We start from the raw sequence: 72,089 nt of genomic DNA, 5'->3' as shown, positions 1-72,089 counted from the left end.
TATTCAATTTAAAGTCAAGTAAAGGTCTACAACTATCTTTTTTTTGCCAATGATCTGTCATGTCATTTTAATATTCATGCAAAAATAATTCATGTTTTAAAAATGTTACTGTGCTTACAATAATATAAATCTGAAGTGTGGGGAAAACTACTAAACTGGAAAATGAAAAGATAAACCGTAAAAAAAAAAAAAAATTAAAAAATTAAATAATTGCAGAGATTTGATAATAGGTTTATCAGTTCTCTTTGACAGTTCGGAAGCGACTAAATGACCTAATATTTCTTGCTCTAGAACTCGAGAGTCTGTGTAAAAAATAAAAAAAATTAATAAAAAATAATAAAAAAGAGAGAAAAATATATTCAGACTTCTCAAAACATTCCCAGAAGCCTTTCGGGGTGACTACACATTCTTTTTTTTTTTTTTTTTTTTTTTTTTTACTTCGCCCTCGGCAAAGCCTCAGATTCTGACTTCGAAGAGAAGTGGTAACAAAATGAGGTCAAAACTTACCAGCTACCGATAAACAAAAACAAAAGTAGGCCTAGCATGCGCACTGGACCCTTTGTGCAGACAGTAAAGAAGTTGCTGGGCAAAGTGATCGAAAAACAATCAACATTAATTATTCACCTTCTCCGGCTAGCACGACGAGGAGAAAAGCAACCGCAACAATAAAGTGGAAAGAACCCATCGCGAGAGTCGGGAAACAGCTCCTGTCCGTCGTCGTGCCTGGAAGGAAAGACCAAAGACAGTTGACGATCACAGCTTAGCTACCTCCTGCCTGCGGTCACCTTCGCACACGCTTTTGCGTCCCCTTGTGGCGCCACCTTCCTGTCAGACAGTGGAGGTTGACGATTGGGCAAGGGCAAAAAAAAATTTCACAACGATATAGTTGATTTCAGTATTCAGTCACTCGTGAAAAAGTGGGTCAGTGACTGCAGGCGATTTTATCCCAGTCGAGATTTGCTGATCGTTAAGGATTTAGCGGCATTTGCATCACGAGAGCTGCATATGGCGCAATGCTTGTTGCGAAATGATATTTATGTCAAAACATCGATGCGAAAATTGGAAGGAAAGGTCGAAGGGGAAAGAAGAGAGGTCAGTGAAAGAGAGAGAAGGGGATGGGAGGAAAGAGGTTTGACGCAATGTGACAAGAACGGGCATGACATGCGTGACAAAGTTGCAGGAGGAAACAATCAGATGTCATACAAAATCATTGCAGACACCGGGAGCAGAGCACTGAACCAGACAAACATATCGTGAAGGGACGGAATGTGTGTATTTCTGCCGGTAGTTGTTGTTGTTGTTCAAGTTTTGTTTGCGATATTCTTTCTCGTAAAAATGTAATGTATATTCAACAAGAACCACACCAGTTAAATAAACGGGCATATGAACTTGAGCAAACATTCCCCCATCCTTATTATCACCTTATGACTGATTCCCTAATCTGACTGATACACACTCACACACAAAAAAGGCCAGTACAAACCGCTGTGTCAGTTAGTCCTGTCTACAGTCTCTATACTGACTTTTCATGTATTCTCTTGTTTTCTTATCTTGATATAGCAAGTAAATTTCCAAGGTTCAGACCAAAAAATGATAATCAATGGACGGTGGAGATATAGGCTAGATAGATAGATTAGATGTATACTGAGATAGATATTACTGCATTGATGCCGCCGCAGCCGGTCACGTATCTCTGCCAGTCGTATCGATCAGGAGACTAGCTGATCAGACAATGTACGTGATGCTGAAATTCAGAAGCTGCCAGGCGGCCTCACAATGATAAAAAAAAAAGAAAAAGAAAAGAAAAAAAAAGCCTCGTATAAGGATAGATGTAGTCGTGTCGTGTAGTCAGTGTGTCAACTGATGTCGTGTGTGTGTGTGTGTGTGTGTGTGTGTGTGTGTGTGTGTACCTAAGTAGTGTGTGTGTGTGTGTGTGCCAGGGGTGTATCAGTGTGTGTGTGTGCGTGTGTGTGCCGGTGTCGATGTGTGTGTGCTAGTAGTTTGCCGTATGTGTTTGTACGAGTGTCTGTGTATCTGTGGTTGTGTCAGTGTAAAAGAGAGAGGGAAATGCCGAGAAACTGACATGCACGGAGATTTGTTGCGATCAACGTCAGTCACTGAGTCAGTGAGTATGAGTAATTGCCTATTGCCTAACTTCTGACGAAAGGGAAAGCTGTCACCACTGAGCACACACACACACACACACACACACCGTGACACTGGCACACTCACACACACACACACACACACACACACACACACACACACCGTGACACTGGCACACACACACACACATACACACACGCACGCACGCACGCACTCAGGCACATACACGTGACACACACACTCAGTGGCACACGGCACACACACACACACACACACACACACACACACACACACACACACACACACACACACACACACACACACACACACATTTCCTTCCTCTCTTTTACTTCACTGACGTGAACCATACGAAATGCGTCTGTGCTCCCAGTCATCCGGTATAATTGCTGTCACTGACAACCACACTGTACGCTTGCGTGTGTGTGTGTGTGTGTGCGCGCGCGCGTGCGTGTGTGTGTGCGCGCGCGCTTTTTTTTTTTTAACACACACACACACTCCCAGGCTCGTCATGACAGTCAAGGTGTCCTTTCCCAAGCATCTGCCACCGCTCCTTCAAAATGTCAGCCTACTGGGTGTCAGCTAGTATCAGCTAGAATCTTGACAATGCTGGCTTTCAGTGTTTTATTGCGGCCTGCCTTGCGAGCACATGTGTAATATATGTAGGCTATATATACTATAGTTACTCCAGTCAGTGCCGGTAATTTTCGACTGCCATTCTTTGTCAGTGGAAAAAACATGCAGCTCTTTCGTCGTCAGTGAAAAAAAAAAGGCCCATATAAATATTTGATCCACTGGCAAGCACGTAGTAGTAGTAGTAGTAGTAGTAGTAGTAGTAGTAGTTTTCACTTCAACGTCTTTCCACTTCAAGTCAGTGATATTAGACTGACAGAAAAAAGGCGAGGTGGGGTGGGGGAATGGAGAAGGGGTGCTGGGGTCGTCGAGTCAGTTGCGGTAAGGTGTATGAGTGTGTGCCACGGTGTGTGTGTGTGTGTGTGTGTGTGTGTGTGTGTCAGTGTGTGTGTGTGTGTGTGTAGGTGATCGTCACGCTGAAGAAGAAAAAAATAGAACATAAGCAACTGAAATAGAAGGAAAACTAACATCAAACAAATCAGTTTTATCAAATGTCCTATTGGAGTGCGTGCTCATGAAACGTTTTGAAATAGCAGAAAACATCTTGTCAAAAATACTTTCAAGCGAACTTCCCCACGAACATTTTGGTAAAACAATTTCAGACTCGGACATTCAACTGACGTGGTTGCTGAAGATAAGTTCTCCACATATATACATTTCCCATCTTTGCTGAACTTCGCCAATAAAAACCGGCGTCCAGCTTTATCCTGTTCTGTAATGCATGACTGAATCTCCTTGATCTGATTAAATTACCGTGTGCCACATATTTGATTGATAGATATAGTTTCCAGTTTATAAACTGACATTATTTATATCATCACTTAAAACTTTGCCATTTTGCTGGTCAGTACATTTCCCTCACTGCTCCACGATGCTTGTTGTACTGAGTAATCGCCGGCATTCATACACTGACAGTGTACACACATGTACACACCGGGCATCAGTCACACACACACTCGGCCGGACGCGCGCGCCGCGCACGCATACACACGTGTCGCGCACGTACGACTTACGACATCACACACACACACACACACACACACACACACACACACGGAGATTCAAGATTCAAGATGGTTTATTCAGTCAAGGCCATAGTCCAACATGAACAGGGGGCAACAACAAAATTTTGTTTTGTATGTGTCATTGTAATTGTTAATGCAAACAGTGCAGCATATTCCATAACAAGCTCCAATAAAACTAGGATATAAGTGTCTCTCTTAAATAAATGCTTTAGAGAGAAACAAAGCAAAACTACGTCATCACCGATGACATCAGTAAACACAGTCGAAACGTACATGGATATACATAATATTTTTTTTAGGAATGAGCTGGATTGGACAGGACATTTCAAAACAAAATGGACTTCATCCTCTCTGGATTCCCCGGACAAAGGACACATTAAACCAGAATGAGTAAATGGATTTATAACGATATCTAACACAGACGGAGAGAGAGAGAGAGTGTGTGTGTCACTGATCGACTAGCCGAATACTGATTTAGACTGATACCATAGTTTTTTTTATGTCCACAGATTATTCCTCTATCTGTCTCCCTGTCTCTGCGTCTGTATGTCTGTCTGGTTCTGTCTGTCTGTCTCTCTTTCTCTCTCTCCAAATCCAGCACAGCGAGTTATTCATCAAAGTCAAAAGTTTGTCCTGTCCTCCGTAGCTGTGGGACCGTACCCTAGGCTTCGCTTGACTGCCGTTGTCACCCCCCACCATCCCTCCACCACCCTGCTCTGTTTCCTCCATGACCGGTCCTCACTTCCCTCCCCACCTCCCAATCCTTGTGAAGGTCAAACACAGGACAGCCAAGTCCACTGGAATGAGTGTTGTGTAAAAAAGAAGAAGAAAAAAAGAAGTTATGTATTTGTCAGTCTTTTTCCTTCTTGCCGTTTAAAAAAAAAAATGCACCAGCTCATGACAGAAGCCAGTCTTCCTTCTAATCTTTTCGGTTTTTAACATGTCCATGGTTTTTAACATGTCCACGCTCAGTACAGCACCAGTGTATGACAGAAGCCATTCTATCTTTATGCCACGGTTTTTAAAACGCCCAAGTTACTGATAGCACGCACACAACGGCACAACTGTCTCGCTCGCTGAAATCATTTTTGACTCACTTGTGTAAACAAAGTGAGTCTATGTTTTAACCCGGTGTTCGGTTGTGTGTGTGTGTGTGTGTGTGTGTGTCCGTGGTAAACTTTAACATTGACATTTTCTCTGCAAATACTTTGTTAGTTGATACCAAATTAGGCATACAAAAAGGAAAAATTCAGTTCTTTCCAGTCATCTTGTTTAAAACAATATTGCACCTCTTGGATGGGCACAAAAAAAAAGGAAGCCTAATTATATGCAAACTACATTTACTGTTATATTTATATTTTTTGTATTCTCTAAACTTGGCACTTTGATCTGATATTCTGACACATCAACAAGAGCAGTCATTATTATCATTTTTTGTTCAAACAGGAACTTCTTTTGCTAAGCATTATTTTGCAAACGTCAGTTTTGGTGCAGATAGTAAAAAAGGGAAATTACTCTGTAATTAATGCTAGGGGACTTAATTTGCTTTAAACTGATCTTTCTCATCTTAGACATTACATTTTGAAATTATACTCAATACATGAAAAGCTTGGATTTTTTTTTTTTAAGCGTATCACGAGTGAGACTTGAAGGCCTTGCCTCTCTTGTTTAAGTCTGCTCTGAAAACACATCTTTTCCAACAGCAGTAACAGCATTTAGTTGTTTTGTTTGTTTGTTTTTTTCGTTTTTTGTTGTTGTTGTTGTTGTTGTTGTTTTTTGTTTGTTTGTTTGGGGGTTTTTTGTTTGTTTTTTACACACGCACGCACGCACACATGTTGATTTCATAATTATCACAGCACTGGAGTACAGTGGCAAAGTGATCGATGATGTAGAAATTCTTAATAAACACTGGCGCAGCTGACCGTGGCTGAGAAAGAATGGCCGTAGCAATAACAGCTGCAACGTCAGCAAATACAGATAGTAATGTTCAGTCATTCAAATGTATGTCCAGTGCATTTTAATGCATCGTTACTGGAAATCAGAATCTGGTAGAACGACCCTCTTAACTTACAAGGTGAACCCCCCTCCCCAAAGTTTGTCTGAAAGAGAGAGAGAGAGGGGGGGGGGGGGGCGGAGAGAGAGGAGACCCTTCCTCCTCCCTCCTCCGCTCTACACCACTCCACAGTGTGTGCTTAGTAAATAGCAAGCCACCATTATAGTTTGTACTGTGCCGTCTTTTGTACCCTCATTCAAGAGTTGGCTGAAAGAGTCCTGCACGAAAAAGGTAGACTGATAAGGGTTGGTAAGACTACGGCAAGAGATCACATGCATAGTGTCCAGTTTCTACATTTCGCCCAGTGCCGGTAACGATGGCAACAAAATTAACACTTTGGTAATTTCATAATGATTTTTTATAATCGCGCAGTCATTCAAGGTTTGAAGGAATGAACATGATCGATGTCGTAAAGCCGTTTACGAAGATAACGAGCAGGCTAACTATACATGGAGACAACATGATAGTCAAGAGGACGGGTGTCAGCCCTGAAGACTCGGACAACGACCACCTGTGTGGCAGACCTCATGCAGACAGCCACTGGTGGTTGAAATCAGTGGTGGTTAAGGTTCTGTCAACTCACGGCAGCTGACTGGCGAGGGATATGAATAAATTCTGTGGGTTTCGGTGAAAAGTACCACATCTCGACACATGATGTGGCCTTGACTGAAAAAACACCTTCAGCGATCGAGATACGTCCCAATTCTGACACGGCTGAGATAAACAGAAGTGCATCAGATGCATCATGTCCTATGATGATTTGAGCAGACGGATGACTTGATGTAGAGATTTTGTGACCGCCCATGGACTATTTCCAAACGGTGGCTGAATAGTTAGAGCGTTGGATTCTCACTCGACAGTTTCCTGAGTTCGATCCCCAGTTTCCGAGGGCGAGTCGGCGCACCTGGTGTGTGAAGGGTAGACTGAGATCTTTCAGGTCAACATATATATATATATATTGTGTGCAGACCTCAGTACCGTAGTGCCTGAACCCCTTTGCCGATGTGTATACGCATGCAGATTATCCGGCCGGCAAATAGGCACGTTCAGTTAAAGACCCTGTAATCCTTGTCCGCAGCGTTCGGTGGGTTATGGAAACACGAAAATACACACGACTGATTCATCAGCAAGTTCATGTCTTGTAAGGGAAGATGAAGAAGAAGAAGAAGAAGACGAAGCAAACAATACAAACAGTTGAAAGCGGCCCTCGATGTGCCAATGTGGTGTGTGGTAAGGCAACCGAAGAACAAGGGGGATGAGACGGGTATGCAAACATGCTGGCCTCTGTGCATTTGGTATACCGATGAAATTTAGTATTGAATTTTTACAAAATGGACGAAACGGTCACCACAGCCGGGTTCTGAAGCCGGCTTACCACAACTGAGGTTCTGCTGCATCATTACAGCGTTCCGGCGCTGTGGTGTCCGTTCAAGTTGCTACAGCAACTTGAATCTGATTGGATCCCTGCGTGTGTTGCCGCGGCGTTGGAGTCCCCAAATAATCATCCACTTGATTTAATCAACCTCCCAGACTGGCGCCATCCGGATGAACTCCCAAACCCATTCCTAAATCCGTTGGAAAAAGCATCCTGGTCGGGTTGCATGAGCGATCTTGGCGTCGGAATGTTTGCTTCGTGTTCAGAATTTTCTAAAGGCTACGCTAGTTCCACACATCTAGCCGGGAAAATTCTTAATGTAAAGCAAATTAACGCTGCAACCCATGCATTCGATGGAACGGAGTAATTTTCTTCTTCGTTTCTTAATTCTTCTTCTGCTCCAACTGTTCTCAACTTTGTGAATGTAAAGAGTGACTAGTGCACCGCACAGAAAAACTGTAAATCACCAGATTCCTCCATGCAGGTCTTTCAATTGTGTGTCAAAGCCTTGGTCTCTGCAAAATGGTTTCCCTCTCCACTCTGCAATTTTACCAGACCATCGTTCTTTCTTTATTTCTCTCCGTCTTCTTCCCTCAATAGTTCCTTCAAATATTGGAGAACTCAGTGTCAGTTTTAGCACTGAGATCTGTTTTAGTGTCCTGGATTCTGGGACCTATTTAGACGAAAAATTCTGTGCGTCTTTTGCAACGCAGGCATGTACTGAGAAAGACATGTCTATAATTCACTCTTCAAAATCAAGGGTTGGAATTACTGGGGGGGAGGGGGGGGGGGACCCGGACGCAAACTGACCCACATCATGAACACTAACCGGCGACACTTGTTTTTACCTTTTCATGGTTTGCGGGCCAACAATGGAGAGAGCAAGCAACTCAGTGATTGGCACAGATTAAAAGAAGGCGTCATTGCAGTTGGCACAGACAGCAAGCTGATATGACTGACTCAGCGTCATTCAAGTGAAATTAACCCACAATTTAGGCGCGGCCACCCTCCGCGCGCGCGCATACACATACATACAACACACACACACTCTCTCTCTCTCTCTCTTCAGTGCAGTGCAAATCCTTGTAGGTTCGTGGTCACACTGTTATATTAGCAGTCTACATTGAGCCTGCTACAATAACCGACAAGCTGACGTGCCAGAGATAACGGGAGACAAAACGTGTTGCATTGTGCTCTTGAGTTGTCCCCGATCTCTCTGTCTCCGCTCTCTCTCTCTCTCTCTCTTCACCTTGCGGGAAGGGACACTTCATGGGCTGTGCATCGCTTTCAGGACTGGAGGTGAAGTGGGTCACCTCGTCCCTCCCACAGTAATAAGTCACTCCTCTGTCACGTGGAGTGTTCGCCCCTTGTTGAAGGGACTGTCATCGCCAGAGGTCACATTTACAGCGTCTGGAAAGAAAAGGAAACAAAAAGAGTTCTCGTTTTTCATTGTTGTATTCGTGAGAGGTCAAATTCATAGGTGCTTGAAAAAGTTGCAGATCTTGTTCGGTTGACAAAACCACCGTGTCATTTCATTTTTCCGTGAGAAATCCATAGATGCTTGAAAAAGTAAAGGTTAGTTGGTTGATGGTGATCATGATAACGACAAATAATAACAATAATGATGATAAAGATAAAAAAAAGATAAAAACACAAAAGCAACAACAATAAGAATAATGACAGTAATAATAATTGAATTATGGAGCGGTTAACATGTAAATAGGGCTGTCAAGCAATACCGTCAACAATGTTCATGTATATTTATGAATATGTAAGTATCGGTGTAAAGTTTGTGCTGCCAATTGATGTTCAGCAAATGAAAAAACAACAACAAAAAAACCAACAACTGCAGGAGACAGTGCTATCCACCCCCTCGAACAACAAAACCGTCCCCTAAACAAGACCCAAGCCCTGAGCAAACTGATCATAATGAATTAAAGCATGCAAGTCAATAACTTGAAAAAGTCGTAATCTCTACTGCTCTGTGCTATTGTGAGCATGTACCAAATCAGGTTCAGTTTTCAGTTTCAATGTAAAAGCGTGCGGACTGATCTAAATACGCTACACCACACCTACTTAAAGAAAGAAAAGAAAAGAAAAAAAGATCAGATGCCTGATAAAGTGATATTCACATAAACCAAACATGCTGATCAGGCCTTGATCAATACACCAAGACATGCATTTTGGTTTGTTTTGTTTTTTGTAGGTCAAGACAAACTGATGAATAATAAGCCTCACAAGGTATTCAAAGGGTGAAACAGCAGTAGCTTGCTTACTCATGGCCAACAAATATTTGAATGTACTACTCCTGTCAACGTAGAAGAGAGGACATAATTTAATAAAGAATGCAAGTTACAGTAAATATTAGGCACTTTCTCTACCCCACCCACAAATATGTTGAACACCATATTTTCAAGAATTTTGTTTTATTTTGTTTTTTTACTTAAATGTATTACATTTGCATTGATATGTTCTTTAAGAATTCACAGCAAAAGTCCTGAAAAATAACCCATGCAAATTTTACATTGGTTTTAAGAACCGACAGATTTTCAGCTCTGAAAAGGCTCCTTTGTATTTGTATTACTATTTTTTGTCACAACAGATTTCTCTGTGTGAAATGTGGGCTGCTCTCCCCAGGGAGAGCGCATCACTACACTGACAGCCCCACCCATTTTTTTGTATTTGTTTATGCCTGTAGTTCTGTTTGTTTTCATATCGAAGTGGATTTTTCTACTGAATTTTGCCAGGGACAACCTTTTTGTTGGTGTAGATTCTTTTGCATGCACTAAATGCATGCTGCACACGGGACCTTGGTTTATCGTCTCATCCGCATGACTGGCGTCTAGACCACCACGCAAGATCTAGTGGAGGGGGCAGAAAATACTGGCAGCTGTCGATGTGATTCGAACCAGTGTACTCAGATTCTTTCACTTCCTAGGCGGACATGTTACCTCTAGGCCATAAGAAAGGTGGCTTGGTTTGAGTGACATTAAAATGGAGCAGGTTGAATGCTCTGGAATACTGGTAACCTCGTTCTGCATGTCCCTTCCAAAAGGTGACTTAGCCAGATCATTCGACTTTTTCCTTATCTGGTCTTCCTGAAGAATACAGATTGTCATTCTGAGTTTGGTATGCACAAGTGTTTAGTTTTCAAAAAGAAGGCAATTTTATTTAGTCCAAAGTAACATGCAGCATGTTTGGTATTTTTTCATATATTTATGTCAGGCATATGAATGTGTGAATTATAAGAATATATCTGTGCATATACATATATGCATTCCTGGTAGTTTGTGCATTCAGGCACACATGCATGTTAGAAAGAGAGGGAGAGAGGGAGCATTTATTGACTTGTTTTGCATGCATGTCTGGATTACATAACTGTTTGTGCGTATGTGCATTTGAGAATGTGTTTGTAAAAGACAGGAGGTTTCTTTTGTCTTCTGCTGACTGGAGTGACAGCCCAATGCTTCGTGTATGGTCTGCATGGTATGTGAGGTGCGAGTTCTTCACAGCACATAATTTTCATTCTTCTGAGCTTTTTTCATTGCATTCCAGAATTCTCTAAACATTTTATCTTCTGTGATTGTTTTTTTAAAATTTTATTTCTTCCAAAAAGATTGATGTATGGTTGCTTGGATGATATGTGCTGGACTGTTCAACAAAAAAAAGTAGGCAAGTTTACCCAGACAGGGACTGCAAAAGCTGGGGGTGTTCTTTGGTGCAACTCTTTTCCTGGGGATCATTCCACCATCATTTCATGTGATGAAAAAGTAATATAAAAGATGTACATGATGAAAAAAAAAAAAAAAGGTGTGTGTATGTATGTGTGTGCACATGCGGCGTTGTGTGCATGCTAGCGCGACCAAGTGTGAATGCCTTCGAAATTCTAGTTCTTGTTTGTTGTCTTCAATTTTATGTCTTTCAGCTTTGTGTGTGTGTGTGTGTGTGTGTGTGTGTGTGTGTGTGCAAGCTTGCGTAGTGTAAGGGCACATGGAAACATTAAAAATTTTTACTTAGACTGTTTCTGACATAATGTGCAATTCCAGCAAACATCCATCCATCTCATGCAGTCAAACCAGTACATCTCTCACCCCATTTGCACACACACACACATGCATACACAACAAAAAACAATCAGCTGTAACTTTGTTGGGTTCATCACGATGAAGTATTGACAACAGCAAGAGGTAATGAGAAAAGAGCACAACACAATAAATAGTCGTTATCTACAGTGCATATTCTGCAACTATGAGCACATCAACCTCCACCTACAGACATCATTGCACACAGATAACTCGTGTCAGAGAATTTCACACACTTTCTGTCCCCTAGAACAGAACTGCCACAGATTATAAATACTTGCATTGGTGAGAACATTTCACTGTAAAATAAATGCACCTCCCCCTGGAGGCAAAAGTAGCATTCCAATCAAAGATGGGTATTAACTCAACTGTAATAAGTGACAGCATAACGTGTTATTGGTCTCTGGAAAGACGAAGAAAGATGAAGGAAAGATTGAAAAAACAATACATAGGTAAACTACAAAGAAAGAAGAAGGAAAAAGAAAAAGAGAGACTATTCTGCAAAAGGGTGGAATCTGGCATTATGATAAAGTACTTGTATATAGTTCACACACACAGACACGCACACGTGCGCACGCACACACAAACATAGCAAAGAGTGAGACACACACAAAGAGACAAGAGAAAGAACAAAGGTACACAGAGAATGGTTCTGAGATAGCTGCTGAATTTAAAGTTATACATAAGATTCATTGCTTCACCCAACTTTTCTTGGTTGTAAACAAGAGGAAATATCATCATCATCACCACCAATAACAACAGCAGCAGCAGCTGTATCAACAAGATTTTTAAGGTCTCCTTCAAGTATTCAAAATAAGCTGCAAGAAAATACCTTTTCTCTCTTTCAAAAGGCTTTTTTTTCCCTAACTATATGGGATGAGATGTGGAAAGATGGTAACAGAGAAAGACAAAGTGAGAGAGAAAAAGAAAATGTAAGTGAATGTGTATACATGTACATTTCCAACCCTAGCCTGAGAAGCTGACCTTCAGAATGAATCCAACAACAGGCGGTTAATCTTCTGCTTGACAGCTTCATGCAAATGTATACATTAATGCACATGTGTAGGTGGAAAGGAGAGAAGAGAGAAGGGGCTTGCTCACACAGTAATGAATGTTTCTGAGTCTCTTTGCCTCCAGAACTATTCACATCAGCATTCTGTATTACACCAACAATAGCCATATTACTAAACCTGATTCATCTGACAAAAAACTGCCAGAATAATTCTCATGGATTAGAAACAGCAGTCAGTGTGTCAAGTTGAGAAGGGATCAAAAATGAAGAAAAATGATTCAGAGAGAGAAAAAGAAAATAACAGTTGAATGAATGTATTTAGCAATAACCATTAAAACTTTGGTTGGAATGTTAGCTCAAACAAGCCTTTCAAGACACACAGACTTGTTCACACTGCTGCCACACCTGTTCCTTCCTACATTTTTTCCCGATGACAAAAGTTAAGAGTTAGTATTGCGGTGCCTTTGGCAGGCTTGCATTCAGAATGGTCCCTCTGGACATGAAGTGACAATAAAAAAAAATCCTTTAACTGCACTAAACAAATGACTGCATGACATGTGAAATTGGGAAAATTAAAACACACCCAAAAACCTGTGAGAAAGTAGTGATGTGGTGATGAAGGTGTATGGGTGGGAGTTTTGGGAAGGGGAACTTGCGGATCCAAAGTTGCTTACATGAACATGGATGTAAACCTTTCTCAAATCATATATATATATATATAAAATTGTATGTATGTGTGTGAGTGTGAAGAGGGAGAGAGAGAAAAACAGGAAGAGTACATATCTTTTCCATCTAGCTGGGACTAGGACTGGGACTGGTAGTATAAGTAAATGACATCTCAGGTGTGTAACTACTTTTGGAATGTTGAACATTTGACTGATTTTTTTTTTCTTTTTACTAATGTGAGTTTCTGCCTTTTCATCTACACCACCAGCAGTTATGAGCTGTTGTCTACATCAGACTGTTAGTTCATCAGTTCATCAAGCTTCACAATCAGATGGCTGGAAACAAGATTGAGATGACAACAAATGACTAGATTTTGCTGAAGTGACTGCTTATGATGATTATGTATGTGCTTCACAAATGGGATATTTTTTAGTTGGTAAATTATAGTATGCTAATGAGACAGTCTTTAAATTGGCAATGCCGTTAAGAATTCACACACGAAACACACACACACACACACAAACAAAAATTAATAGTTTCAAATAACCACCCACAACAAAACCTCGACATTTCTTCTATAATGAAGTCCTTCCGTATGCCCCTTGAACAGATGAAGGAAATGCATATTTACAAGTAATCTACAAAATTTCTCTGGTCATTAAGTTTATGAAAAATGGAAAAATATGTGACTAGTTACAAACTGTGTAATAATCCCAACATCTGTAGATGTAAAATTCCAGGATACTGATATCTTATGCAGCTGACACCCTCTTCTATCATTGCCTTTCAAATCTGTATTAGTGACCACTGAACAGGAAAACACCTTACAACACATTGATCTGAATCCATGCGTGAATGAAATTAAAAATTTGTCGTAGCCTGAACTGTAATGTCAACAGTAATTATAAGTGGTCTGGAAAAAGTGAGCAAAACCAACACAACAATAAAACAACAATTTTCTACAAAAAAAAAAGAATAAGATATAATGACTATTTACACCAAAGCATAGATTCAAAGCATCCATTTCAGAGTATTTTATTTTATTTTGCTGGATAAACAATACACAGAGCAGTTTTATACTGGGCACTGCATTTTGTTCATGACTGATGATCACAGCACTCCAACTACACATTTTTCTCTCCACACCAACTCCCCCAACACCCCCATGCTACTTATTACACTGGAATATTGCTCAACACAAATGTGGCTCATGACCGTTGCTTTCTACAGGAGTAACCAGTCTAATTTTAACTGCAGCCCCAACTGTCTATCGCAACAAACACCAAATTCTCAAGTAAACTGCAACAAAACGGCCTGCAAGGGACGACATCAAACGCTGTCAAGCTGCTTCATCAGCAAATTTCAGTCATTCACAACAAGTGCATATCTGTTTATCTGGCTCTAAACAAACCCTCATTCACTCTATCTTCTCACCAGCAACAACTGTCAGCAGCTCCTGGTCTGCACCCATTTTGACAAGTGGTTTGATTTTTTTGTTGTTGGTTTTTTTTTGTTTCAATGAAAGTCATTCCAGCATATCTGAACCAATCTGAGTATGACATAAGCATGGACATCAAAGTGCATCTAGAAATCACATGAATGGCTCTCCCACAAACACCACCAAGACGATCTTGAAAAATGAAATGATGCCATGATCAACACTATAATGTGAAAGTGTCCTTTTTTTCCTTCTCTTCTACCACTCCCATAACAAACAAAAAGAAACGCTAAAAAAATGATAATAATCTCACTTCTGAAACATTCCCTTTTTCTACAATTCCACACACTCTGTTTGCTTATCACAGTGAAAACATAATTCTCTTCCAATTCCATGAGTAAAATGTTTTGAGTCCACATACTTCTTTGTTCGTGGGCTGCAACTCCCACGTTCACTCGTATCTACACGAGTGGGCTTTTACGTGTATGCCCGTTTTCTACCCTGCCATGTATGCAGCCATACTCCGTTTTCGGGGGTGTGCATGCTGGGTATGTTCTTGTTTCCATAACCCATCGAATGCTGACATGGATTACAGGATCTTTAACGTGCGTATTTGATCTTCTGCTTGCGTACACACACGAAGGGGGTTCAGGCACTAGCAGGTCTGCACATATGTTGACCTGGGAGATAAGAAAAATCTCCATCCTTTACCCACCAGGTGCCGTTACCGAGATTCGAACCCGCGACCCCCAGATTGAAAGTCCAATGCTTTAACCATTCGGCTATTGCGCCCGTCGAGTCCACATACAAATTTCAAAGTTCATGTCAGTCTTAATAAGGTCTGAGACAGTCTTTAACTGCACAGTAAAAACATGAAATATATTCGAAACTGTATATTCATTAGATATGTTTACACATGTGGTGGATTAAATACTGACATAATGTTTCATGAAGTAAACAGCTAATATGATATATTTATGTGCTGGTGATACTGATCACTGTACAAGCTTCAATTCTCAAAAAATGTCCACAGAGTCCACATAGCAGATTTCAAGCATTGTTTTTACCTGCCTCATAATTGTAATCAATGCTCCCTGTACTGTGACCAAATAGTCAGCTCTGACACAGATCATTTGGATTCAAAGATTTCAGTTATTTGTCACTTGTTGTCCTCGAGGTTTTGAATTTAGAACCAAGCTGTTTTTCAGTCACTATTCACATCAATTCTCCAACAATACCAGACGATAAGGCAGGTTTGCAGGTTCTTTGAAAGATGACATAAAGCCTGTGCCCAACAGTGTGAGGCACAGTCACCCAGCTTTTCAACCACTGGTGCATGTGAAATACTCAGAGTGAGCTCGGCTGATATACAGGTGGGATCCTTTGAAAAGGATATATTCTTTTGAAATTTTACAACTTGATTTTTATCTCATTTAACTTTTTTTTTTTCATTTTGGCTTCCAGACTAGTTTTGATTAATTTGAAAACCATCTCTGGAGAGACAAATACCAGGAGAAGTGATAGCAACATAATCACGTTGTGTGTCATGTGCTTGATCATACCCACTTCAGCTATACCATGTGCTTATCCCAATCAGGAGCCTTCTCATATAAGCATGAAATGACTGAATGCATATGAACTAATGCCACAAAATACTACTTCTCATACAACCTAAGATGGAGCAGTTTGTTCCTTGACATCCACATGCGAAATTCGTTACAATTGAGAATAATTTATGATGAAATAATGCCAGCACACACACACACACACACAGAAAAGAAAACAAAAGAAAATGGCACAGACTGTTGATATTGATTTTGAGTTGTTTCCAAGTATGTTCTCACAAATGATCACAATCAACGCAAATAAATGAAAACCAACAACATATAGGATCTCTGAAGTACATTCATAAATTAATCAAACCTTGAACAATAGACCAAAATCAAAGTTTCAGAAACTGAGTTGTGAAAAAGGGATACAGAAGGGAACTCACTGATATGGTTTTTGTAAGTTCATTCTGGTGAAGTCAATACCAGTAAGTTAAGTGATAAAATTACATGTATCCGATAAGAATGGCAGCTTAAAGTATGATTTTTTTGTATATCAACAGCTTCGCTTTGCTGTAAATGTTTACAACTGCAGGTGAATGCACTGAATCTGAAACAGTCACCAGGTTGCAGATTTTTTTCAATGTGTTTGACAGGACCCAAAGATTCAGTACTGGTACAGTGAGGGTTAGCTACATTCTTACTCTGCTGTTCATTGGATTCTGAGAGTGAATGTTAGTGCTTGCACAAGCTTTATAACACTGCATTTGGCATATGATTTTATGCCACATGTGTACCTCATAATTAACTGTTATAATCATGCTGGGAGATAATGTTATCAAATCTGAGAACACAGCAGAACGTTTTCTTTAGCTCAACTAACTTTGGGAAACTCATCTTAACATTGGAATTCACAGGAATTTTTTCTTAATGCACATTCAATGTGCAGATGATATAAAACAGGCAAACTGGTAACTGTGTAGAAAATCACCAATTATCACAACCCACAGAAAAAAAGAGTAGGAACAAATCCATGAATCACAAGAGAAAAAAGAAGAAAAAAGAATGAATGAAAAAAAAGAAAACATGGCAGTCAACAAAACAATAAATAACCAAAAGTTATATATATGAACAACCAGCTGCAATAGATATACATCAGCTTTGTCATGGTTTCAATCACCCAAGTGCTCATTATCAAGGGGGACAAAAACCCCTAAAAACACAATCTCTTACAGAGCTTCTTCAGCAAGGGCAAAATCAGACAAACACAAACCAATTCCACAATGCACGTCAGGAACCACTTCACCTCAACACATGTGCATGATTTACAATGATTTACAATGTTGAAACACACACATAGATGACAGCTGAAAAAACATGATACTGGTTCACAGTCTACGTACATATCAACTACTGGATGCTTTATTGTTTTCGTATATTGATTATGGAAATGAAACAAATAATGGCAAAATAACTAAGGAGTGAACTTCTTAATTAATGAATCAATAGGTCCCAAATAACTGAGCTGGCGATTATGTGGTTAAAAATAATGAACACATGTTTTGGATGATGTTGGCCAAGGCCAAAATCCCAGAAAAAGGATTCAAGAAACTGCTGTCACTACTGTAGCCAATGTTTTCCCTAAAAGACAACTGATAATCTACCAAACAAGCCAGTGTATAAGGTCCATGGAATCAGCATGGCAAGAGTAAATACCATGTCTTACAAAACTGAAACACAAGCTGGGATACTGTGAGAACAAGGACACATCCTTCCAGACCAGATGAAGAATGAAAGATTCGATGTAGTTTTAACATCTCTTGCTTGGCGATGCGATGGAAATGATGGATGGGAGTTTGGGAGTATGTGGGAAAGGGGGCTGGGGGGAGGGAAAGGGTTTAGAAGAAGTGAGATGGTGTGAATGGGACTGCTAGGTGATGCTACTGGATAAAAAAAAAGAAAAAAGGCATAAACCTTCAAGATGAAAATGGGAGCAATATACTACAGAACTATCCATCCTTTCTATACAGACAACATACAGACTGACAGTTCCTAGAGCCAGCAATTTACCTGCACACTACAGTTCAACAATTGCTCACAATGGGCTGTCTCTCAACCACAGTCTGCCGTGACAATGACTCATGCTGAACCAGATGTTTCCCGTCGTGTTCAGGGGGAACAAAATAAGACCATCTTCACCAAAAGGAATGAAAAATGTTGGGACAGAGCAATGATCATAATCAAATGGCACAATTATTATAATTATCAAATTCTTGTGTTAAACATGGCAGATACATGATGTAATCAATCAGCAAAGCACAAAAATATTGAGATAATTTTATTACCCCTATACTGTTAAAGATCAACTAAAAAAGAAAAAAAAGAGAAAGAAAAAAAGATGAAAGACAGAGACAGAAATATATACACAACATAAATTTCATAAAGATCCGACAAAAAAGCATCTTATACCTACTTTTCCTCATGGGAAAAAACCCAGCCCATATCAAGTAAAACATCATGTGCTAATGTTATCAAAGTAACTATAACTCATAGCATAAGTTAATTTTTCTTAGTCTCCACACTGATCAATTTGAAAAAATTACTTCATACATCACACAAGTGCATTATCTTTCTTCTGTCGTTTTTTTAAGTGCTACAAAATCAAAATTCTATACAGGACCAGACTCAATTCAGAGCATGGTTGATTTTTTAAAAATCTTTTTTATTTTTAACAGCTCCAACCTTCAGTATACATCCAAAACTGAAATTTTAAGAATGGGTAGGGCCAGTTTGAAATCTCCACATCCCCATTTTCCCTAGTGGAAGGGATACTAAGATAGATACTCCTCCAACAGCAACTATCATTGAAAAGAAGAAGAAAAAAGAACAATTCCTTCAAAGTGTAATATAAAGTGCCAGTTTTTGGCATAAGATGCTCTGAAAGAGATCACAATAATGAAATGGTAACAATTTTCTCAGATCAGGCCTGACAAATACTAGCAGTTTTACAGTATGACCACTACGACCAATCGGCCACATGCTGATATAAGCACGCCAAGTTCTTGCTTTGATCAAGAGGCAAGTCTTGCCTTCAGAGTTGAGTTTAACGTGGTTGTAGCACTTACGGTCAAGAAGTTCAGGACTTAGTCTTGGCACGAGTTTGGAAGGGATCTATGTTTGATGAAACAAATTTGTTACACTTTAATAAGGTTACAGGTGTTACAGTATCAGTGGAGACAAAGTGTCATGCTTGGGCCAACAGTGCAGGAGAACTGTGGCATGTGTGACAGGACATCAAAGACAAAACAGTTCCTCTGTTCATGACTGTGAGCTCAGTGATTCATGAAGTGTCCTATATTTGATTCTTTTTCTCTCTTCAATCATGTTCAGAAAATAGTTTCAAAAAGAAAACAGCAACTCACAATAAGAACTGAGACATGCACTGTGGGCGGTCAGTCAGTGGTGGACTTCCACCAACAGCCATCCCGGATGCTACATGTACTTTATAAAAAGGTTTGAATAAAAACCCAGAGCAGCCTACATAACAAAAAGCTTTAAGCTGAAAAACATTACGCTGAAAAAAGAGAAAAGAAAAACAAGACACTGAAGCATACATAGGGATTAAGACTGATGGTCCCAGAACAGCTGTAGTAGCAATGGAAAAGCAAACTGAACATCAGAGGAGGAAAAAAAAAAAACAAGAACCAATCCTCCACCCTTTATTAACCATAAATAACCAAAAAAAAGGGGGAAAAAAAAACAATACAACAGACACCATCTGATTCAGCAGGAACATGTGGACATGGCAGGCAAGAGCGGTCCGAGAGAAGAAGCTAACCAAACTAACCAACTGTAACAACTTTGCCCTCCCGTCAACCACTGCCCCCTCCTCCTCCTCCTATCCCAACAAAGGGAACCTGGGCTTGTGCATGCCCGGATCAATCATGGCGAATGTGGAACAGCAGATTGGTGATGCTTGCCAGGCAGCGCCGGCTCAGTAGGTGGGCGGCTGGTAGTCTGGGGTCTCTTTCTGCTGGCTGAAGGGGGGCTGCTGGTAGGGGTCCCCACTGTCGCTGCCTGGGAAAGAGGAGTAGGGGGAGGAGGCGTTGGGGTCCTGGTCGTAGCCGGTGTTGAAGGCCTCCTGCGCCCCAAGGCGGTAGCGCTGCACTGCCAGGAACGTCAGGCCTCCCTGGTGACACATCGTCACAATCTTTTATTTTTCAGTTTCATGTTTCTCATAAAATAGCCAATGCTTTCGGACAAATCTATATATGCACTATACCACATCCGCTAGGCAGATGCCTGACCAAAGTATTTAACCCAACATCTTTAGTCAGGCCATGAGTGCATGTACACACACACACACACACTATATATATATATATATATATATATATATATATATATATATATATATATATATTTGTGTACCCTATCAGAGTGGATTTCTTCTGCAGAATTTTACTAGAGGACTACGCTAATATTGTCATAGGTTCTTTTTCAGTGTGACAAGTGCATGCTGTACTTCAGACTGATCCGAATGACTAGATGCTCAGTTTGATTTTTCTGTCAAACTTGGGAGAAAGGGCAAGACAGTGATTCAAACCAAGACCTTCATGGGCACTGTATTGGCTTAAGCATCTTAACCATTCTGCCAAATGCCTTCTTCACAATATTTATTTAATGTAATGGAAGGTGGATGATTTCAGGAAGAAGACACACATCCAGACACACACACATTGGTAGTTTTCACACACAGTAACACATACAAATGTGCACCTTGTGTGCTAAAAAAAATTGCAAAGTTTATAATCACTGGAAAATGTGGGATGTGTAATGACTATGAACAAGACTTATGCCAAATATATGTGCATTTCCAGATGTACGTCTGCATACCAAGCTGAAAAAAAATTATCTGAAATGAAAAGAGCAGCATCATCAGTCTGTTATGGCACACATTTGATATAGAACAAAAGATAGTACAAAACAAAGCAAAAAAAAAAAAAAAAAGAGTAAAAATATGAAGACACGCATTTCTGACAAAAGCTAAAACATGAAAAACATGAGTAAGCAAAGAATTAATAACAATGGAAAGAAGAAAAACTTGAATGAGAGGGAGAGAGAAAAAAAGAGAGGGACAGAAGAAAGGGGGAGAATAGTGGGACACTGAATTGACATGGGAGGGGAAGGGAGGGGAAGGGAGGAGAAAGTCTAAATCACTAACCAATACATGAACAAAATAAATGCAAGGTCAAGCCCTCAAGAACCAAAAATAAATATATCCTATGGTATGAGCTCCTAAAACTGTATGAAGGTTTGTGCTGCCTGAGGGGGGAAAACTGTATAAATTTCAAATGATGTGCGTTATCTATCAAGCTCCCAGCAAAGAGGTTTCAAGGGCAGATTTCATTGTACTCATTATCTCCATGTCACAATGGTGGAGACAAATGTGTGTGTGTGCATGTGTGTGTGTGTGTGTGTGTGTGTGTGAGAGAGAGAGAGAGAGAGAGAGAGAGAGACAGAGACAGAGAGAGAGAGCTGATAATACATTATCACATGTCTAGCCCAACACCTCTCTCACATCTGTTTTATTTCTGACCCAAGCCAGTGATCAAAACTTGCCATTTATAAATGTTATCTCAGGTCCCTTGGGAGAGAACGACAGCTCACTCCTCTGTATCAACTATATCCCTCTGCCTATCCTCACAACCTTTGCACAAAGTCTTCTGTATGTTTGCAAAGACTTTCTAACACAATTTTTATTTATCTTTCTTTTTCAGAGTTTTTTTTCTTGTTTGTTCTATAGTTTACATACAAAGACAATGAAGCATTATGCTTATAAATGTACACTTCTGTTATTTTTAATCTTATTGTGCTGTTTTCTTTGTTTGCAGAGATACAAAAATAAAAAGGCCATGGAGGATTGATGGAATGTGTGTGTGTATGTCCATTATATGCATGAACACACCTGTCAGTGTGTGTAAATCCATGTGTATATATAAGTATGTATGTGTGTGTTGTGTACTGTGTGCCCTCAATTTGTGTATGCACAAACACATTGCTTAACCATTCGTTTACACATGCAAGGTGTGTGTACATCTCTGTGAGCTTTTTAACGAATATAACATTGCTGCTCACTCCAACCAGCCTTTAGAGAAGCTCCCATTTCTCCTACATAATTCTAGCTGACAAAAACATGCACCCAAAGCCTGTGTCTCCACAGCAGAGAAAAGCCTCATCAGATCCCCCCCTGTTATTACATGTGACCTACTTTCCCTCCATCAGCAGGCACAATCAGCATGTCCCTGCCTGTCTCTGCCAGACTAGCTAATAACAAGCGCCAGGGCCACGGCTGGCCCTGCAAACACGTAAATGACTGCCAGACCACCCCTCTCTCTTTCTCTCTCTCTCAGCAAACAGGAGGCAGATCAATAAACGAAGGCTGCCTCAATCGGTGGTACCAACAGCACCACCACCACACTCTTAATGGCCAGATTGGTACCAGCGTCTTCAGGGCCCGGCTTCACGCTGACTTGCCATTACTGCCATGACCAAAGCAGCAGGGGCGCTGATCAGCTGCTGGGAGTGGGTGGGGGTGGGGGCTGTGGGCTTATTGATTGAGGTGGGCATCACCTTGTTGTTGGGGAAAGCCGTGACTGCTGGCACAGTGTCAATGCCTGCGCAACAGCAGCAGGTCAGCGGATCAAGCTGCTGAGTGGTCAATATTCATTCAACAGCTTGTCACGTCTTAGGATGGAACAAGGAGCCCCAACCCAACCCCCACCCCTCCCTCCAGCATCAGCTGAAAGAAGCAGTGTGTATCTTTATCCTTTTATGATCTCCCTATAATCCCTCCCCTCCCCCCCACACACACAAACACACACCCTTTCACAATACACTGTTGTGTTTTACAGCCCACCCTTTCAAGTTTCATAGCTGTTCAATTTACAGTACTGACTGCAGCAATGATTTCAATTACAAAACAATTGAATTATATATATATATATATGTGTGTGTTACTGACACTGTAGCAGTGTGTTCTTATGAATTATTTTCATATCACTATCTAGCTGATTTGTATGAAAGTCCAGTCTGTGTTATAAGGAAGAAAGAGCCTGTGTTGGAAAGGGCTGACAGGCAGCTGTTGTGAGAGTGTACATGGAGAGGGTTGGGGTGTGGAAATGATTGATGGGGGAACAAGTTCTGAGACAAGCAGTTTGAGAATGAATTTTGTACTAGCTGACTTATAAAGCTGTCTGATATTTAGCTTGTTGCAAGCTTCTGAGCACAATCACTAGCTCTCTCTCTCCCTCACACACACACACACACACACACACACGCATACACAGAGGCTCAGATCTATTGAGTGAACATAGATGCACCTTATACATGCCCACAAACACCCAAAGGTTTTTCTGTCTTAACTCTTGTCATGTTTGTTCAGAAAACAGGCTGCAAGTGCAAGTAAACATTTTCTCTGCAGGGCAGCATCTGAGTATATTCTGGGAGGCAAAGAAAGATGCACAGAGAAAGACAAAGAAACAGGCAGAGAAAGAAATCAACATACACTAAGAAAGAGAAAGAGAGACAGAGAGAGAGAGAGAGAGAGAGAGAGAGAGAGACTGGAGAGGGATGGCAAAAGTTCATACCCATGAGAAAATGGAGAAGAAGGAAAAGGCAATGGCAGCCTGGATGTTGTCCTTGCCTTTACCGGAAGGCTGCACATAGGTATGGTCATTGGGGTCTGTTCGTCGCCAGGCATCGGTCAAATAGCAGAACCCCACAAACCACAAGAACGTCCACAAGGCTGTCAAAGACAAGGCGCAAGAAAATAACTTATCACAGGAAACTATTCAAAAATTACATATCAAAGGGAACTGTTCAATAACCAAAAACAATGTTCAACAAAACCTGTCAAGCTGGATGCACTGCAAATTACATCGTTTCAAATCATGCAGCTCTGTAAGATCCAGTCGACGAAATACAAAGTCATCCACACACACACACACACACACACACACACACACACACAAACACACACGGTTTATGTTTTCATGTTTCAGATTTGTTTGCCTTTCTTTTCTGAGACCTTTGTCTCCTTCCTGATCAAACTTATTGTGTACAATTTCCTTTTTCATTGTTTATCATTTCAGCTGGCTGAGGTGTAAACATGAAGATGCAGATCCAGAGCAACCGAACATGCAATAAAATAGCTCCTTTTAAAAAATATATTTAAGCAATGATAAAACTAAGCTGTTAATGTATTAATGCTACTATAATTTATATATGTAATGTGGTAGAGATCTAAGATAAGCTAACAAAATTCTCAAAATGTCTCAACAGTCAAGTTATAAATCTAAATAGTAATGTTAAACACACACACACACACACACACACACACACACACACACACAGAGAGAGAGAGAGAGAGAGACAGACAGACAGACAGACAGACAGACAGACAGACAGAGACAGAGACACAGAGACAGAAGAAACAATTCAGTTCTGTAGTGGAAATATCTTCAATCAATACACTCGATCAGTCACTCCATAATTTCATACAACAAATACAAAATTATTCATCAAGTTCTTGCATTGACTGCCATCTTACCGGTAACACGGTATATCATATTATAATACTACTGACACCACATTTCCTACATGCATTGTCAAGCATACACATAAACGTGTGTACATGTGTATCAGACTGTAACTGAGTGATGCGTATATTATATATATATATATATATAGAAACAGAAACAAAGTAAAGACAGCAATACTCCCAAAAGAACTAGTGTGTATATATCTATATCTATATCTATATATATCTCTCTCTATATATATAAGATTGAAACTGAATGATGCATACAGAAACAAAAACAATGTAAAGACACCAATTCTCCCAAAAGAACTTAAGGAAATTTCAAGCACAGATTTCCCAGGAGGTGTGACTCTTAAACTTTAAAAGTGGAAGAGCCCTGACAGATCCATAAAAAAGATGAATTCATAAACAAAGAAAGAAGAAAACAAACCTTTTTTGATGTCTAGAGTAAATAATTAGACATCCACTTCATACAACGTTTCAGAGTCATCCCTTACAAGCAGAAAACTGGAAGGACAGGAGCAGGTTTTTATGATGCTCATTCATACTCATAATAATAATAATAATAATGGATACTTATATAGCACACTATCCAGAAATCTGCTCTTGGTGCTTTACAAAAACACTTTTTGTTAACATAACACATTACAGCAATGTTACCTGCACACACACACACACACACACACAATGTACACATACATTTTAACATACATGTGTATCTAGCAGCTACCCTCAACAAATACGCACACATAGGCAGGCACATACTTAAACACAAGTGTGTGCGTGTGCACACACACACACACACACACAATACGCATTCATATACATGCATGTAGTTATGTACACATACATATGTATACACACATAGTCAAGCACAGTTAACGCAACGGAAGTGGACCTGCCACAACTGAACTTACTGGTGAGGGAAAAGGTGAGTTCTGAGATGAGATTTAAAAGATGCGAGGGAATCAGAATGACAGAGGTTATCAGGGAGCTTGTTCCACATCTTTGGCGATTGAAAAGAAAATGATCTGTGTCTTACTCCTGACGCGAGGTATCCTGAGAAGTCAAGTATCAGAGGAAGAACGGAGATGGCGAGATGGGGTATAGATATGGAGGAGTTCAGAAAGATACTTGGGGCCAGATCCGTTGACTGCAGAAAAGGTCAGAGTGGATAGTTTATAGTCTATTCAATCAGAAACAGGCAACTAGTGGAGAGACTGATGGAGTGAGAAACATGGTCAAATTTAAAAGCTCTGCAAATGAGTCTGGCAGCGTTATTCTGAATTTGTTGGAGTCTGTAATAGATATTTGGTAAGACCAGCCAAAAGAGAGTTGCAGTAATCCAATCTTGAGAGAACCAGAGAGCATACAAGTGTCTTGGTTGCATCATTTGAGAGATAGTGGTGGATAGAACTGATTCTACGCAGTTCCAAATAGGCAACTTTACAGATATTCGAAATGTGCTGTTGGAAGGAAAGAGACTGGTCTAGGATTACACCAAGACTGCGAACAGGAGAAAGTGAAACAGGTGTGCTATTGATCACCACACAGTCAGAAAAGGAAGGATGTTGAAGAAACTTCTTTGGACAGGTTATCATAAATTCAGTCTTATCATTTAGTTGCAGCTTGTTGAGAGTCATCCAGTCCTTTAGGCCAGCAATGCACTCCCGTGTCCGAGTCACCAGGGCATCAAATTCAGCAAAAGAAGCTGACTGATAAAGTTGAGTGTCATCAGCAAAGCTCTCATGCGACATCGCATGATGACTGATGACATCCGATAGAGGAGCCGCATACAGCATGAAAAGAACAGGACCTAGGACGGACCCCTGTGGGACACCATATTTTAAGGCAGATACTCTAGAGTATCTACCATTTGCACACACTTTCTGTGTACGATCTGACAGGTAAGATGTGATTCATGCTAGTGCAGTGTCACGAATACCAAAGGAAGTTTTAGGTCTATTCAAGAGGATAGAGTGGTCGATAGTGTCAAAAGCTGCTGACAAGTCAAGAGAGTGAGAACAGATATCTTATCCTCATCAAATCCCAAAAGCAAATCATTCACTATTCTAAGAAGGGCCGTTTTGTAACTATGACCACATCTATAAGCTGACTGGTGGGAATTAAGTGAACCATTTTGTTCCAGATGAGCTAAAAGCTGAGACAATATGATCTTTTCTAGCAGTTTTGATAAAAATGACAGATTAGAGACAGGTTGATAATTTTTCAAACAATTATGATCCAAAGATGGTTTCTTGATGAGTGGATGAACAACAGCAGATCTGAAGCTTTCATGGAAACTACCAGACAGTAAGGAAGAATTGATGACATGAGTAATATGTGGCAGTAGAACATCAATACATTCAACCAGCAAAGAAGACGGGACAGGGTCAATCTCACAGGATTTCGGACATAGACTAACAAGTAAAAACCAAGAGACAGCTCTCCACACAGCTATTGTGCAGCAGCTGTTAATAATCCCCAGAATCTCAAGTGACTTCAGTAGCTTTTCAAATTCAATGATGTCAGCAAGATACATGTGCATAATTTAGCTGCAGTTTGCCTTCAAGACATTTTGTATGCTCTGGTAATGCTGCTATGTTTATTTTGTCAACCAGTTCAAAAAAAAAAAAGAAGAAAAAAAAAAGATACCTATTGTGCACACTGGCAATACATTTAGAAATTCCTTCATGTAAAAAGGCACCCCTCCACACTAGGTAATACCGCATTTTATTTTTACTGACTACAAAGTACTTTGGATTATAAAGCACATCCTCCAAACTTTTAAATAATTTCTGATTCTAACAACACCTGAAGCACAGCACATTATAAGGCACACATCTAAGGGGTGAGAGAAAAAGATGGAGGAAGAGAGTAATTGCTTTTTGTGACAGGTTGTGTCACCACTTATATTTTCACATATTATGTGGAAATATTTCTGCACATTGGAATTCTTCATATACATGCAAGATATATTTCTAATAGTAATACCATCAGGTTTCATGCAAAGAGTTATCTAATCATTATCTGAAGTCACCCTCCCCTCCCCCCTCGTTTTTCTTTTATTTGCTTGTTAGTAATGTTACTTTGTGAGTGTGGTGCATACACTGAGTGTGTTGTGTGGTATCCAACGATGCACAAGGATGAGCGAATGAACAACAACACAACCATTTCCTGTGTTGTTCAACACAGGTGCAATAAAATCTCACTGTCATTGTTTCATTGTCTCAAAATGATCAAACAAAGAGTTGAGCATTGATGGGATGATCGTGCTGTCCATACTGACTGTGGACATGTATAAAAAAATTTAAAAATTAAAAAAAAAAAATATATATATATATATATATATATATATATATATATAATATATATATATATATATATATATCATCATCATCATGAAATCAATGAAGTGAAGTCATTATCGAAACTCTTTAAGCAGGTTGCATCATCTACTTTCCTATCCACCCTGTTGATCTCCAGTCTTGAATTTGTTCTGTCCATGCTCCCCTTAGTTGAGTTGTTTCTGCTGTGCTTTAATGTGATTCACAGAAAGTTTTTCATTTTCACTGCCACAAACATACTTCAAGGTTTGGAGGTCAAACTCAATATGATTCTGATTAACAACTGCATTTTGACAAGGGTTTTAATCATACATCAAGTACGCAATATCATGGGGCACATCTGTTGTGGTTGGGGGAAAAAGTATTGCCTTACACTTCTTTTATAGCCTGTAAAATATGGTATATCTTCCTCTGCTTTGGAGGCTAGTATAAATACTGGTCATCAAGAACTTGAAAGGCTTGAGGATTTCTGAAGTTTCAAGCACACATGAGAATCCCAGAACAAAAGAATCATGTTTACAAGGTGTCTGTGTTTTGTTTTGGTTTTTTCAATCGCATCTAACTTTTTAACATTTTTGTTGCAGACCTTAGTTATAAACAAAATCCTCTTGAAAGAGAGAGAGAAACAGGGGGAAGGAAGAAGGACAGAGAGACAGACAGACAAAGTGAAAGACACAGACACAGAGAAGAGAGACAGACAGAGACAGAGAGACAAAGAGGGAAAGAAAGAAAGAGAGGGACAGACAGAGAGGGGGAGAGGGAGAGAGGAGTTTGTTCACAAATCCCCGACAAAGATCGGAAGGAAGGACAGCAGGAAAGGAAATTCCAAGCAGGGAAGATTATGAAGGACTGGGAGTGGTAAGCTCTGCATAATTTGTATACATCATGAATATTTATACTGTGCATTGTGATCAGCATGACAGAAGAGTCTACAATTACAAAGCAGGGCTGGGGGAAGGCTCAGGTGGACAAGGGAAGAGGACTGGGTCCAGTCATCCCCCAACCCCAACCCCCATAACTTTATCCCTGAGTGCTGCTGCTTTTGGTCTCTCCCATAATTCATCTCGCACTCTGCTTGTTTGGTGTTTTATATATAATACTACAGTCACTGAGCACAGCTGCCCAAGATGTTGACACAGCACATAACTCCTGAATACTGTTCCTTCCCAGATCTATACCTTCTTTCCATTCCCATTATCAAGCATCAAAATAAAATATAAAAAAAAGAAGAAAAAAGTGGCTCAATTTGTGACTCAACACAAATCAGTCTCAGCCACGAACAGGAACCTTCTAAACCTTCTGACATCAATGGATCCAGGGAGAAGTCCTATGCCTAAAAAATAAAGCAGTGTCCATATGACAGAACATAGCTTCACTGACAAACTGACAAATCTATGTATAATGAAGGAGTTTTCAGAATCTTTTATTATCTTTAGTTACATGCAACGTGGTAGATCTACACAAAAAAAGTCACAAGCAAAGCGGTGATGAAGAGAGAAAGTCTGTTGGGACCTGTCACAACTTGAAATTACTTGTAACTATTATTACAGTATTATCCAATTAAATTATAATCACCAGTACCAAATGACAAACAACCCATCCACATAGTAAATGGTATCAGTACAATGTATGCTTTTCATTGTATTTATGCCTAATTTGGCACTGATTTTTTCTAATATGGTATGGCTTGAGCTGAAGTTCACAGTCCAGAAATAATTTTAATGTAATAAAGAAAATGTTGCGAGATTGTATCCAAGTCACTCAGTGACATTATCAATAATCAAGTCACTCAATGTTCTTGGACTACTGATGCTGTATTTCAATGAAATCAAGGAGGCCAAAAGATTGTAAACATCTGAGGCTATTTCTCACTGGGACTATGAACAAATCAAAGGTGGCCAAAAGGTGAATCAAAGAGTATATCTATTTTAGATTTATCATAAAAACTGTAATGTACAAAGAAGAGGCAGCTTACCTGAAGAAGCAAGGTCAGCCAAAACAGCATATTTTCTGTGCTGGACGCTGCTGAGATTTTCAAAGAAAGCATCCACAATGAGGAAGCCAATGCACAGCAGGAATGCTATCACTCCAATGCCTGTACCGTAGCCACAGGCATTGGTATCATCGTTCATCTGACATTTGGTTCCAAACCATGCTCCTGATGATATACAGCCAAACACCACAATAGAAAACAGCTGTAAAAGAGAAAAACCAGAGAAAATTATAAATTTTCACAATCAAATACAGCATTAGATTAGGTATCTTACTTTGCCATTGCAACAGCACCGATTTGATTTAAAACTCAAATTTCATATGAATTATTATTGAAGTTAATATCTGGCAGCAGTTTTTCATTACATCAGACAGGAAACATTCACCAGCAGAAAGTAATTACTTACTTAAAAAACAAAAAAACAACAACAAAGGGTGCATAACTGTATATGCTTCTATTGCATGACCTGCAGAATATTTCCAGACAACATTAGTAAGTTAGTTCAGAACAGAGGATCTGTCTTTCAGAAAATAACAAAGCCAAACACAGAAAGTAGCAAACTAGTAACAGAATGTCATCTATGACATCTTTCATGTGTGTGTGTGTGTGTGTGTGTGTGTGCATGTTGGATCACATGAATTTTACATGATACTGATACTATAGTATCGGTCTTTTTTGTGTCTTTTTTTAAAGGAATGTCAAAATGACTAAGTTTGCTTCACTAAACTTGAATTAGTATATTGCATATATGTTTCTGCTGCTATTACAGGTCTACACATTGAATCATAATCAGAACATTTTCTTTGTCACGGAGGCCATGAAGACTTATTTGACACAAATAAACCAAAAAGAAATTTGTATAAGTCTTCAGATCTATGTCTTTCCACTCTTAAGTGTTATTGGAACTGGTTTGTGTTGTAGCATTACAATTATTATGGTATAACGTCACATGCATTTTGGTTACTGTTTCGGTATTCAGTTTTCATGTTACTTTTGAACCGGAAGTTACTGATATAGATTTCGGTTGAGTTGACCCTGACAGTCAATGAAGGTTTGATTCTTAACAAAAGAATCTCAAATGTTACCTGCTTTCATGTGTTCCTTCATTGGTGACCCCAATGCGAGTACAGACTCTAATAGTGACCACACTGTAATTTTATGCAGTTCCAACCACTCATAACATAGAGTTTATGTCAGAAGCCACACAGTTTCAAAAAGACTGCACACTATTGAACATGCATGGTTTAAGGGACAGGCATCCCTCAGAACTACTTCAGTATATGAAAACAATGAATTCAGACCCTCAGACCCTTTTTTGGGCCCTTTTCCTGAACCAACTTCCCCCAGAGATGCGCCGTATCTTGACACAAACCCCTGAGTTTGACTTTGACACTCTCACAAAGACAGCAGACTGTATCCTTGAAGTTGATTTACCAGTACCAGCTTCTGTGGCAGCAACTTACCACCAGAATTTAACCGCCTCGATGGATGGACATGAACAACAATTTCAATCATGTCAAGACACAAACTATCACAACACAGCTGCTGCTGAGTTGAATGCCTTAAACAGAAGTTTTAAACCAAATCACCGCCAGACAATGAACAAAACAGACTGCTACTGCTCCTTTTGCCCTGTGTAAATATCATTCAAGGTTCGGTGCCAATGCTAGACGCTGTGAAGGCACAGTTGACGGACGACCCTGTGCCATGGCTCCAGCACAGCCTCAAGAGAAATGACATGATCAGCACAAATTCAAATGTACAGCTCCATAGGCCTTTGCAGTCAATACTGGCACTGCTGATGTAACAGATTTTCCTCAAAAACCAGTGGTCAACATCAGCACCATCACAGTTCCTGACCTCCCGTCAGGTCAGTCTTTCCTTGTTGACACTGGAGCTGAAGAATCTGTTTTTCCAGCAACTCCAATGGACCACAAAAGACTTGTGGACCCAGCCTTGTTGCAGCAAACAGTTCAGCCATCACTACTTATGGAAAGCGAAACATTCCACTTCGATTTGGCAAAGAAGCCAAATTTACACAAAAGTTCTGGATAGCTGATGTCACTCAACCTATCCAAGGAGCAGATTTCTTTTCTTCTCATCAGCTGGCAATTGACCTCACAAAAGACTGGTCTCCTTTGATGGCAGATTTGTGATACATGCACAACTTGTTCGCTCTCATAGTCAAACCCCAGGCATACACAAAATTCATTCTAGATCAGTTTTAGTTTCAGTAGCTTAAGGAGGCGTCACTGCGTTCGGACAAATCCATATACGCTACACCACATCTGCCAAGCAGATGCCTGACCAGCAGCGTAACCCAACGCGCTTAGGAATTCTAGATACGAAGCAGCAGTAGAAGAATTTCCTGAACTGTTAGTTCCATCTTTCAAAGACAACAAACATGGTGTGTTTCACCATATCCTGACTACTGGCCCTCCAGTACATGCACGTGCCCGCTGCCTTGATCATGAAAGTTTAAACTGAGGCAAAAACAGAATTTAGCGAAATGGAGTGCCTCAGTATTGTTCGCCGCTCATGTTCTCCTTGGTCTTCACCTTTACATATGGTCAAGAAAAGCAGTGGTGGCTGGCGCCCATGCGGACACAATCGAAAACTCAATGACTTTACCAAGGATGACTGTTACCCTCTACCCCACATCCAAGACCTCAATGCCAATCTTCGTGGAAAAACAATTTTCTCTAAAATTGACCTGGTTCGTGGCTATAACCAGATACCTGTTGCACCAGAAGACATTCCTAAAACTGCAGTTATACCTTTTGGCCTGTACGAGTTCTTGAAAATGCCTTTTGGTTTGAAAAACGCAGCTCAAGCCTTTCAGCGGCTCATGGATGGAATCTTACAGGGCTTAGATTGCTGTTCTGTTTACCTGGATGATATCCTTGCTGCAAGCACTACCCCGGAGCAGCATGAGACAGATCTACACACCATTTTCAATTTACTAACCTTGAACGAACTAGTCGTTTACATCAAGAAGTGTCTTTTTGGTCAGTCATCCTTAACTTTTTGGGACATTTGGTCTCAGCAGCCAGGATTGAGCCTCTACCAGAGAAAGTTCATGCTATTACAGACTTTCCTGCACCTACAGACAAGACAGCTCTTGAATGTTTTCTTGAAATGATGAACTTCTACCACAGATTTCTCCCAGGAATCGCCAAGTGCCTTTTACCTTTGACCGAAGCCACTGAGGGTAAATCCCAGAAGCTCATCTGGACAGCTGAATGTCAGACTGCCTTTCAAGTAGCCAAATCCACACTGGCCTCTGCAGTCATGTTACATCATCCAGATCAACAAGCTGAAACAAAACTTTCTGTGGATGCATCAGGCTCAGCCATAGGAGCAGAGCTGTCACAACAGCATCATGGCATATGGAGACTCATCGCATTTTTTTCCAGGAAACTTGTTACCAACCCAGCAACGTTACTCCACTTTTGATCATGAGTTGCTGGCTATCTACAGTGCAATAGGAGGAGTTTGTATTATACTCCATATTTGGTGATACATATACTTACCATATCAAACTGATGCAAACTAGGCCTATCGACTTGCTCTGCTTGGCCAAATTTCACACGGCTAACAGTGAAAAGACAACCCATCTTGCCTGGTCCGCTCTTAGCCAATCAAACGCCTCTAAAAGCTACAAGCGCTGAATCATTCCATGGCCATCGAGAAAAATGCCCCATAAGAACCACGGCAGAGACACGGGGACAGATGGTGTCTTCTTTTGGTGTCTTTTACTGTACCATGTCAAACTGATGCAGAATTTAAAGCAAATGGAGGAGGGCAACGCCTACTGGTTTGCATGGGGAGCCCTTGTAACCGAGACGGCAGTGTTAGCCGTGACAAAGGAAATCCCCTTGGAACCGTCAGCCCTGGTCATACGAAATCCCTGAGGTATAAGTTGATGAAGGGATTCTCAGACTGCCAGAAGGCTGCCTCCAAGACATGCTGCAGTGGCACTGAGTGCTGGAAAACAACCTGATGTGGCTATGGTCCACACTTCATGTGCTCTGGGATTAAGACAGCTAATATCCCTGTGAGAATGAGAGTAGGCTCTACGAATGACTTGGGAAACCCAGCAGGAAATGGTGCCTGCAGTGATGTCTTTCTTGTAATTCTCATTCAGGGAGATGAGAAGACGTCTCTGAGAATGCCTATGGCAAGACCTATCCCAATAGTATCTGAGACACCGAACAGGGCAGAGATGCCTATCCTCATCATTTTGGGCAAGAATATCAGACAAAGGTCTGACCCTTAGAGAGGGGGAAGGGACCTTGGGGTCTTGGTTTTTAGCCAGGAAATCTGGAAGGAAACGGAGGGTGATGGAACCATCTCTGTGGAAGGCCAGATCTTGTGGCATTCCACTAAGACCATGTATCTCACTTCTACGACGGCCTGTGGCCAGCAACAGAAGGAAAGTGGTCTTGAGGGTGAGTATGTTGAAAGGAATAGTACCCAATGGCTTGAAGGGTCGCTTTCAAATGAAATCCAGCACCAGGAACAAGTCCCACAGGGGCACTCTTCTGGGGTTTCTAGCTTACTTCAGAGAGGTGCCCCTAGCCACCTCTCTGAGCAGGAAATCTGCTTCAAAGGCAGGACCACCTAGCTGTTTGATTATGGTACAGATGGCAGACCTGTACCCTTGCACAGAACTAGCAGACAGGTTGAGAACCGAGGAGCAGTGAGCCAGAAAGTTGGCCAGCTGCATACTCGTTGGGTTAGTAGGGGGAACGTCCTGAGCCGTAACATAACGCGACCGTCATGTTGTCTGTGAAACAAGCGGATGGTCTTGCCACTGGCCTCCCCCATGAAGTGCAGGAGAGCCCTGCGAACTGCCTCCAATTCCAGAACATTGATGTTGCATAGGCGCTCCTCCGTGAACCAAGTCCCTGCTGCATGGAGTGAGTCCATGTGGGCTCCCCAACCCAGGGAGGAGGCATCTGTGAAGAGAGCCACCTGAAGAGTAGGTGGGGCTATGGGCATCCTCTGTGTCCGAAGAGGGGTGGTTAGCCACTCTGATGTCACTTCGAGGAACCACTCGCCCAGACATATCTGGGTATCCCGGGGGAATGAGAGGTCCCATGGACTCCATCATGCCCAGGAGAGAAGAAAGTGTCCGCGCTGTTGCTCGGGAGGAACGGCACAAGAGGCTAAGGAGGCCTGCCAGTCGGTCCCTGTGATCTGGCGTCAGAGAGACTATCACAGATGGCGTGTCGAATCTCATCCCTAAGAAGTCGAAGGACTGACATGGGGACAAATCGCATTTCTCCTGGTTCGTGAGGAAGCCCAGTTGGGAGCAAGGTCTGGCTGTATGCCTCTGGATGGATGACGATATGAAAATAAGCATCTTTCAGATTGACAGACGTAGCCCAATCGCCCTGTTGAATGGTTTCTCAAATCTGTGCCTGTGTGTCCATCTTGAATTTGATTTGGGGGAAGAATTTGTTGAGGGGGGACAAGTCCAAGACTGGACTCCACCCTCCCGTGACCTTCGAAATCACAAACAATCAGCCAGAAAAACCGGGGCCCGGGTCCGAGAGTTGAGATATCGTCCCTATGAGGAGTAGGTGCGATATCTCTGTCTCTAAGATGCTCTCCTGCTCCGCCGAGCTGGGCACATGAGGAAGAGTGGACCTTAGAGGGGGCCGGTCCTCCACCCAAGGCAGCATGTACCCTGACTCTTGCACTGACACAATCCAGTTGTTGAGCCCCAGAGCACGCCACTGATGTGCGTGCTGGGACAAGTTTCCTACTTGGAGGGGCTGGACGACTGGTGGTGCTGAATCAGGGCCCAGTCATTGGGAGTGCTGCCTTCTGGCCTTGGGCATGGCTGGTCGGCTTGGATGGACATGAGGTGGTTTATTCCTCTGCCTCTGATTCTGCATGCCGTTTCGACTTAGGTGGCGTGGCATATGTAAGGGCCCTGGTGGCCGGTCTTTTCAATGGCAGCGAACCCTGGCGCCCCTGGGAGGTGTGGGCTAAATATGAAGCCACCTTCCTGTTTGTCTGTGCCCTGTGGCTGACAAAATGGGGCGCATACTGGCTGAAGAGGGAGTGCTGCTGCATTGGGATGGACCGCAAGGCAGCCCTCTCCTCTACTGGAATGTTAGAGAGGCGGAGATCGGCATCATGCCGAGCCAGCACAGTATTGAAGTGAAGGCTGGTAGCTGTGTCTGCGGTCGCTGTGAGACCAGAGGCTACCCAACTGCCAAAAGTGTTTAACCTCTGGTCAGTGAAGAGGCCCGGTGGGACAGAGGAAGGCGACCCCGTGTCCTGATTAACCGGACGCTGTTACCACAGCTCATTGGCCCTGTGGAGGAACGTGTTGAAGGTATAAGCTGTGGAAACCTCAAGGAGGCAGCGGCAGGCCGATCTGTCCCACTCTGCTAACATTTTGAAGGATTGATTAGCTGAAGTGGGGAAGGTGCTGTGCTGTGAAACCAACATCCTGTCCTGCACGGAGGGCTCCGCTTCCATGTAGGCAGGGTGGTCCTGTGTGTACACCCTGCCTTTGGAGGAATCTTTAAGGAACTTGCCCGGGGAAAAGGCACCCAGGGCAGAGAGGGACTCCCTGCCTGGAGGAGGGATGGAAGCAGCACCCCTGACAGTGAGGGCTGGCTTATTAAGCCATTCCTGCGCTATTTCTGGCACTCCGAGTCATCTGGTGGTTCTGGAGTTGAGTCACATGGCCTAAGGAGGGCCAAGGGTAACAATGTAGCCTGAGGGACCGATTCAGCATGCGTGACCAGACTGGGGAGGGTCAGTTCGAGCTCAGCAAGTCCGAATTTGGTTCACGCTGGTCCCTAGGGAGGCGTGGGCTCAATCTGTCCCCCTGGGATGGGGGCAAAGAGTGCTCATCCACTGGTATGTCCTCCCCCAAAGACAGATGCTCCCACTCTTGCTCCCAGTCAATCCCCTGCTGGGTGCCATCCCAAGTGGATGTACCCTCTGGGGCATCCTGTGAGCTGTGGTCAGCCCAGCAGGATGAGCTGGGATGATCCCGAGCAGGGACCATGGCCGCAGCTGTTATGTCCTTGACGTCTGAAGCGGGCGGCGAGAGTGTGGACTGTAGGTCCAACCACTCTTGGGATGGTGGGTGCCACACCTTCTCAATAAGGGCATCCCTGGATGCAACAGGGACCCATGAGTGCTGTGAGGGAGCAAACACCCATTCATCTCCCTGTAGGACCGAGGGCTGGGTAGGTGGGAACTGCAGGCTCCCCCAGGCCCAGCGGAGCGAGTCGGCAGCCGTTGGTCCTGACAAGGAGGTCGTTGTGACCATGGAGGTCACCTGTGGGTTGACAGAGCCTGATTTGTGGACTGAGTGGCAATATTGGTCGAGGAGCTTGACCTGACCGACAGGAAGTTGATCCCACTTGTCGAGGCCATGTGTGTTACCCTGTGAGATGTGCTGGGTTGGGTCCAGGGGGGAGAGGACGAGGGGTTGCCCCTGGTCCTCCCGGTAACCCAGCATGCACCATAGGTACACCCCAGAACAGGCAGAACGAGAGAAACCACCCGTGGGCACCAGCCATCCCGTGACCCCAACCCCAAGGGTCACCAGCGCCTTGACCTCCATGAAGGGAAAAACCTGACCAAGCTGGAGGAAGGTCAGGTCCGACTTGGGTGTCAGTCCCGCCAGAAGACCGGCGGGCTGACTGCCTGGAACCGCCTGATGTGCGCGGGCCTCCCCCAGCAGGGGAGACCGGCCAAATAGTGAGAAGACCTGCAAAGCAGGTGGCCACATGCCCCGAATCCCCTCCTGTGGGGAGATCTGGGTGGCTTGGCCTGGGGTGGGCAAAGCAGAGATCTCCCCCTGGAACCAAAACTTTCTACCCCACAGATGGAGGTGGGGGAGAGGGGGGGGGTCAGCAGTCGAGGGAGGAGGGGGAACAGCAATGGGGCCCCTGAGGGCTGTCTCTGAGTGGGGACCAGGGTAACGGCCAGGCGCAGCTTCCACCTGAGAGTTCGTGCCTAGACGCGAGTCCCTACCGCCAAGAGAGGACTTGTCTTGATCCCAGCATCATGATTCCTGCCGTCGTGGGATGGCATACGAGGCATGGTAACCGCGATGTAACCCACGGTCTTCTCCAGGTCATGGCGGTCTCCCCAAAGCTGCGCCTGTAGCTCTGTGCCCCCTGGCCAGGTTTGACGCCGTAGAGCTTCATGGGTTGGGCAGTGTTGGTGGATGTGTTCAGGGGTCTGGGGTCCAGTGCCACATGGACACTCATCAGTGTGGGCGATCTTCATACGGTGAAGGTGACTCAGTAGTCGGCAGTGGCCAGTTCTCAGTCTGAAGAGGACTGTCTGCTGGTGTCTCTGGAGCTGGTGGATTGGATCGACACCACTGTTTGCACCCAGCCTTCTCTTCCACTGGTTCTGGTAACGGTTGTGGATGATGGTCCTGGCCTCTCTGTAGGTCACGGGGTGGCTGAACTGCTTCATTTTGCTGCCTGCCTTGGAGAGAGCATTGGCCTTTTCGTTCCCCGTGACCCCACAGTGAGAAGGAACCCACTGAACAGTGACAGTCGACCGTTTTGAAAGGTCATGAAGGGCTGCTTTGATGTTTGTCAGCTGCTGTTCGTTTCTGGTTGACTGGAGTCCCTGCAGGAGAGATCTGCAGTCAGTGAAGAAGGCTATCTTTGGTGGTGGGTTGACTGACGTCCTGAGGCCTTGTGCAGCATGGAGTAGTGCTACTGTCTCCGCTCTGTAGTTCGAGGAGATTCTTCCTGTGGGGAAGGCTCCAGGGGTCAGTCTTCCATCTGTGTGCCTGATGAAGATGCCTGCTCCTCCATTCTTCACCGCTCCCTCCGAGGATCCGTCTGTGAAGACGTGCGTCCATTCGCTGGGGTTGTACCGAGTCTCAATCATCTCCAATGTCAGAGCTTTCAGCAGGGGAGGGGCTTGGCAGTCCTTTTGGTCGATGCCAGGGACTTTTGTGATGATTGAGACTCCTTCCAGTTGGTCGGCCGGTTCCTCGAAGTCGGGGAGTGTTTCCATCTCGGCAGGGGACGAGGGCAGCAGGTCTTCATGTTGGCGGTGCAGGGCCTTGGAGAGGTGGTTGAAGCTGGTCCGCTTCAGTCTGTTCTTTGTTGGGTGCTTCAGTTTTTCGTGCATTGGGTGAGTTGGCATGCGCAGGAGCTTCTCGCTGTGGATGAAGACTTTTTCCTCTCGTCTATCTTCGAGTGGGTGGAGGCCTGTGTGTTTCTCCATCGCCTGAACTGGAGTCGTCTTTATCCCGCCAGTGATCAGCCGTAGCCCTGCGTTCTGAACTTTGCTCAGGCGGCTTGTGTTGGTTGCTGATGCCGTGGCCCAGGCAGTGCTGCCATACTCCAGGGTTGGCCTGACAGTTCCAGTGTACACCCTCTGCAGTATGCTGCTGTTGGCACCCCAAGAGGTCCCGGCGAGTTTTTTCAGGATGGCCAGTTTTCTGGTTGCTCGTCTCTCGATGTCCTTGAGATGGGGGTTCCATGTCAATCGCTTGTTGAGCTTCACACCCAGGTACATTGGCGTGTCATCCTGTTTCAACTGCTTTCCGTTCAGTTTGAGGTGGGAGGTTTCTGACATCGGTGACAGCGAGAAGATTGCTGAGACTGTCTTGGTGGTGTTGATGTCTACTCCCCAGGCAGAGGCCCATGTTCCCACGTGGTTGAGTGCTTCCTGCATTCTGTGGCTGGCGGACGTGAGGTATTCCGCAGCACTCCAGGCAGCAAAGTCATCAGCGTGGAGGGCTCTGGAGACATGCTTGGAGATCTTCTCAGCGATGTCGTCGATGAAGATGAGGAAAAGTGTAGGGGAAACGACTCCTCCTTGCGGCACACCTTGCTGTAGAGTGACCCGATGGCTGGTTTTCCCGTCGAGTTTTACCCTTGCCCTGCGGTGTTGGAGGAAATCCTGGATCCAGCGGTACATCTTCCCTTCCACTTTCTTGTTGAGGAGCTTCAGGAGAAGTCCTGCCTTCCAGACCTTGTCGAAGGCCTTGGTTAGGTCCACGAAGACTGCAAGCACCTTCTTTTCTTGAAAGGCAGTCTCTATCTCCTGTGCAAGGTACACCAGCTGGTCTTCGGTGCTGCGGTTTTTCCTGTAGGCTGATTGGGAATGATTCAATGGGGCAGAGTCGAATCGAGTATACAAAAGGTAAGAATACAATAAAATCAAGCCGCATGCAGCAAAATAAAGCGAAATGAACATGCTTAATAGCCTCAAAAAAGCGTAAGACGAGACAGAGTGTAAACCTGACAAGACTGTGTCGAGAGCCTTGGCCAAAGGAATGATTCAGTGCTTCTAGCTTTTAGAGATGTTTGATTGCCTAAGAGCGGACCGGGCAAGACAGGTCATATTTTCACTCAAATTTGGCCAAGCAGAGCAAACCGATAGGCCTAGTTTGCATCAGTTTGACATGGTACGGTATATGACACCAAACCAACATTTTAGGTATATTTTGGAAGACAGATCCATGGTGGACAGATTCAGAAGATGGCCTGAGCCCATTCCCCTCACCAATGCAGAAGCTATCACCTGTGCCAAGGCCCTTCTACGCACCTGGATTGCACGTTTTGGAGTTCCAGACACTATCACCTCAGATCAAGGCTGCCAATTCGTCAGTGCATCGTGGCGTGAACTCCACACGGTACTTGGTGTCATCCCAAAAAGCAGTATTGTCTACCATCCAACAGAATGGTAAAAAGGTTCCACCGCAGTCTGAAAGCAGCTCTCAAAGCACGCCTCAATGGACTATGTTGGATGGATGAACTGCCACTTGTGTTACTCTGTATTCGGTCAACCTGGAAAGAGGACCTCACTGCAGCTCCTGCTCTTCTCACCTATAGCACAAACGTCAGTGTACCTGGTGATTTTCTCCCAACCCCATGCGCAGACAAACTGGTTCCTACCAAAGCCTTCATTCAGGAGCTCCAAGAGAACTTAAGGAAACCAGCTCCTCCTCCTTCTGCACATCATGGCTCAACAATTCCATATGTTCCCTGACATTTGCAGTATGCCACCCAAGTTTATGTTTGCCATGAAGTCTGCAAGGGACCTTTGGTGAGGCCCTATGAAGGACCCTTTTCTGTGCAAGCACACTCAGATAAATATTCTGACATCTTGAAAAATGGAAAGCCAGTTTGAATTTCCGTTGACAGACTCAAACCTGCATACTCATCACATTCTGAGACCCTTCCTTCAACACCAGTTATGTCGGACACTCCTCAATGTTCTGGTGTTCCTGAGCCAACAACGAATCATAACGTTTCATGGACTGAGTGTAACACTCCAGACAGACCAACAGGTACCGAAGACACCACAAGTACTTCAGCAGAACTCTATCAACAAGAGTATCCTTTGCTGTCTGACTCTAATGCAACACCAGTTAGAACATGCTCTCGCAGACTGGTGCAGAAACCAACTTTAAGAGCACAGGCAACTTGAAAGTTTGTGTAAAGGAAAAAGCGGGGAAAGGGACTCAGAGAGAGTTAGAGAGAAAGTGGGGTGGGGCAGATGGAGAGAGGGACGGTAATATACTGAGGCAAACATAATGACTGACAAAGACAGACACTGGGACAGAGATAAAAATAAATAAATAAATAAAGATTAAAAAATAAATAAATAAAAGACTAGTCAGTGCCAGAGTGGGTGACATGTTTGTGTGTGTGTGTAAGTGAGCAAGAGAGAGAGAACACATGTGGGCGTGGCAGTATGCGCGAACACATTCAGGTTGTACAAAATGTTAGACTGTGTGTAAGCAGTCACTTAGCCAAACAAATCCTCAGTATTTTTTACACGATACAACACTTCCGTTCTTTGAAGACTCAGAGTCATGTGAGTATGACAGTTTCCTGTTCGAAAAAGAAACGACGTCATGTGTACGAAAATAAGTTAATAAATCTCTCCATCGTGTGTCTAGCAGAATAACACACCCTGAAGCTCACAATCGAGCCTCCCAAATTTCCTCCAGTGTCCAGGGTAAACGCCCACTTCTTCCATAATAAAGCAGCGAAAGGACATTAGCGTGGAAGGCCACTATTGATCTTGAATGCGACGGTCGTTCAATCAACATCAGCACCACCACCGCATTCAGACCTGTTGAACTGGAGAACATCTTATACGATTAAAAATAATTCGAATAGAAAAAACGTACTTACCAGGCTGACTAGCCTTAGTATAACTTGAGGTTTTTTAATGTAAGTTAGCGGATCAAATGGAGCCCCGGCTTTGCCAGCGCCGTAAGCTCCTCCGATCGTTCCTGGTGCAGCCGACATTTTGCAGCAACTATGCGCATCATCGAGATCGTATTTATAGGTCAGTGATGCGCATACATGACCAGGTCGTCTTATTGCCGGAACCCAAATAACATCGCCTTTTGTTTCAACAAATTTCAAGTTACCACCGCATTCAGACCTGTTAAACTGTAAAACATCTTGTACGACCATCCAATTAGTGTGTTAGTGAAAATGAGATCAGTTCGATTTTGGACCAGCTTAGTGATATCAAACACAAAAAAATATTCTGGGAAAATATATTTGATATTACTTGATTTATATCGAAATGGTATTTATTCTTCAAAATGGATGAGTTATATCAGACAAATTTTAATAGAAACAGGGTATGACTGTGTTTGGGATGCTCAATTCTTCTTAGACAGGGAATCTTTCTGCAAGAATGTCAACATTGCTTTGAGAGATAGTTTTCAAAATCTATGGAGACATGCTCTAGAGGCGAGTAGCGGTAAATGTTTGTCACGGTTTATTGAAATTTCAAAAGTGGTTTTGGTACAGAAAAATATATAAGTCAAATGCCTGATAATTACGTTATCAGCTTCTTCAGATTTCGAAGTAGTAATCATAAGCTGGAAATAGAAACAGGGAGACACAAAGGCATCCCACGAGAGTTACGGCTTTGTGAGAGGTTTGAAACGTGTCTTGTCATTGGGGATGAGTTTCATTTCATAATGAAATGTCCCAATTATGATCAGTTACGAAATAGATATGTTCCTAAAAAGTATTTGCCTCCAAAATCGGTTTTTAATTTCTGTAATATGCTCAAAGGAGGCAAAAACGTCATTTTAGTTGTAAGATGATTAGATTTGCAAATGTTGCCGAGCTACACGTTTGGAGTTAAAAGACATTTGTGATTTCTCAACTTTAATGTGGAAATGTTTATTTTGGGCATGAAAAGATTATTTTGCAGTAATCCTCCATACTCCAATAGGAGTGAAAGGATAATTAAAACTTGAAACTTGGAAGCAGTTGATTCTCATTATCTTCCTCTTTTGTACACGCGGAAAAAAACAGCAGCAACAACAACAAAAACCACACACAAAAACGCCGCCAACGAAACTAATTCTTGCTTGTTTATAATGGCGATAAATTAATAGTGTTTTGAATTTTTAGTCAGGGCTCGCCGCGGCCGTCGTCTCTTCAAGTTAATACGGTCAGTCGTTGGCCATCATTTGTCAGTTATTCGCTCAGCCAATTTGTACAACTGAAAGCATCTTCATGGTACCCGTTGACTTGAAACGTGCTCACGATATGATCATCTCTCTCTCTCTTGTGTGTCTGTGTTGTGCGTGGTGTGTGTGTGTGTGTGTGTGTGTGTGTGTTCAGAGTTTAGCCTGTCGTGGTGGTGTTGGTTTTTTCTCCTGCTCGTTATAGTTCTGAATGCAAGAAATGTCCGGTGTCTGCAGGCGCGCACACTCACACTGACACACACACTGACACGCACACACACACACACTGGGCACACACACACACCGACACACACATGCAAGCACACACACACACACACACACACACACACACACACACAAACACACACACACACATGATTAGAGGGAGCCGGGAAAGAGACAGAGACAACTTAAAACTCAAAACGTTTTTCTCAGTGTCATTGCTAGACCCAGGCTACATCCGTAACTGACATCAGTGAACTAAATAGCTTCACGCATAGGTCAGTGTTTTCCTAAATGAAGGGAGAAAAGTCTGCATACAGTATCACTGAAGGGCAAACATGACTGATGAAGAACACACGCCGCGCCAAGTCGCGCGCGCGCGCGCGCGCACACACACACACACACACTTGAGATTGACAGACGGATAGTTGAGGGAGACAGAGATAGGGCCCGGAATGTCATCAGTTTAGAACTACTCAAGATAAGAGTATGTGAAATAAAACCGCATGTTATTGGACTCACAGAAACAGTTCCAAAAAACCAGATCAATAGATTCAATTTCAAAATGCACTGTAATATCCCAGATTATGATATATTTACTAATAACAATGAAAAGAGAGGTGTGGCCCTGTATGTACACAAATCTTTAAAAGTGCAAGAATGTCTACATTAACAAATTTTACTTTTGAAGAAAGTGTATGGTGCAAGTTTGAAAGTGCGAATGATGAGTTTTAATGAGGTGTATATACAGAAGTCCACATTCATCAGAACAAAACACAGAAAGATTATTTGAACTCTTAAAGTCAAAAGAAATAACAAAATTCAATGAAGTATGTATTATGGGAGATTTTAATTATCCTGCTATACAGTGGGATGGTACTTGGACAGGCCCTTTAGACAATAGATTTATTGAATGCTTACGTGATGCATTCCTGATACAAAAGATGTCAAAACCAACAAGAACTAGACCAGGTCTAAAACCCAGAATTGTGGATCTGGTAATAGTAAATGAAAACAATTTAGTATCAGCTATCAACCACCTAGATCCCCTGGGAAAGAGTGACCATGATATGTTGGTTTTTCAGTTCCACATTTCATTGGTGAAGGAAAAAGCAGAAAAAAGTATAATTTTGACTTAAAAAGGGGAAACTATAATGGAATGAGAGAGATGGTAAATAAAGTGGACTGGGCATCAATGAATTCAGGGATGGAAGAGACGTTAACCAGTGCTGGAATGACTTAAAGACTATACTTCACAAAAATATGAATATATATATACCAAAAGTGAATAGACAGGAGAAAAAAATCAGTCAAACCCTCATGGATGAACAATAAAATAATGAGAATCATCAGTGTTACTAAGTGGGCGAGGAGACAGACATGATAATGGAAGAAATATTTTAGCGAGTTCAGTTTTCAGTCTTCAGTCTCTCACTCTCTCAGTAAACACCAACAACAAAACAGACACAAGGAATTTTCCCCTGAGCCAAATATAATTATTAAGACCAAGAAAAACACAAAGTTTTTCATTCACTCTCTCTTCATCCTGAAAAAAAAAAATTAAGACAACCAGGAACAAATGTCTTTGACTATCACAAGTCAATTCTCTCTGCACAACCTGATGATCCAATCCCAGGATCGCCTCAGTCCTAGGCCGGCCAGTAGTCTACTCACAGTAGCGTCAAGTCAATGTCCACCCCACTCACTCGTGGGAAACTCGGGCACCTCCTCAGTGAACGTCCCAGTTCCACAAGGACCATCCACTCTGTGGCCGGTCAACATGGAGCCCTGACAACACTTTTTCCAGTTTTTAGCTCTCGGCACTCCATTTAAATTATTCCTTCTGAACGAGGATCCAGCTAATTCTCAATGTTCCCCCTTCATTCACTGTTCCCTTATTTTATTTTTATTATATTTGCTATCCTTTCACACCACTCATGCATTCATACAATTTCCCAATTAGCCATACAATATTCATTTATGAGTCGCTAGTCTTATAAATTACACTAAAAAGTATTAATTTATCAAAAACCAACATTTCAAAACTAACAGCAAAAACTACTATATTCTCAAACTATTCAATCAGTTAAATTTCGAATAAAATAATCCAGCAACCAATCATTGAATAAACAATAAAATAAAAACTTATTTTTTTCCCACCTGATGTTCAGAACAGTCAAGGCACACAGACCACATCATCCGAGCTCTGATGCATTCAGACTGACGTTACAGCACATACATATACGCACACACACACATGAACATGCACAGCTCACCCACACTTACCACGTGCAAAACATTTTCACATTCATACAGGTATTCGAAATGTACAAATAATATTCCCCGTTCTTCCTCTGGCCACAGGCATTCGTAAATCACTCTGTCACAATCAGAAAGAAATATAAATTATATAAGCGTTTCTTAAGAACTAAGTCAGGTCACTCCTATCTATGCTACATCAAAGAAAAGAATAAATGCTGCAAAATCATGAAAAAGGCTATAAAAAAAGATTATGAAAGAAAGAAAACTCCAGGTCAGGAAACGTTAATATTTGTGACTTAAGAGTCACTCCATTGGCAGTAGAAAAAAAGTTGCATGCCTTAGACCCCTACAAAGCACAAGGACCAGACAAATTACCCTCAAGAATATTAAGGGAATTGAGCAGAGAGTTAGCTCTTCCTTTGAGTATGATTTATAATAAATCACTTGAATCTGTTTGCCTACCGAAAGATTGGAAAATGGCTGAGTTTCAGTTTCAGTTTTAGTAGCTCAAGGAGGCGTCACTGCGTTCGGTCAAATCCATATACGCTACACCACATCTGCCAAGCAGATGCCTGACCAGCAGCGTAACCCAACACGCTAAAGGTTGCCAACAGCACCCGTGTTCGCAGGCGGTCACCCATCCAAGTACAAACCGGGCCCGACGTTGCTTAACTTCGGTGATCGGACGAGAACCGGTGTTTTCAACGTGGTATGGCCGTTGGAAAATGGCTGAGGTAACAGCTATACATAAAAAAAAAGGGTCAAAACATGAATCAGGAAACTACAGACCAGTGAGCTTGACTTGTGTGTAAGATTTTGGAGTCCTTTATCAGGGATGCAATAGTATCACACATGACAACAAACAATCTGTATGCAGACTGTCAACATGGTTTTAGACAGAGAAGATCGTGTACAACACAGCTCTTAGAAGTAATTGAAGATCTCACAAAAATGATAGATATGGGTAAACCTGTAGATATAATTTATGTAGACTTTAGAAAAGCATTTGACTCGGTACCACATCAAAGACTTATTAAAATTAGCTTCATATGGTATTACTGGAAGTATACTGAACTGGACAGAAAACTTCTTGTCAGAAAGAACTCAGGTAGTTAGAATTGGAGAAAAAAATGTCTACAAATGAAAATGTTGTTACTGGTATACCACAAGGTAGCATACTTGGAGCAGTGCTATTTATATACATAAATAACCTTCCTAAAAGTATAGAAACCAAATGCAAAATATTTGCTGATGATATTAAAATTTACGGCAATGCACAAAATAATACTACACTACAAAAGGACATATATGAGTTACAAGACTGGACTGACAGATGGAATCTATATTTTAACGTATCAAAGTGTAAAGTAATGCACATGGGAAGAAAAAATCCAGAAAACAAATACCATATGACAATAGAAGACACCACACAGGACATTGAAAAATGTCAAAGTGAGAAAGACCTTGCCATAATTTTTTATAATAAACTATCTTTTGACATACATATACAGAATATAATAAATAAAGCCAACCAGATGATAGGAATAATTAAGAGAACATTTACCTATTTAGATAAAGATATATTTCTTAAACTGAATAAAGCATTAGTTAGATTACAAGTGGAATATGGTAATATTGTGTGGCACCCATACCTCAAGAGACAATCTATAGCTATAGAAAGGGTACAAAGAAGAGCAACTAAAATATTAAAAGAATGCAAATCTATGAGCTATCAACAGAGACTTATATACTTAAATCTGTATTCATTAAAGGGAAGAAGGCTAAGAGGGGATTTAATAGAAACATACAAAATGTTAAAGTACTATAATGAAGTCAATGTGAATAATGTTTTCAGAATTTCAGTTTATGAGAATACAAGAAATTCAATGATGAAAATTTGTAAAGAGCACTGTAATACTAACCTAAGGAAAAATTCATTAGCTAATAGAATTGCACATATATGGAATGCACTACCATTGGAAACTAAACTTGCACAAAATACTAATGTGTTAAAAAATCTCCTTGACATGAACATCAATTTAAAAGAAAAATTTACTGACTTTGATGAATGATTTACAGAACATGTAAAAGAAAACATATATGTATCCCACAAATAAAAGGAGACCGATATTGAAGGGGACATGAAAAGGCCGTGAGACCTAGGCAGTCAAATGCCAGTCCCTACACTACTACTACTACTACTACTACTACAAACTTCCAGGCGTCTAAAGGTACAGCGGTATTGTTACTGCCTGTGAAATCTCCGTATGACAAGTCAGTGCAACATTTTGCGAGCCGATCACTGTCTATCTAGGGTTTGAGCTGACTGAACTGAGTAAAAACAGACAGCGAGCCAACCTTTTACAGAGTCAATGTGAGATTGCCATTTAGGTTCTTAATCTATTCTGACTCCCGAGTAGCTGCACTTCTGATCAGTTTTGCCCTCTGGCCATTCCCGACAGTGCAGTCTTCCAAGAGTGGGTGAAATGATTGTCTTGGAAAGATGCTTGACGTTTTCAGGTTTTCCTCCCATTCTTTTGTTTCTTTCACTGAGGTCTTGTAGCCGGCATACAAGCTGTTTTGCTCATCCCATCTATAATTTTCCGCGTCCAAGACGCGAACTCGATCAGAGTCACAGTAACCGGCAGACCAGGGATTAATTTATTAATGCCTAATGTTAACGTTCATATTCTAACTATATTTATGTTAATAATTGCGATGTAATAACAATTAATTGCAATGTTTTTAAAGCAAATATGTGAAGTACTTTTACTTGAAAACATATGTTTATTACTCCTGTTTGATCAAGTAATCCGTGTGTGTGTGTGTGTGTGTGTGTGTGTGTGTGTGTGTGTGTGTGTGTGTGTGTGTGTGTGTGTGTGTGTGTGTGTGTGTGTGTGTGTGTGTGTTGATTATCTGATCACAGTTATGTTTTGCCGTACCTGATACAATTTATCTTTATGAAATAAGTACAGTTATTCTTATCTATTTTGATCAAGGTGCAATATAGTAGGCCTACAGCTATGCTCATAATTATATTCAAAATAATGCTTATCAGTTCTTTCTGTTTTTTCATTTAAAATATCACCTGCAATGTGTGGAATGATTGTATGAAACGGTGTTTGTGATATTCTTACATTTGTGTCTTCGTTATATTCCTAAAAGCTGTTGATGGATTTTACAGTTATGGTCTCCATGTTGTTTACTTGTCTATGTTGTGATAATGCACATGACCATATTTCTCTAGATGGAGATGTTACAGTTATTCTTATCTTATCTTATCTTATCTTATCTTATCTTAGTCATAAACATCGAGGTGGATCCTATTCAGCACAGGGGTCATACAGTCTCACGAACCTAAGTCTTTATCCCACAGTCGTGATCATGATGTGATCATGATGCGCCCCCCTTGCACACGAACTGGACACACATGTGTGCGCATATGTGTCTTAACGCTAAGTACTAACAGCATGACGCTGTCCATTTCATCACTAACGTCCACTTTCGTTGCAGTCATGATTTGCATCACCACTTTGGAGCAATTCATAACATTGGAGAGCATGTCTATGTTCCCCCAAGACTAAGTTCCCCCAGGTCTATGTCCCCCCAGGCCTATGTATACACTTTTGGATACTTGTCAGTAGTGGTGAGGCAGTGATCAGCGGTGGTCAGTAGTCAGCGGTAATCAGTTTTAATCAGTGGTCAGTGATCAGCTGCGTTCTGTGGTGGTCAGTACGTCATAATAATACGCAAACGTGATAAAACAGCACATTCCGGTGATTTTTTTGTAGTGGTCAGAAGTGGCAAGAAATGGTCAGTAATGGCCAACAGTTGTCAGTACTGAGCGGTCACCTAATAGTCAAACCCTGCCAGGAAGTCCCAATAATACATAACTGTCATAAAGTGATGCGAGCTTCATCTGAGAACTTTGATAGTGTACAACAGTGGTCAAGCAGTGTTTAAACACCTGCAACGACATGATAATGGACAGATGTAACAAAATAACGCAGTGAGCAATTTGGGTCGTGGTCAATAGCATGGTCAGCAGTCGGGTTCTAGACCTGGGGGAACATGGACCTAAGGTGAACATAGACCTGAGGGAACACAGACCTGGCTGAAAGAATGTTCTCACAGGTCTATGTTCCCCCAGGGAGGGAACATAGACCTGAGGGAACTTAGACCTGGTTGAAAGAAAATTTAGGGGAACACCGATCTGGGGGAACATAGACCTTTGAGAAGACTGACAGAGCTGACCCCTACCGATACACACAGACCAACGCGAGAGCCGCGGTTTCTCATTTACGTTCTGTGACAGCCCAGGGGCAGCACGGTTCTAATCACTTGTAAGCCTGCCGATCCCATTGGAGTAAACTAGTCAACCTTATAACTTGAACGAAAGAAAGCTGCACAGCTGGGAGTTTCCACTAAAAAAGCTGGAAGAGGGTTCCTATAATGGAATAATAGGAACGGGGAGGGGTGGGTTGGCGTCAGTAAAGTAAATAGTCCATAAATTTGTTAATCTCCCATGGATATGTTTAGATAGTAGAGTGGGTTTTGACGAGATTGAGGTTCTGGGTAGCCTGAATCTCAACCAGGTTAAGATCTTGAAAAGCATTACTAATTGCATGACCTTCCGTCCTGCATTTACAGCTGTACAAGTCCTCGCGGCATCTGAAACGCGTTTCTTACCGGCGGCACTGCTGTTAGTGTTTCTATTTGACGCTGATTTTTGCACTTGTGTTTATACTGATGGATCTGTGGGGATTCCAGAATGAACAACAGTATTCCAGACATGATGAGTTCTGAAGGTGTAGTGTGTGTATGCCTTGGTTTTCAAGTGACAGTCTTCAGGTTTCTCTTTTGGAAGGTTTGCAGCTGGCTTTAAAATATGTGGCCCACTTGTTCCATTTAATTCAGGCCGCTGGTGATTTTGTCACCATGGTATTTAGAACTTTTGGAAAGTTCTAGTGTATATCTCTTGTGTGGGAATGCATTACAGCACGATTACGAGGCACTTGGTGTTGCCCAGTACTCACCCCAGTTGTAAAAGCTTGTTGGAAGCGACTGCCTAAAGCAGGCCTATATACTTTGACATGAAGAAGAGGATCTAGGCATCTGGGCTAATGCTGATGTTTGCAGCATGGGTCAAGGCTTCTTCCTCGGCTCTGCAGTTTGTGCTTCCAGATATTGTCTCTGAAGCCATTGTCCATTCAGACAGGTTTTCTGGATATAGATCCAAGCTCCTTTCCTGATAATTTCTGTGGCAGACCCATTTGTGTAAACATGTATCCATGCTTTCTGAGGGTATCATTCATCAAGCATGGCTTATGTTTCGGCTCTTTTTCAATACTGTTTAGTGCAGATTTTGATGATCTTCAATTGAGAAAAACATAATGGACTGGGTGATAACTTTCCAAATTCTCATCTCTTTTGTAGTTTTCAGTTGATGAAACCTTCATGGACTGGGTTATAGCTTTGCAAATTCTAACCTTTTTTGTAGTTGTTTTATCCAAATAAATTTTCTCCATTGGTGTGGATCTCATTGACGACATGCAGAACCTAATGTTAGGTTTTGAAGATGTACACTGGCCGCTGTCCGGAGTGAATAGAACCATTACCTATAGTGTCCTTATACTGTTTCTTGGTAGATAGTTTTTTGAGGATAATTTCATTTGCACTCTGCTGTGTTAGCCAGCTTCCTCATGAGGATGTTGGTGGTATTTTCTGTAATTCTCAATTCACCTGTTCAAGATATTCAAGAGTGTTTAAGGGAGGGGATATTTCCAATCTCCCAGGTCAACTTGTCAGAACCCCCTTCGAGTGTATGCACACGCAGAAGATCAATATGCATGTTAAAGATCCTGTAATCTATGTCAGCATTCAGTGGGTCAAGTTAAGGAAACAAGATCACACCCAGTATGCACATCCCTGAAAACGAGTATGGCTGCCTACATGGCAGGGTAAATAAACTAAATGGTAATACAAATAAATAGGTAACATGCCTGTGTGAGCACCCAATGGCAGCTGTCAGTCGGCTCTACCCAGGAAGGCAGCCTGTTGTGCAAATGACTCCATGTTTATAAAGTGCTTAGAATTTGGTCTCTGACCAAAGATAGGCAATATATAAGTATCCATATCATCATCATCAACATTAAGATATGCACTGATTGCAATCAATAGAAATTCCTCACTCAGTGCAGCTGACTGGGTTTATGATGACGCGATGAAGATGATGTGGATACTTATATAGTGCCTATTCTCGGTCGGAGACCAAGCTCTAAGCGCTTTACAAACATGGAGTCATTTCCACAACAGGCTGCCTACCTGGGTAGAGCTGACCAACAGCTGCCATTTGGGTGCTCGTCATTCATTTCCTGTCTCCTGTCAATTAGGTTTCAGTGACACACACATACACTCTCATATAATTATATTTGTGTGCCTATCAGACTGGATTTCTTTTTACATAATTTTGCCAGAGGGCAACACTTGTTGCCATGGGTTCTTTTTCAGTCTGCCAAATGCGTGCTGCACACAGTACCTTGGATTATCGTCTCATCCAAAAGACTAGACTCTCAGTTTGCTTTTAAAGTCAAACTTGGGAGAAAGAGCCAGAGGGGGCCCAAACCCACACCTTCATGGACTCTCTATATTGGCAGCTGAGCATCTTAACCATTCTGCCACCTTCGTCCTAATGACATTTATGGCATTGTCTATGGGATGACATTGTTGAAGAATCCTTGTCAGGCAAACTGAAGTTTCCACCAAGCTGGAAATGGGCAAAAGAGTGAATTATTGGTTTCTCTCAAACATTCATTCGTGAGTGTGGAGGTGTACCTTTATTTTCTTTATTCCTTTAATAACTCTAGTGCATGTGGGTTGCAGTGGCAGAATTTGACAGGGGTTGGACTTCTGATCCAGTGATCAGTCTGAGACGCCATTTCAGCATGGTGTTGTGTCCTTGGGTATGCACTTTACACAAACTTTTCGTCACTCCATCCAGGTGTGAATGGGTACCCAACTTCCGTCAACGAAGATTAAAACAGCGAAAGAAAAGATAGGGCCTGCCTTCCTATGCTGAGTCTTAGAAATAGTGAACATGAATTAACTACCACTAGGGCCGACCTTTAATCTTTTTAAGAGCATGTGTGTGATGCGAGTAAAGGAAATGCAGTCACTCATGTATCTTTTTAAAACAGAATGATGAAACTATGTTAACAAACCTATTTCATATCCTTATAAAGCAACACCTAATTCACAGTCCTTATAAAACAAATAAGTATAGTCATTTTCATTCCTATATGGCTTACAATTTCAAATCAGTACTGTTTTATCTAATCTGCTTCATAATCAGTATTAAAAAAAAGGTAGTTTTTTAGAAACTTCCACATGTTTTGAGGAAGTATCTTCATTTGTTCCTATGTGGCACTGACCAGAATATGTGTCCACAAGGAGCGAAAGTGACCATTCTGTATTCTATCAAGGCTTTAACAAAGTGTAAATTAAGGATACTGTGACTTATCAAGATTCCACCTCAACAGTTCTCAGTATTTTGCATTGTTACTAATGTGTGTTTTGGTTCAAAATCATCTAGGTATGAAAGAAAAACAAAATAAAAACAGAATTATTACTTGGGGCCTTTCATTTGTCAGGTTACACTCACTCTCTCCACTTGACCATGCACACATTCTCTCTGTGTGTGAAACATATGCACACAAACAAAACACGCACACGCACTTTCACAGACACACACACTCTCTCTTAAAATGCATTCACACACACAATAACAAGAACAGTTTCGATAAGTTCAACTGACCAGCATTTATTTTGCTTGCAACATTTCCCTTTCAAGCATCTCAAAAGCAGATACACATTATTTACACATCCAAGCTCACACACACACTTTTCAACATCAGTTATTCCACCAAGACAGCATGCCCAGACCTGGATCTGCCATGAAGCCCTGGAAAGATCAACAAATCAGTCAGTCAGTCATCCAGTCAGCAAACTGATCAGTCAATTTGTCAATGTAAGTCTGTTTTTTTCTTTGTTCTGTTTATGAGTGTCCTCTTTTTTCTACTCAAAGAGAGAGAGAGAGAGAGAGAGAGAGAGAGAGAGAGAGAGAGAGAGAGAGAGAGAGTGAGTGAGTGAGTGAGTGAGTGAGTGAGTGAGTGAGTGTGAGTGAGTGTGTGTGAGTGTGAGTGTGAGTGTGTGTGTGTGTGTGTGTGTGTGTGTGCGTGTGTATGTGCATGTGTGCGCACGCATGTGCATGTGTGCACATGTGGGAACATGCAAATGCATGTGTGCTTGTGTCTGCAAACACATGCATAAGACAAAAAGAAATCAAATTATCGTTCTTATTGTTGTTACAGAGAGAACATCATTTTGTTATTGCAAAGATCAATTACTGTCATAAGAGTGTACTTTCAAAATTCAATTCCAGATTTTAGTTTACATTTTTATTCACAGGGATTCGACTTTGCATCTCTTCGCAAAATACAATAGTTATTTCTGTAACTGGTGTTATCATAAAAGAAGGAAGTCCAGTCTCCATATTGGCCCTTTCTTCTTTACAGTGATTTTCAAAGTAGATGCCAATTTTATTCATTTTGCTGACAAAGTCAAATGTTATACGTATTCATTTGTTTCTTTTTCTCTTCTTCTTTCCTTCCAAAACCCAGTCCACACAGATTTCATGGCAGAAGACAGTTTGTACAGGGATAGCAGCTCACAAATAAAACCACCAGAATATAGCCATGAGGAAATGTATCAGATGATTCTCTATGGTAATACAAATAAAAAGAAAAAAAAAAGAAAAAAAATGATTTGTTATTCTGTTACATCCCACTTCAAAATACCCATCTTTAAAAAAACACCACACACACACACACTCACACACACAAAGTCACTTACAATAATGGTGTAAGGAGATTTCTTGGCGTCTGTGTCAGAATCAGTCGACTCCACTCCATCTGGTCCCGTGGGTGACATGTCCACAAACTTCTCCTCCATCACCCGGAACCTAAGGACGGGAAACAAATGTGCAGGTAGGCTGACCCCATGGGAGGGGAATAATGTTGTGCAGTATAGTACAATAAGGGAATCATGAATGAGTTGGCAAAGAAAAAAAAGTTCGAAAACTGAAAATGTACAAAGCATATTGCACTCCCATAAATCAAAGATGACTGCAGCGTCAATAAAACCAACAAATGGAAATTACAGTCTATAAAAAACAAAACAAAAACGATAACAACAGTACACAATGTAGGTTGTAAAATATGACACACTTTGATAAAAAGTGTCTATCTTTCCATCATACAGGGAACAGTGTGAAGAGAAGTAAACATGTAGAGTGTTGGTGTCCGCCTAGGAAGCGAGAGAATCTGAGAGCACTGGTTTGAATGGTATAAACACCAGTATTTTCTCCCCCTGCACTAGACACTGAGTGGTGGTCTCGATGCTAGTCATTCAGATGAGACGATAAAGCGAGGTTCCATGTGCAGCATGAACTTAGGGCACGTAAAAGAACCCACGGCAACAAAAGGTTTGTCCCTGTCAAAATCCAGTAGAAAAATCCACTTAGACAGGAAAACAAATAAAATTGCAGATAGAAAAAATACAAAAAAATGGGTGGCGCTCTCAGTGTAACAATGCGTTCTCCCTGGGGAGAGCAGCTTGAATTTCAGACAGAGAAATCTTGTGATAAAAAAAAAGCAAAAAAAAGCAAACATCTTTTTGTTTGTTCATTTGTTTGTGCTTAATCAGTGAACAGACCTTACACTGTTATATACATGACTGGCCTTCTTAACCATCAACATACAAAAATCACTGACCTGACTTCTTCCCCAATGTCGATGATCAAGTCATGCTTGGCATCATCCGTCTGATACTCCCAGGCCCACAGCTGTTCTTTTTCATTGCTACACAATGTTAAGGTGAAACCCCACAGGTAAAATCTATATCAAGTTCTTTACTGATGTTTTGGTGTGTTTTTTAATATATCTATGTAACCCTGAAAATGGAGTACGGCTGCCTACATGGCGGGATAAAAATGGTCATACATGTAAGTGTACATACAAGTGAACATGGGAGATGCAGCCCATGAACAAGAAGAATATCTACATGTGAAAAGGTGGTTCGAGAGAGAGATTAGAGAGGAACAGAGAGGGGGATAATGGATCAATGACTGATGTACTCGCTTGCACTCACTCTCTCTCCTCATACCAGTAGCAGGGCCACATGGAGTGGTTTTTATAGAGTGTTTAGTCTTACTTTGCAATAAACATGGGTAAGCTGAACACACATTGAGCAGTTCACCCTACTCAGCGAAAGCAACTTTAAGCAACACACAGCCCTACATAAAGCACTTCACCCTACACTTAAGCAGCACCTACATAAAGCACATGCTACATAAAGCAGCACACAGTAAACAATTCACGGTCCCAACACCTAAAGCAGCATACCTAGAACACAAACACAAAACCAAAATCCCTGTCAGATACAATCTCAAAATATCCTGGGCATCACTGACGTGAAAGGCCTATAATATATACACTCTCAGCACCTTTCACCACATTGTCCACAGTATGCACTCTTCTCACACATAGATCTATGTGTGGTAAAACCAGTTTCATTAAGTGTACCTGCCACCAACAGTGACATACAAAACTGTACGCCAAACATGACTGACTAATACAACCCTGAGTGTTCAATTCAATTCATGTTGTTTAGAGCCCAACCCTGAGTGTTCAACTAATGTTACACTACATCATACTGTGCATACTAATAGCAAGCTACAACACTCACTCTCCAAATGGTCAAACAACAGTAACAGTGGAGGATGACTTGAAAGACAGACGCCTTACTGGAATGTTTCGACATGCTGACATTAGCATGTTTCAGACATGCCGACATCCATCTGAGCACCTGGACTGCGGCATCACATAACTGCATGTGTTTCCACAGCTGGGCCTAGTGATGACGGACTCACTGAACAAAGACAGCCTACATGGAAGTGAGGATGAGGGAGGATGGAAGGGGTGAGGGTTGTGCAGTGTCGGCACGACCTCAAAGGCTGGACTATGGACGGAGCGGGGAGGGAGATAGAAAAAAAAAAAGGGTGGTGGGGTGGGGTGGTGGAAATGTGTGTATGAAGGGATGGGGAGGGAAGGGGAACAGTGTGGGGGTGGTAGGTGACACTGCAGGCACACTATAACATAAGTAATAGTGAAAACAAGAAAAAAAAAGACAAAGCTAGCTTACTGATACATGTGTAAGTGATTTACTGACCAGAAAGAAAGACGCAAAATTACGTAAAACACAAAAAAAACAAGATGAATTTATTGTGAACATGGTATACACCAGAAATGACTGTAGAAGCTTAATTTCTTGTATACATGTTTACTATCCCTTGGTCTATGGACATACAGAAGGTTTTTGCAAAGCAAAAATTCTGAGACCCCCCAAACATAAGATCATGACAGAAATGAAATTTATCAGAGTTTGAGCTACCACAGTAATAATTCCTGTCCAAAACTGAATTCACTTAAATTTTCTAAGAGGACAGCCTTGTTTCGAGACAAAGAAAAAATATCATTCTTCAAGGGATAAAATATGCTCTATTACTCTACCTCTTTCAATTTCTGAGATATTGATGTACCAAGGTGATGACTATCAACAAAACAACAGAATTTGAGAAAATGGGTGATAATGATTTCAAAGTTTTCTTTACTAATTTAAGAAAAACATGGCATGCCTCTGATGGCAATGTTTGGGGTATGCTTTTGTCTTTCACTGACATGAAACACCGCAGAACATAATTGTCATTAGTCAGGCACTTTGAAAATTTAAGGTTCGACATCCGACCTGCCAACCTCTGAAATCACTCAAGGGTAAATAATTATATTCAATATCTAATGGGTCTATTTTGAGAGTCAAGGTAAATGTACTGTCAATACAGTACTTCTTTTGGGGTGGTGGTGGTGGTGGATGGTGGTAGAGGGTTGCTGATGATTACATGGATGTTTAACATGCTATTTTCCATGAACAATAACAACATACAGTTGTTTGAACAGCAGGTCAGTTAAAAAAAAACAACACACATGACACAACAGTCACTGTCCATTCAAAATAAAAGATCAAATGTCCATGCTTGAAAACACATTGATACATGTATGTGCATCTCATTGTAAGAGAATCAGGGAAATCAGGTAAAAAAAAGAAAAAGAAAAAACAAGCATGCAGAAGCAGCAAAAAAACACCACCGACACTAACAGCAACAAATTGTGCTCCATGACCTGCATGCAACTAACTTACACTGGGGTGAAAAACAAACAATAAATTATACGAATTTAGGAAAACTTGTAAAAAAATAACATTCACATGTCATACGTAACATTCACATGTCATACATAACAAAGGATACAATTTTGAAGGGAATATCAAGGCTTCAGCGGGGATGAAGATGTCATCAAAGAACCCCATGGACACTGAAACATCGTGACACACACATAGTTGAGAATTTAATCACACACATTGTTGAGAATTTAATCATACACATTGTTAAGAATTCAATCACACACATTGTTGAGAATTCAATCTCAGCAACTGAAGAAAATTACAAATGTGTAATCAGTGACATTATCAACAATCATGCATTACTGCCATTAATGATGAAACATTACTGACATTAGATTTATTGTTAAACCAATCAGTACGATCACCTGCATAACCTGAATGGGACATGTTCTTATTGGAGAGGCATTAACCCCTTGGAATTGCTTATAAGCCAGCTAAGTCATCAGACAAAAGCAAGCTTTCTAACCTGTACTTTGAGAGAATAATACAAAGAAAGAAGAAAGAAAAAGAAAAGAGATTCCCATGTTGTGTGCAGGGCTGTTACCTTGATGACATAGACATGCAAAACCACCTCACATGTCAATGAAAAGTTTTGCTATTATTTTTCCTAAAAACCAAAGTGGACAATGTGGAATTGCAGTCTGGTATTCAACACATTTCATTCATTTCGTCAGAGATCAGCAGTCAAGTATTTGACCCAAGCTCTGAAATACTGTATAATTCTTAGTTCAACTTTCATCCCCAATGAATTAACTTGCTGGCTTCTCTACGTGCTATCTAAATTTTAAATCTAAAGGTTGAGGACAGAAAAGGATGATGGCCAATTAAAGTATCTCAAATATAAAACGATAACAATGAGGTGGTGTTTCTTTCAAAGTGCGGGTGCTTATCAAAACTGAACAGTCTATTGAATAACAACACTTTGCCCTCTCAAAAACTGAAGTCAAATGTATACAGCAAATGCTAACAAGAGTATCATTCAGCAGCTTAAACAACCACTCTTTCATAATTTCTCATATATCACATCATGTCACACACAGTCTCATAAGTAAAAGGACTACTGAAATCTAAGTTATGAAGATAATTTCAATAACATACAAGACACAATCCACAAACAATACAACAGCAACAACAATTGAAGTTCAAGGTTATCAATATCAAATTCAAACCAAGCATGTCTAATACATCTGATCTTAAAGAACATGAGAAGAAGAGTTTACCATGAATTCCTTCTTTGGTGGAACTTTTCACTTTGCCAGTCAGAATTTCATCCACAAAAGGCCGAAACACAACAAATCTGAAGTGCACTGGAATAGCAAGAAGAGCATAAGTTAAAAGTTATATTGCTAATATAGCATCCGGAAATAAGTCCTGAAAATGTGTCATTATCAAACTGGGACATTTTAACAATCCTTTCACACAATAAAAGCAGATTCTGGTACATTCTGTTTCAGTCTATTTGCTTGCTTAAGGAATTCAATGAACCTAACTTGTGCGCATATATCATTTTATATATATATATATATATATATATACACACACACACACGTACAGATACCCCTTATCTTCACTTTCTAAACTCAGCGGCACATGCAATACCAATAAAATTTGAGGATATGTTGAAATATTCATAAAATCAACAACAACAACAACAAAACATTTACTAAAAGAAATAAAAGAAAAAAGAAAAAGACATTTTCTTGGCAAACATCAGTCAAAGTATTTCTGATGTGATATACATAAACTAAATGGGTAAAAATAACAAATGAAAACCATAAAAAACCAAAAAACATATTAAAAAAAAAGAAGTATCCATGAATGTATATACGTATCACTGTATATATCTACACGTATGTATGTATCTTATCTATTACCATGTGTGTAGTCATTCTAGAAATAGCATACGATGTATCTGTACAACTACAAGTATGTTATTAATCAGGAAGAAAACTTACCAACAGTGTGTGTTGCTCCATCTCCAGGATAGATGAAGGTTTTTTCATACTTTTCAATGTCCCACAGAGCAATGCATAAACCCACATTGTGAACCACCTGAAACAGAAAACAGATTTGCAATTATCATCAAATTATGAAGGGAAGAGGGGAAAGACAGAAAAACGATGGACTGACAACATGGCAGAATGGACAGGAAACCCATTTGCAAAGACCCAGGCTTTGACTCACAACAGAAGACCTGGAGGAATCTGTTGAACAGTTCTTCTAGTTCTATGCAACACCCCAATACCAAATGAGTTAAAGCCTGAACCGGACTATAAATGGCGGGCGATTTGAATCAAGCCAGTTTCTCACCAGAGTCTGACACTGTGACGTCGGTGAAGGTTTATTCAAAATAAAAGCCTAATAAAGCTACGGTTTGGCTTCATTTATGGCAGAGAGCGAGATTTGCCTAGCAGCTTCCAATCTAGACCTGAATTGACTTTGGAAAGTACAAAATGTGTCAGCTACACGTAATACAAAATTTGAATGCAGAGAAAAGGGGCGGAGCTAGAGCCGTTTGTGTTTGCGCTAAACGTGTCTGTCAGATAAAAATAGCACCAGCACGTGGTACTGTCCGGTGAGAATTGGAAAGCATGCAGACAGCCCCTCGACGTTGGCAACCGTAAACGACCACATTGTTTGTAAAACATGCAAACAGAGAGAAATATGACGATCTACTAACCTTTCACCACCACATGTGACCCATGTAGGGAAGGTCGTCGTTGAAGAAGAAATAGAAGAAGGTAGTGAAGTGACAAGAAACACTAGGGAGAGCTGGACAGTACAAGGTCTTCAGAGAAGAAGCCCCCTCAGTCAAGTGTTTAGGTCCTTAACTCCTTACACTCTATGGGGGCTGGGCCGCACCCAGGTCATGACTCCTGGATGCCCTTTTGAGTTGTACTGCCGTCTTTTTTTCTTTCTTTTTCTTCCTGGTTCTCAGCAGTTCAAACCTGCGCCTCCAGGGTGGTGGCCACTTCAGGACTGAGTCACTTTTTCTGGTAGACGTTTTAACCAGTGAGCCCTTGTACGCCTAGTCTGAGTAGGAAATTTTAATCCTTATGAAGTTTACTTTCATTCCTCCTTGACCAGATCCAACTGAAACTCTTTTCTGCTGCTTCTGCCATTGGCTTGAGAGCCTGTGTCCTCTGTCTGCCAGAAATCAACAGCTGTTTCATGAGGCTGTAGGCAGATGCGCTCACAAACCCTCTTGCACCAATCTCTATAGTCTATGGTGAGGACTTTGGCTTGGAAGCCAGATTCTCTGAGGCTGTTGGCTAGACTAGCATACTTCTCAGTCTTGTAGATGTGGGCTTCCTCCATTCTGCTTTCTTATGGCACAGTGAGCTCAATCAGAATTGCTTGTTTTGTTGCCTTGGAGTGGAGTACTATGTCAGGTATCATGCTGCTCTGGCTGATGACTAGTGGTGTTTCTTCCCCTCTGGTATGTCAACTGTGCATTCCCAATCTTCGGCACCATCAAGCTGCCCAGATTTCCATGCTTTGGATGTTAGAGCCGTTCCTGGCCAGACTTTATTGCCTTCTGCAAAGAGGAACTCTACTGGAACTTCTGAGGATGTGGGTGCTCCTTGGACAGTGCTCATCACATGTGCAATTTCTTTTGGCACTTGGTTGTGCCTCCATGTGTACTGTCCTTGGCTCAACACTACTTTGCATGAGCTGAGGATAGTACAAGGTCTTCAGAGAAGAAGCCCCCCGCAGTTACGAGCAGCACCCCAATACTCTTCACAGAGTTAAGGTTGAAGAAGAAAGAGAAGAAAGTTGTGAAAGTGAAGTGTAGCGAAGTGGTGCTGTGTAATAAGTAGCTGGGCATCGATCCTCGATCGATACGAAGCTCAGTGCTTTGGGGAGATCCCGACGAAAACGTCATTGAACGACATCGGCAATATTTACTACAATAATTTTGGTGGGAGCCATAAATAATACGCAATGTAATACCGTTAGCCAAATCACAGCTACAACCCCCGTTGTGTAAACAGCCGACCAGGCTTCTACAACGTAATTCATCAAAGTCAAACCTGGGTAGCTCGTTCACTGCCCCTGAAATACGAACTACTGTCTACCACCAACTGAATCAGTGGAGTACTGAAGTAGATCTGCACCCCAACCAGGGCAACTTCAGTGCATGTGTATCAGTTTCAGTTTCAGTAGCTCAAGGAGGCGTCACTGTGTTCAGACAAATCCATATACGCTACACCACATCTGTCAAGCAGATGCCTGACCAGCAGCGTAACCCAACACGCTTAGTCAGGCCTTGAGGGAAAAAAAAAGAGATAAATACATAAAATACAGAACTACTACTACTAATCATAATAATATGTATAAGGCGCAAAAACTTGATGAAGCCAACTATAAGCGTACAAAAAAAAAAATAAATAAATAAATAATAATAATTTTTTTTTAAATAAAAAAAAGAATAAAAAAACAACAACAAAAAACAACAAATAAATAAAACAAATAAATAAAAAAGACAACAATAATGATAAATAAGCAAATAAATGTAAAAAATGCAGACACACATTCACACATACACACACATATGCATAACAGATATGCACCAAACATGCAGTTTCACAGATATGAAAGCACAGTCAAATACACATAAACGTACATGATCCCCAACACACACACACACACACACACATTACCCTGCACCCCCTCTATCCCACGGCACACACACACAGAGGCACATTTGTGCAAGCACACACACATACGCCCATATCCCCCACCCCCAATCCCACACATATATATATAAACACACATACCTCATCCTCTATCCCCCCCCCCCCTCCACACACACACACATGCACAGAGCTCTCCTGACACTTGTGTACACTTATACCTTCGCGCATGCACAAACGCACACAAACACACAGACCCACACATACACACACACGGACAGAGGCTGCCAAGGAGCTATCGGAAGAAGACAGAAGCAAACTTTTCAATTTGTATCAAAACAGTTTCCACAATGGACATGTGCCGGAGAACTGGACACACAGCTTCTTAAAACCCATACCAAAACCAGGAAAGGACCATCGTCAGGTAAGCGGCTACCGAATCCTAACCATGCATGTGTAGATTTCACTTACCTTATTTGCAAACTTCTTGTTTAGAATGCTAATTATTGTTTGTGTTGTGTCTAAATTGAGCAAATTCGGCGGAATCCGAACAGTATCCTTCATTGTGGCCAGGACAAACATGTTGAGCTTTCAGAAGATTGCAATGGTCCACGAGGTAGACTCGAAGTTTTGGTCACGGGAACACATTACCAAACATGTGGAACATTGCCTTCATGGGAGGAAGTTGAGAAACACAACAAAAAGTAACTTCCGGTTTATTACTGAAAACAGTGGATGGGGCTCGTTGCGAAAGTCGGGCAACTGCCTTTTTGTGTTATTTATTATATTTATATAAACAAAACAAAACACACACACAAAAACAAAACAAAAAACAAACAAACAAACAAAAAAAACAACAACCAAAAAAACCCCACACCGTCAACAACAGATGTGTAGCTTATGTGGATTAGTTAGTAGGCTTCGACACCTCCTTGAAAACTAAACCAAAAGACGATGGTGATGATGCTGTTCATCATCATCATCATCATCATCCGTAGAGTGTCCACAATCATCATGTTAATTATTCTGACAAACTGTTGATCATGATCGTCAAGTTTTCGCTGTTTACAAAACTCAAGTTTGTGTCCCACACTCACTATACGTGCAGATCGGTATATGGGTTCATTGATCTGACAACAGAACACAATTCAGTTCAGTTCAGTCACTCAAGGAGGCGTCACTGCTTTCGGACAAATCCATATACGCTACACCGATCTCAGTACGGCTGAACTGATGAGCAGACCATGGCGGATCAGTCAGTGCCTTGCCACCGTGACTGAGCACTGGCAGCCGCGTCACGGCTCAGTAACCGAACGCGCCTAGTCAGGCCTTGAAGGGGAAAAACAACCATCCCCCCAAAACAAAACAACAACAACAACAAAAAACAAAAAAACAAAACAAAAAAACTTCCCCGCCGTCCGACGCCCCCCCGGCAAACCCAAACAAACAAACTGACTCGGACAACAAAACAAAACAAACAAACCCAAACAACTTAAACAAATGGATACATAATTAATTTAATGAATAAATAATACAGAACAGAACAATATCTGAATGCAAACTCCGGCTTGTTTGCCGCGGCGGCCGCCGCCTGCACTGAGTGACATACAGACGGCATACATGTATGCGAACAACCTGGGCACTCATATCATATCATATCATATCAAGGCGTGCAGGCCTGACGAGGCCTTTTGCCCGCTTGATGTGGGGAAGAAAAAGAGAGTCCCCACATATGTCTGATGCATTTTTCAACATTGAGTGCGCAATGCTTGAAAAATCAATAAATATGTAAATGAGTTTTGTAATTTAAATTTTTCATGTGGGTGCCGTGCACGGGCTTTATAGGATATACAGAGATAAATAGGCCTACCAGCAGCAATGTGATTTCATGATTCCCAGATAAAATCAAGTCCGGTGACTGATTCAGTCCTGAATCATCCCGGCAAAACGTTTTTACTTTTTCAGTGATACAATATAGTCCACGTGAGTCAGCATGAATTCAGACTGCAGTGCTTATAATCAGCATAATTCATGCAAAATGTATAGTTTACTTGAACATTTTTCTGATGTGGTCAAAGATTTAAGAGAACAAAAAAAGGTCAAGAATGTGATTATTCTCTTAACCGTTCATATTATATCACTGAAAATTCACCGAGGCGTGTACTGAGGCCTGCGGATAACTCAGTGAAGGCCTTTTGCCCGCAGCATTTTCCAACATGGAATGCGCAATGCTTGTCTGTTCATAAGTCAAGAAATATCTAAATGAGTTTTGTATTTAGAATTCTGTAAATGAATGTCAAGACAAATCTTAAAAGTAGTCACTGTTCCTGTGGAGACAACTGACATCTTGTGGCAAATTATTCCAAATATTTGTTTCTCTGTTAGTATTTTATTTTATTTTATTTTTTTAAAGTGCAAATCTGGAAGTTTTAATTGAAACTTTTAACAGTTTGTAGGAACTCGAATGGCCTCTTGTAGCAGTGTTCTAATGCAATGTAAACAAAGAACTTATAGTTTTATCGGCATATAATCCATGACTGAGCCTTTTCCAAATCAGTCTACTAATTAAATCAGTTACCGTGACCACGCCGCCGAGTCTTCTATACTCTAAACTAAGTAACTGAAGTGCTTGCAGTCTATTTTCATACTCCATATCAGCAAAGCCAATATATATTTTTTTCCGGAAATCTTTGTTGAATATTTTCAATACTGTCTGTATGTTTCACCACTGAGCCCGTATTCCAAACAACATTCCCGGCATATTCCAAGACTGGCCTGACTAATGACTTAAATAATGGCACTGATCATAATGTTCTTACTTTTACACTGTATATTCCATACTAACATTCCAGTCCATCTATTGGCTTTTTTAATCGTTTCATTGATATGAACATTAAAAGATAGATCAGAGTCAACAATGACCTCAAGATCTCTCTCCGATGAAGTCTCCTGCAGCTCACTGCAGTATACTGACCATCCATATAATACCATTATTCCTGCGAACGTGTAAAACTTCACATTTATTGCTATTAACTTTAATTTGCCATTTATCTGTCCAGTGCATTAACTTATCAATGACTAGCTTGTCTGAACTTCAGTCTACCAACATCAGAATCAACTTCCTCATAGATCTTTGTATCAGATGCAAATATTTTCACAAAACAGTCAAGAATATTAGGCATGTCATTTATATGATACACAAAGAGTGTGGGTCCCAAGACAATGCCTTGAGGAACACCACTGCTCACCCAAACAGGACACGATGAGTAAGTTCCTACTGACACATACTGTACGTGTTCTTTCATACAAGAAGTCCGGTTTATCCATTCCAACTTGAGTAACATATATTCTTTTCCTTCATCCATAAAATCCCTTAATTTTTCCACAGAAAGGGGAAAGTTTTTTTATTGACGAATACGGAATGGACACACGAAATGATGGGACAGGGTGAGGGTGAATCGTGAATGTGGAAAGGTCCGGGGTGTCCGGGTGCAGTTTCGAGTCGATGACAATTTAGACCTGACACCGGATGAGTTGCAGTCTTGGCAAACCATTGTTTCTGAAACGTGTGCGCTTGGCACTGCAGACGGTTGTCAGTAAGGAGATAACTTATTTTACACAGCATGAAGGCACAATCATTTGTGTTCTTGAATTTGCTGCTGTTTGTCTGGACAGACGATGGCGGCTGGTAAGAAAGACCGAGAGGGGAAATGGGTTGAATTAAAACGAATGTCAATTGATGAAGTAGCCAGCTTTTTCATTGTCTTTGGTTTGAAGCAAGGTTGTTGGTTTCTCTGGTAAAGCATGATACATGATTCTGTTGCCCATGAACACAAACTAAGTCATTGAAAGATGTTACCCTTATTATGAGCAATGCTTGGAAAATATGTGAAACAAATATAAAAATGTGTTTTGTAGTGGCATTGCAGCACAGTTCAAAACTTTTCCAGTTAACATATCTGGGGCCTGTCAGTGCCAGTGACTCTTGAGTGAGGTTCTAATTATGAACAGATTATATTAATACCCAGAACTGTACTGCATTTCACTATATAGGCACACTGTGCCTACCTTGTGGAGGACATACAGAGGAGCTGAGCACCCATGGAGCTTTGGAGTTATTCTGGATTTTGTTAATCTCATACAAGTTTTACAACTTCAAAGAATATGGTTTTCTGCCAGATTTGATATTTTTTTTAATCCTTGCCTCTTTCATATAACTTAATGGATTGATGTATCAGACTGCTGTTGGGACTGCTGCTGCTTTCTGGAGATGAGAAAATATACAATTAGTTTCACAAAATTACAGACCCTTGTCTACTTTTCTCACAGGGTTAACTGTAGTTGCATTGTGACATAGCTAGGACACTTGATTTAATTTTCCCAGTTGTTTGTGTGTTTAGTTGTTTGATGGAAAAAGTTCTTTTCACACACACACACACACACACACACACACACACACACACCACCACCACCACCACCACCACCACCACCACCACCACCACCACCAGTACCACCAGTAGCAACAACAACAACAACAGGAACAACAACAACAAAAGAAAAAAAAGAAGGAAGCAGATCTTTTGGAATTATTTAACTCTCATAGACCAGTCATATTTCAAGAATTATTTCCTAACACTAGGACAAATGATCTATTCATGCACCACATAAGAGCAAAGGTGTGTATACATGTTCATTGTTTGATTGAAAGGTACACGGAGGAAACCAAACTGTTGGCTCAACCTGGCCCCTGCACAGTGGAGATTAGAGAGGCAGCAGATCTGACCCAGCAAGAGTTCATTTCAAGGTCTGTCAGTACAGGGAACATTCTGTATTGTCTCATTTGATATAATTCATTTGTGTGTGTGTGTGTGTGTGTGTGTGTGTGTGTGTATTTCTGTGCCAGTTTAAATGTCAGGACTCAGTCTCTCTCCTTTTATCTGATTTTTCTTTTTTCGCTTCTTCCTTCCTTTCACCATTTCTATGTTTCTTTCTCCTCCCTGCCATCTTTACACACACCTACACACACACACACACACACACACACACACACACACACACAGTTATTCGGATGAGACGAAAAACGGAGGTCCTGTGTGCAGCATGCACTTAGCGCATGTAAAAGAATCCACGGCAACGAAAGGGTTGTCCCTGGCAGAATTCTGCAGATAAATCCACTTCAGTCAATAGGAAATACAAATAAACCTGCACACAGGGAAAAAAAAAAAAGGGGGGGTGGCGCTATCAGTGTAGCAACGCGCTCTCCCTGGGGAGAACAGCCCGAATTTCACACAGAGAAATCTGTTGTGTCAAAGAAGAGAAATACAAATACACACGCGCACACACACACACACACACACACACACACACACATACATGATATTAGGTGGTGTCTGTGTGTGTGTGTCTGTGTGTGTGTTCAGTTCATGTTGCCGAGCTTGTAAGTTTAAAAATGAAAAGACAGAAGTGTGACTGAAATGAAATACTGTTTAAAAAAAAAAAAGCACTGTGAAATTTGTGTTTATATTATACTTGTCTTAAGTGCAAAAATTTTGTAAATTTATGACTTTATCCAGGTAATTGACACAATTGTCACTTGATCATGTTTGCTTAATAGTTTTAATATGCTATGGTGTCATTGAAAAAAGGGATGTTTTGTCTAAAACAATGTCTTGTTTAAAAATAGATTTTTGACAGTTTCACAGTTTAATTGCAGGAGTGTTAGAACCACATTCTCTTCTCTCTCTACCTTGCTTTCCCTCTTTCTGTGTCTGTCTGTCTTTCTGTCTCTGTCTCAGTCTCTCTCTCTTTATCTATCTATCTCGCGCATGCCAGACCATCGGCTGCCCAAAAGGCTCTTCTATGGCGAGCTGCAACAAGGGAAGAGATCACACGGAGGTCAGAAGAAGCGCTTCAGAGATACTCTGAAAGTCTCTCTGAAAGTGTTTGATATCAACCCTGACTCCTGGGAGGAATCTGCAGTGTACCGTGACAAATGGCGTGCTGCACAAAGGTGTCAAGTTGTGCGAGGCCAACAGGACTGCTGCAGCTGTTCAGAAGAGGCAGGCCAGAAAGTTACGGGCAAACAAGCTCCCTGACAATGATATGCCTGTCTTTGCCCCAACTGTCAGCGAACATTTCATGCGCAGATTGGACTATTCAGCCATTTGCGCACTCACAGATAGATTCATGAGCATCCCCCCCACCACCACCTCCCTCCCCCCATCCCCCAGCTGGATGACAGCGATGGTCATCATCGATCTCGATGGACACACACCACCACCATCTATCTCCCTCCCTCTGTCTTCCTTGCACCTCTACCTTGACATACCAGTTTTCTACTCATTTCACCTCGCACACCCATGATGCATGCGCTTATTTCTTTTGCTAGTGTAAATCAAAATGTGATGATTTAATAATGCTGTAACAAGTGTGGTAATGGTATTATCATAATGGTGCCAGTATGAGTGTGGAAATGATTTATTGATGCCAGTGTAAGTGTGGTAATGATATAATGATGCTGTTACAAGAGTGAAAGTGAGAGCTGTATGATCAATAGTTTCTCCATTGCAATGGGAAGTCATTTACAGCTTTGTCTTTTGTGAAGGACTATGAGTATGACTGTCAAACTAGGAGCCAATATTGCATTGGCTCTTAGTGCTGCATCCCTGGGGGTGAGTTGGCCTTTGGGAACCATCCCAACGCCAACTGTCTCAAAACCGTCTCGAATGGGAGAGTGGGGATGTAACTTGGGCTAGGCACTCTCCATTATAATCAAATTCTAGCCCAGATAGTTGGGACTGCAGTTCTATAGTTCTGATGGTCATAGTCGGACGCGGCTATCACATGCAAGAGTGAAACAATGATGTCATTATACAAGTATGCTAAGGATTTAATGACACCAGTGCAAGTGTGATGATATATATAATAATACTAGCGTAAGTGGTAATGATACAGTGATATCATTACAAGCATGACAATATCATGATACCAGTGTAAGTATGGTAATGATATAGTGAAGCAAATGATGCCATTACAAGTGTGACAATGATATCATGATACTAGTATAAGTGTGGTAATGATATATTGATGCAAGCGATGCCATTACAAGTGTGACAATGATATGATACCAGTGTAAGTGTGGTTATAATATAATGATGCAAGTGATGCCATTAAAACTGATGCAATGATATGACACCAGTGTAAATGTGGTAATGATATGGTGCTAGTATAGCAGTCTGTAGTCTCAACTGACCACACTTTACTGCTTAGACGGATCTGTTCATTCTAATGAATAACATTAATAACAAGGTGATGTTTTGTTTTCAGATATGCATATTCTCAACCTGTTATCATTCGAGGAGCTACAGACAACACTGTAAGTATGTTTGCAAGCTTCTTTTCCAAAAAAGAAATATTGGGAAAAAAGTGCTGTTTTTTTGTTGTTGTTTTTTTTGTTTTTTTGAAGAGCTCACCATTAAGAAAGGTTCAGTCTTTATGTTAATTTCAAGATAAGTACTGGGAAGGTTAATTTAATGATGATGATGATATGGATACTTATATAGTGCCTATCCTTGGTTGGAGACCAAGCTCTGAGCGCTTTACAAACATGGTGTCATTTGCACAACAGGCTGCCTACCTGGGTAGAGCTGACTGATGGCTGCTATTGGGCGCTCATCATTCGTTTTCTCTGTCATTCAGTCAGTTTTAAGTCATGTTCGCATACACACTCAGACATGTAATATTTTGTGTGTATGACCATTTTGTTTATTAACCCTGCCATGTAGGCAATCATACTCTGTTTTTGGGGATGTGCATGCTGGGCATGTTATTGTTTTCATAGCCCACCGAACGCTGACATGGATTACAGGATCTTTTAAATGTGTATTTACTGTGTGTGTATACACACGAAGGGGGTTCAGGCACTAGCAGGTCTGCACATATGTTGACCTGGGAGATAGGAAAAATCTCCACCCTTTACCCATCAGGCGCTGTTGCTGAGGTTCAAACCCATGATCTTCAGATTGAAAGTCCAATGCTTTAACCGCTCGGCTATTGCGGCTGTCAATACATAATTGTAGGTAATGTTTATGTTTTTAGTGCTCACCAGAAGAAAAAATTATATTCATGGAAATGTTTATTGTCATTTGTTATTATTCTATGTCTGTTTATGTTGGGAATGTGTGTGCTTGTGAGTGTATACTATAAGGTATGTGTGTATGTCAACAGCCATGCATGTGCTAAGGTGTACATTAAGTGGTGACATTTGTGAATTGTACCATTACCAAGAGTCTTGAACGAAGGAATTAATTTCACTGGTATTGCTATTTTTCTTACAATTTTGTTTTTTGTTTTTTCAGCTTGTGTTGTTTTTTTTTTCTTTTTGTGTGTGCAGGATTTCATATTTGATTGCAGAAAAGACAATATGCTCAAAAAGTATGGCTCCAAAGTTATCAGACTCAGCTCAGCAAACACTCATTCCTACCAGAAGTGTAAGTGTTGTACCGTACATTGGTGAAGTTTAAAAAAGCAGGATTTTTTAAGGAAATGTGTTAAATATTACTTTCACACTGGGTTGCCATTTTTGTGGGAACAGTACATGAGCTACGTGTTTTCACTCAAAGCCACCAGTTCTAGACTGACTGCATCATATTAAAGTCAGTCGCCACTCTGCCATAGACATCTGATATTTGAATTGAGGGGTGGGAGTTATATTTCCTCCCCTGATCTCTTTCACTTTCCAGTCAGTCAAACCAACCTATGTGCAACAGTGACTAGATGAGGTGTGGGTATCACCTGGATCAGTTTCACCTCAGTTGTGCTTTTGGTTTTGTCAGCAGACAACATAGTGAAAGATTCAACACTTTTTTGGAAATGAAAATGTAAAACAAGGTGAATTGTAAGAGATTCTTACTGGTGTCAATTTTGTGTGTCAGGGCATGTCATTGTGATGGTCAGAGAGCATCCATATGTGCATCTTTTAAAATGGAAATGTATTTTATTTTTCTCAGTTGCTGTGTGTTGGTCCTGACCATGGTATTGTAGCTAGAAAGATTTAGGATTTATGTTGGTTATTGGTAATTGACATGTACAAAATTGAAATGACCCATCAGTGTCTCAGGAATTTGGTCATTTTACATACTGATTTTTATTGCATAATCAGTAATGCTAAAAGGGCTTTTATGGATTTCTCTTATTCTTCTGCAAGACCATCACGACTTCAGTTTCAAACTCCAAAAAATATAATTGTTATTG

At 41.4% G+C, this 72,089-nt stretch overlaps 4 protein-coding genes and 1 non-coding gene across 6 annotated transcripts in view; 1 reads left to right on the top strand and 4 right to left on the bottom strand.

Annotated features, from left to right (window-relative positions):
* LOC143286340 (UPAR/Ly6 domain-containing protein crok-like) overlaps positions 1 to 817 on the bottom strand; it is an 8,512-nt gene extending 7,695 nt beyond the window's left edge. Inside the window, exon 1 of the mRNA XM_076593883.1 lies at positions 625 to 817. Within this exon, the coding sequence (XP_076449998.1) occupies positions 625 to 685 (61 nt within the window). The 5' untranslated portion in view covers positions 686 to 817. The remainder of the gene's footprint in view (positions 1 to 624) is intronic.
* Positions 818 to 16,199: 15,382 nt separating this feature from the next.
* On the bottom strand, positions 16,200 to 42,207 carry LOC143286297 (synaptogyrin-2-like). The gene is made up of 4 exons (XM_076593841.1): positions 42,059 to 42,207; positions 29,880 to 30,099; positions 23,605 to 23,762; positions 16,200 to 20,144 (listed from the first exon to the last, which is right to left on the bottom strand). Exons 1-4 carry the CDS (start codon positions 42,173 to 42,175, stop codon positions 19,950 to 19,952), a joined length of 690 nt encoding a protein of 229 aa, XP_076449956.1. The 5' UTR covers positions 42,176 to 42,207; the 3' UTR covers positions 16,200 to 19,949.
* Positions 42,208 to 46,451: 4,244 nt separating this feature from the next.
* LOC143294769 (5S ribosomal RNA) lies at positions 46,452 to 46,569 on the bottom strand. The gene has a single exon (XR_013056927.1). It is a non-coding gene; the product is annotated as a 5S ribosomal RNA (ribosomal RNA).
* A 7,070-nt stretch (positions 46,570 to 53,639) lies between these two features.
* Positions 53,640 to 64,227, bottom strand: LOC143293342 (DNA-directed RNA polymerase III subunit RPC8-like). Of its 2 annotated transcripts, XM_076604121.1 has the most exons (8): positions 64,081 to 64,221; positions 63,309 to 63,507; positions 60,156 to 60,252; positions 59,421 to 59,507; positions 58,268 to 58,331; positions 55,677 to 55,763; positions 54,757 to 54,865; positions 53,640 to 53,806 (listed from the first exon to the last, which is right to left on the bottom strand). In XM_076604121.1, exons 2-8 carry the CDS (start codon positions 63,417 to 63,419, stop codon positions 53,756 to 53,758), a joined length of 606 nt encoding a protein of 201 aa, XP_076460236.1. In that variant the 5' UTR covers positions 63,420 to 63,507; positions 64,081 to 64,221; the 3' UTR covers positions 53,640 to 53,755. The 2 variants fall into 2 exon arrangements, with proteins under 2 accessions (XP_076460236.1, XP_076460245.1); XM_076604130.1 differs by lacking the exon at positions 63,309 to 63,507 and having other exon boundaries at positions 64,081 to 64,227.
* Positions 64,228 to 66,387: 2,160 nt separating this feature from the next.
* LOC143286281 (jmjC domain-containing protein 8-like) overlaps positions 66,388 to 72,089 on the top strand; it is a 19,035-nt gene continuing 13,333 nt past the window's right edge. Inside the window, exons 1-4 of the mRNA XM_076593840.1 lie at positions 66,388 to 66,525; positions 67,546 to 67,641; positions 70,164 to 70,212; positions 71,230 to 71,326. Of these exons, the coding sequence (XP_076449955.1) occupies positions 66,461 to 66,525; positions 67,546 to 67,641; positions 70,164 to 70,212; positions 71,230 to 71,326 (307 nt within the window). The 5' untranslated portion in view covers positions 66,388 to 66,460. The remainder of the gene's footprint in view (positions 66,526 to 67,545; positions 67,642 to 70,163; positions 70,213 to 71,229; positions 71,327 to 72,089) is intronic.

This window comes from Babylonia areolata, chromosome 1 (assembly GCF_041734735.1).
Source record: "Babylonia areolata isolate BAREFJ2019XMU chromosome 1, ASM4173473v1, whole genome shotgun sequence".
In the NCBI taxonomy this organism is placed as follows: Eukaryota; Metazoa; Mollusca; class Gastropoda; order Neogastropoda; family Buccinidae; genus Babylonia; species Babylonia areolata.
This window is presented reverse-complemented; position numbering and strand designations above follow the sequence as displayed.

Coding starts and splice junctions, on each gene's coding strand:
- LOC143286297 (XM_076593841.1), bottom strand. CDS start 42,175: ATGTCGGCTGCACCAGGAACGATCGGAGGAGCTTACGGCGCTGGCAAA. Junction 30,100..42,058: donor TACTAAGGCTAGTCAGCCTG/GTAAGTACGTTT, acceptor TCTCTTTTACAG/CTGTTTTCTATTGTGGTGTT. Junction 20,145..23,604: donor TCTTCTCCATTTTCTCATGG/GTATGAACTTTT, acceptor ATGTGTCACCAG/GGAGGCCTGACGTTCCTGGC.
- LOC143293342 (XM_076604121.1), bottom strand. CDS start 63,419: ATGTTTGTCCTGGCCACAATGAAGGATACTGTTCGGATTCCGCCGAAT. Junction 60,253..63,308: donor ACAAGAAGTTTGCAAATAAG/GTAAGTGAAATC, acceptor TTTCTGTTTCAG/GTGGTTCACAATGTGGGTTT. Junction 58,332..59,420: donor CACCAAAGAAGGAATTCATG/GTAAACTCTTCT, acceptor ACGATGTTTCAG/TGTCCATGGGGTTCTTTGAT.